Source organism: Lepisosteus platostomus, chromosome 10 (assembly GCF_059453375.1).
Source record: "Lepisosteus platostomus isolate fLepPlt1 chromosome 10, fLepPlt1.hap1, whole genome shotgun sequence".
In the NCBI taxonomy this organism is placed as follows: Eukaryota; Metazoa; Chordata; class Actinopteri; order Semionotiformes; family Lepisosteidae; genus Lepisosteus; species Lepisosteus platostomus.
Genome location: NC_142620.1, coordinates 6,575,783 through 6,646,186, shown reverse-complemented (window position 1 = coordinate 6,646,186; position 70,404 = coordinate 6,575,783). Strand labels below are relative to the sequence as shown.

The 70,404-nt window shown below is 44.2% G+C and overlaps 3 protein-coding genes and 1 long non-coding RNA gene across 11 annotated transcripts in view; 2 read left to right on the top strand and 2 right to left on the bottom strand.

The window, feature by feature from the left end:
• Window positions 1–9,817, top strand: part of LOC148653139 (exocyst complex component 3-like protein) — a 13,347-nt gene extending 3,530 nt beyond the window's left edge. Inside the window, exons 3-12 of one of the 3 annotated variants that reach the window (XM_088647731.1) lie at window positions 1,557–1,671; window positions 2,437–2,550; window positions 4,092–4,192; window positions 4,370–4,474; window positions 5,468–5,594; window positions 5,916–6,026; window positions 6,328–6,480; window positions 7,023–7,144; window positions 7,720–7,797; window positions 7,906–9,817. In XM_088647731.1, the coding sequence (XP_088503857.1) occupies window positions 1,557–1,671; window positions 2,437–2,550; window positions 4,092–4,192; window positions 4,370–4,474; window positions 5,468–5,594; window positions 5,916–6,026; window positions 6,328–6,480; window positions 7,023–7,144; window positions 7,720–7,797; window positions 7,906–8,092 (1,213 nt within the window). In that variant the 3' untranslated portion in view covers window positions 8,093–9,817. Of the gene's footprint in view, window positions 1–1,556; window positions 1,672–2,436; window positions 2,551–4,091; window positions 4,193–4,369; window positions 4,475–5,467; window positions 5,595–5,915; window positions 6,027–6,327; window positions 6,481–7,022; window positions 7,145–7,719 lie in introns of all 3 variants that reach the window. The other 2 variants (XM_088647733.1, XM_088647732.1) reach the window with 2 other exon arrangements.
• Window positions 9,818–12,801: 2,984 nt separating this feature from the next.
• tnfaip2a (tumor necrosis factor, alpha-induced protein 2a) lies at window positions 12,802–28,218 on the bottom strand. Of its 2 annotated transcripts, none has more exons than XM_088647729.1 (12): window positions 27,855–28,218; window positions 24,708–24,845; window positions 23,630–24,254; window positions 22,626–22,740; window positions 21,709–21,831; window positions 20,854–20,954; window positions 20,440–20,529; window positions 19,868–19,994; window positions 17,221–17,346; window positions 16,673–16,828; window positions 14,982–15,103; window positions 12,802–14,529 (listed from the first exon to the last, which is right to left on the bottom strand). In XM_088647729.1, the coding sequence occupies exons 1-12, from the start codon at window positions 27,964–27,966 to the stop codon at window positions 14,373–14,375; spliced, it is 1,992 nt and encodes a 663-aa protein (XP_088503855.1). In that variant the 5' UTR covers window positions 27,967–28,218; the 3' UTR covers window positions 12,802–14,372. The 2 variants fall into 2 exon arrangements, with proteins under 2 accessions (XP_088503855.1, XP_088503856.1); XM_088647730.1 differs by lacking the exon at window positions 27,855–28,218 and adding an exon at window positions 25,748–25,900.
• A 7,555-nt stretch (window positions 28,219–35,773) lies between these two features.
• On the bottom strand, window positions 35,774–59,842 carry exoc3l4 (exocyst complex component 3-like 4). Of its 5 annotated transcripts, none has more exons than XM_088647727.1 (15): window positions 59,668–59,842; window positions 56,962–57,158; window positions 54,466–54,795; window positions 53,799–53,951; window positions 52,870–53,070; window positions 51,899–52,565; window positions 51,422–51,539; window positions 50,925–51,050; window positions 50,274–50,374; window positions 49,399–49,488; window positions 46,314–46,437; window positions 45,765–45,887; window positions 41,860–42,012; window positions 40,289–40,410; window positions 35,774–37,804 (listed from the first exon to the last, which is right to left on the bottom strand). In XM_088647727.1, exons 3-15 carry the CDS (start codon window positions 54,773–54,775, stop codon window positions 37,603–37,605), a joined length of 2,490 nt encoding a protein of 829 aa, XP_088503853.1. In that variant the 5' UTR covers window positions 54,776–54,795; window positions 56,962–57,158; window positions 59,668–59,842; the 3' UTR covers window positions 35,774–37,602. The 5 variants fall into 5 exon arrangements, with proteins under 5 accessions (XP_088503853.1, XP_088503852.1, XP_088503849.1 ...); XM_088647726.1 differs by lacking the exon at window positions 59,668–59,842 and adding an exon at window positions 58,293–58,893; XM_088647723.1 differs by lacking the exon at window positions 56,962–57,158 and having other exon boundaries at window positions 59,668–59,813.
• Window positions 59,812–64,284, top strand: LOC148653136 (uncharacterized). The gene is made up of 3 exons (XR_015941609.1): window positions 59,812–59,890; window positions 61,095–61,288; window positions 63,726–64,284. It is a non-coding gene; the product is annotated as an uncharacterized LOC148653136 (long non-coding RNA).
• Window positions 64,285–70,404: the final 6,120 nt, after the last annotated feature.

Sequence of the window (70,404 nt, the reverse complement as noted above, 5' to 3'; positions counted from 1 at the left end):
TGAAAACAAACAAAAACCTATATGGATATTCATGTAATTTGTCATTAAGAAAAGGTTTCATTTTTACTAAGGTAAAATTACCAACACACTTTCAGCTAATGCTGTCCCAGACAATTAAAGGAAGTGTCTCTAAATAATTTTCCAGTGTGTGGTCTTAAATGTGGTTTCAATTAACTCCATAAAATGTCCCTATAATAAAATGCCCTTACAAAAATATTAACTATACACTTCTTTAAAAAAGAAGAAAAATCTCTTCATCCTCTTTCACAGTCTCCCCCAAGTGCATCTAATTTCACAGCTCTAAACACCTTGCAGTCAAGCTGGGCAGTGCTTTCATTCTTAAAGGTGCCTAAACTTAAACCTCCTCTGCATACTTTTCCTGTCCTTATTATAAAACTTTTGGAAATTGTTTGCTCCTTCTTGGTCACCACTCTTAAATATTTTTCCTCATGAAACTTTGCGCTTTAACTTTTTGCACAAATCATCCAATATCCCCACTAAATTCAAACGCCAAAACTTATAACATGGATTTATCTGTATCATTAACTCCCAGCTGTCATTAATGCATAACAGATTATATCTATACAGATTAGATCTGCGTAGATTTTTTTCTTAGAAGCAATGTTGCGTTGTAATTTCCTTTTAAACTAGTACTGATCAGCTTGAGTGTCTTAAAACAGGAACATGAATCTGTTAATTGAGGAAACAAAAGGGTTGTGGTACCTTATGATTTACACGCAATCTTCACATATGATGCTCTCTGGGCACGATGTTTCTGGAAGTTGGTCAGTCCACATGGTTTCTACAGTAACCCTCTCGCCCACGAGCAAGGCGTTGCTGAATTCTGCTCTTTTCATATGGAGGATAAATTATACACTGCTTTTATTCTATACAAATGTCTTTCAGCACCTAAGAAGTTCATTCAGATCTTCCTCATTCTGGACCAGGTTCATAAAATATGTTCCGCACTTGATGTTTACATAATTTTTGTAACCAAAAAGCACCAAATGATCTAAAATAACATCTCTACTGGGATATTCAGATTGAGGTTGAGCATTTTCCCCCTCCTACTAGAAAAAGCAATGTAAAAGTACCTGGTTCTCTGGCTCTGGTTGAGATGCACATGCTCTTTGAAGCACACATAAGGCAAAGAAAATGGTTTTTCCTTTCTCCTCCCATTCTTGCAATGTTCATTAGTTTAAATAACGTCTCAAGTCTCCTTGTCTCTTGCTTTCCCCCAGCTCCTTTCCAGCTCTGTTTGTCCTTTCTCCCCAGTCTGCCACAGTCCTTCTCTCCCAGAAGCACCACAGTCTTTAGGCACCTTTCTCCACCCCCACCCCCTTCCAGTTCCACTCCACAGGTGATCTCTGTCCTGAGAATAAGGGACTGAGTAGGCAGGCAATTTTTTTTGTATTTTGTTATTTTCTGGTTGGCCTCAAATATCTGCTGCACTTCTTGGGGCCACAGTGTAGTTTTGTGTGTCCTGACCCTTGCAACTGCTCTAGATGAGGGGTAGGATATGACACGCCATCCTTAAAAACTTAATTATTTTTCAGTGAAAATTTCATGGGCCACCCTGATATCCAGGATCATTCCATCAAAGAGACTGACGTCCTGCTCGTGACAGACTGGATACAAAAAGCAGAAAAGAAGCTCCTTCACGCCGTACAGGTAGAGAGGCTTTGTTTAGCTCAGTTTATTTGTCATCGGCACAAGTGCAATGAAATGCTTATTTGCATATGTGCTCCAATACAAAGACATTAAAGGAATCACCAAAAACAAACACAGAACAGTAGCAACAACAACAAGTTAAATAACGTACAGCTTAAAAATAGGTCAGACAAACAGGGTGAGAAAAAAACATCAATTTGAGCTAGGGGTAGAGTTCAGTAATCTGACAGCTTGTGGGAAGAAACTGTCTCTGAATCTGGAAGTTCATGACTTTATGCTCCTATAACACTAACAGGAGAAGAGAAACATGAGAAACCAGGATGACTGGTATCCTTAGCAATACTTCCAGCCTTCCTGAGACAGCGAGTTGTAAAAATGTCCACAATAGAGAGGAGCTGTACTCCAATGATAAACTGGGCTGACCTGATCACCCCCTGTAAAGCCTTCCAGTCAGACAACGTGCTGCTGCCAAACCACACTGTAATACCGCACGAGAGCACACCCTCAATACCGCACCTGAAAAATCTGGTTAGGAAAGTTGAAGAAAGAGCGAAGTTTTTCAACTTCACAGTGACGTTGGGGAGGGTGGTTCTAAAGGGCTTCTTTTCCGAACCCTATCATAAGCTGTTTAAGCTCTTGATAAAGTCAGAGTTGTTTTCAGAGATGTGCAGGGACTCTGTGCCTTGCTGATACTCCTGGACAGGTTTCTAGCTTTGCATGAAATCATGCAGCTGACTGATTCTCCCTCTCTCTGACTGGTCACAGGAAGAGGTCTCAAAAAGGCTGGACATGATCCTTCAGAATGAGAGGGAGACTCCAGATGCCTATCCCTATGAAAGTGATGAGGACTACATTAAACTGCAGGTGGATGTCATACAGGTATGTGTACACTGACTAATGTTCGAAACTTTTAGTCCATTGCGATCAATGTGCAAGACATTCTAAAAAGCATAAAATGGCAAGGTCACAGCAAACCCCTTGTCACTGTACTTTAGTGATCGTTATTTTCCTAACAAAAATTAAAAATACATGCTGAATTATTTAAAATGTCTGTGTGATTAAAACTGGCTCATTTTATGCAAGCAAATTCGGTCACCATGCGGCAGCTTCAGATCCCAGCTTGGCATGGAATATGTGGTGCAGCCTAACCACATAACCTGCTCAAAACTTGATTGGTTTGGCCGTATTTTATACATGGCCCCAGCTGTCACCATACCTAGGGCCTGTTGCCCTCATCCTGCGAAAACCAAACCAAGAAGATTACCCAGGATGCTGTGGAAGGATAGCGCCAAAGATTCATATCACAGCAGCGTGACAGACATCATTCCCAATTGATGAATACCGATGAATGGTAGAAGAGGAACCCTAAACTATCTTGTCCTTGTGGAAATAGTCCCATTTGAAGATACCAGCCTGTTTCCTGGGAAACCAAACCTTCTTCCAATGACACAAAACCTTCTGTAATATGTGAATCCTTTGTCAAACGCATACCGATGGAGCCTGGTGGTTTCTGTGTGGGCTCTGATAATGTGGGATGACTACAAGAGAGAACAGTCCAGGTTCAGTGATGAACACTTCATTTCACAGCCGCTCTTTAGGAGTATTAAACTGACACGGCAACGAGCACTGCATTCATTTCATCATCTGTCACCGACTGAGTCCAGAAGGTTTGGTACCAATCCAAATCTCCACACATGGGCCCACAGACTCTCCTCTACAATCCAGCCCACAGGGGTCCCTGCTGTATCTCTCCCTTACTCTCACCCTGCCCCATGTGCACACATAGTACTGAACAGTACCGAACATGTCACGCCCCACACTCTCCCTCGCAAACGACGTTACATTCCCGGAACCTCTGCTTCACAATCTCATCCCTGATTGAACCCAGCACATTCTCACATGCATCAGATTCCTCAAATTCTCACTCCCTAACCAATCATCCAATCACACCCCTTTCCTTTCAATATTTAAACCCCCCTTCGCACACCTTCCCATGCTTGAGAAGCCTTTCATAGTATTCTCCAGTGTGCGTTTCCAAACCTTTCGACTGATCTCCCGTTACGAATCTTCTGCTTCCGCCTCTTGACCTCGCCTTCTGGATTTTGTCTTTTGAATTGTTTTTGAATATCTCTCGTTACCAGACCCCCTGCCTCCCTTATCGACCCAGCCTTTGGATTTTCTCTTTTGGATTGTCCCTTTGTTACTCTGCGTCCTGTGGGATTCCGGTCACGCATGAGGATCCTCCTATTCCACGTATAGGTTCCCTGACAGAACAGGCATGTTTTATTGGAGTTAAGGCACGGGCAACACTATTTCCAATGAATCCATCCCTTACTTCCTCTTCAGGACTCCTTGACTGTTCTGATACAGCAGAAACATCAAGAACAAAAGCCTCCCACTGACTCTTTTCTTCATTGCAGGTACTCAACAGTGTCATAACAGAGGCAGGCAACATCAGCCACGTCCTCAAGCCCAAAGTCCAGCAGGTTTGCACTGAAGAGCTCCTTGTCTTTTTGCAGAAGTGAGTAAAAACATCAGTTCTTACATCAGTCCCGTCCCCCCCCCCCCCACTAGGGAGTGTGCAACCAGACTTTAGGATTCAAAAGGACAGGAATATTTCAGTACTGTTTGTTCTTATGGTGCTGTGAATTATAGGTTAGACTATGAAATAACTTACCTTACAACATCTTCCCAACAGATACCAGGACGGCGAAAACAAGTTCTTGAGGAGTAAAAAGGCAAAAAACAGCCTCTCTGCCAAGCTGCATCCTCTGAAAATTGTAAACAGGTGCATCAGCCTAAGGTAAGCATCTCTGATTAAAATAAGGATTTACTGTATGTCTCTTGGTGCTTTTTGTTTTCAATTGGGCAGGCATTGGCACAGCGACTATTGTGTCCTCTTGTGTCCAGAGGATGATTGTTGTAACAGAAGCCGTTCCAGGCTCCTGTGAAGTGTAGTTCAGGACCCTATGCAGACAGTATAATCCGGAAGTAAGTGGAGAAGGACAATAGGGAAGAGATGTAGAGGATCAGGATGTGTTGACAGAAAACCAGAACGGGATCCAGAACAGGAACAGGGAGTAAAACCAGGGTAACGAGGCCAGGCGCTCCGAGCCCTGGACTCAGACGGTCAGGACGGTCTCTCCTGGACCCGCTGGTGGGCGGGCTTCCAGGCGTCCATCTCCCAGTGCTGAGCCAGGAATAGCGAGAGCACCAGGCTTAAATAATGACCGACAAAACATGGGGCAGGTGAACGTAATCAACTATAAAACGAAAGGGTCGGAGCGCCCTTAAGAGGAGGGATGACGATCGTGACACCTTTTGTCTGGAATTGGGACAGTGTCATTAGTGTCCACAGAGTGAGAGCAATGGTACACAGTAAGGTGGGAAATTGACATCTGGGTCCTACCATGGTGTTTCCACCCCTCTGTGTAAGATGGATCCTATGCAACAAAAATGCTAGAGATCTCACGAGTAAAAATGACACGAAGAATAAAGCCAGGTGTATTTAGCCAAATCTGTGATCAAGTATCGTAGTCTAAATTCAGTTAGACTCCTGCATGAGCATCAGTGCTGTGATGTGAGAGAAGCAAAGCTACAAGACAGTAAGATGTTTATGCCTGTTCAACTTTGTGCATTTGATTGTCCTCTAAACAATCTCCTAGTCAAGCCTGTTTATTTTAAAATGACAGGGATCTGTAGCTCAAATGCACGCCTCAGTCATCATACCATGGTTCACTATTACACAAGATAAAAATACCTTGAATATGACATGGGTTTTTTTGTTTAACAATAGGGAATATTTACAAAAGATCACTGGGGACAAAAGTGACGTCAATTATTTAAAGGGGTTATCCTCACTTGAAGATACAGAATCCCAGGCCAGAGGACTGATACTGCATGAGCTCATCATCTCTTCCAAGGTGTGTGAGTTCTCTCCCTCCTCCCATTGAGGGTGCTGGGGACAGCATAATTAGAACAGAGAGGGGGAGGTTAGGAGTGTAATGTAAAATCAGAAAATCTCTCAATACTCATTAGGTGTATTTTTCTGAAACTGCAGAGCTCTTGGTACTTTCTTGCCCTTGTATAGTATAATTCCAGCATGTTAAAAAAGAGCAGATTGTTCTAATCTATTTATTTAATATATAATGAAGTTTTAATTGGATATATGCGATATTAATGGAATTGGGAAGGTCATCACGTTTCTCATTTGGTAACACATTTGCCACATTCTGTCGTTTCAGGCATTGCTGAGAGCCTATATCAGGAAGGGAGAGAAAAGTATGGAAGACCTCATTGATAACACAAAAGAGTATTTTACAATTCTTCCAATGAAGAAGCAAGCAGCACACAAGGTGAGAACTGCTCTTTAGAGATATGACAGTGTGAAAGAAGATCCTTTCAAATGCACAGGCTACTGTGAATCAGAATACCACTTTTCCTTGCCTCCTCCCCTGAGCAATTCTCTATACAGTGCATCCTATCACCTCCCATGCTGCTTGTCTCTTCTGCTTGTCGTTATCTAAGTCATATTCCTAGGTAGCCGTGTTTCTGCAAAACCTCAGACACAGTGTACCATAATGGCACGATATTTTATTTAGGTCAGGAGTGAAGAGATGTCCACTTGATCAGATGTTTTGGGTCACATGTCATCAGGTTCTGCTGGAGTCCAGCTATTGCCGGATTTGCTTCCTCTACCTCAAGACGCTGCTGAAGACTGACCACACACGTCTGCTGGAGAAGTGGGGAGATGTGGAAGGAAGGATGGAACAGGATGCCGGGATCTTGCATGCTGCATTTTCCCAGCTGGTCAGTGTAAAAATCGTCCTCTTAGTGCATCCCGTTACTGAACTGTACATCCAAAAACTCAATATGAGCTCCTTTACCGTGTCGATCTCCGGGTCTGTGTTTTAGGTTAGTGTTGGCCCTGTGTACTAAGATGTGCAAAAAGTCAGGGAGCCAGAGACACTGCCTTAACCGAAGCATTGAGGACATTCTCTGCATTAGGTTCTTGAATGCATGCACCTTCTTCTGCGGTGCTGCAGCAGATCACCTTCCTGGAAAGAAAGGCACAAGCTCGCCAAGCCATGTTCTTGAAGCTGATACTGTCGGGAAATCATTCCATCGCTCCATCAGGAAACGGCGAGATGAGTTCCTCAGATCGATTAAAGCCTGAATGAAACACGCTAGGTGGCATCGATGATGTCCTCTCATTTGTATTTCTGATATTCTTGAAGAAGCCAAGCCTTGAAACACTGCCGACATGGGGGACCAACAAGATTTGTAGTCTCTGAATGACTTGCATTGTCTTTTTTTTGTCCGATTTGAAATTGCTTCCCTTCTGCCTGCAGAGTCCCGATGTGAAGCAGTGGAGCGTGGTGCTGCTGAGAGTGGCGGAGATGCTGAGAGTGAGCGATGAGGACGCTCTGAAGCAGCTGGGCAGTTTCCTCTTGAGAGACATCCCCGAAGTGAGGTGGGTTTGAGGGGCCGCTGAGGGGCGTGGTGGGTGTTACACTGAGCAGGGATCGCCTTCCACTAGACTATTCTGGAACAATTCCACTTTGATCAATTATATGATTTGTTAAGTCATTTAGAGATCAATTAGAACTAAGCCTTCTCAAAACACTTTAGCCTCTTATCTCTTAATTGAACAACAATATTGATTCAGCAATAGCATACAGGTCTTGCCTGTCTTTAGAAAGAGGTAACCTGGCTGTAGACTAACTGTTTCAGGGCTCTACAGGACAAAGATTAGAGACCCCTACGTTTTTGGAGAAAGCGTGTTTTTCAAAAGAGACACATTATGGGTGTACCTTCCAGATTATGCTGCAAAGTGACGTGCAGAAGTAATTTTGGTTTGAGATATTCCGAACTCTTTCATTTCAATTGATAAATCAGAAGCCCCCAGTCCAGGTCCTGGATGGCTGGTGTATCCACAGGTTATCACAGGTCCAGTGGGACTAACGACCTGCATCAGCTCCTAATTGGCTTAATTGGACCACCAGATCAACAGTTTCTCTTACCCTTTCCCTTGCTGCTTCTTTAAAGACCCGCTGACAGAGTGACCCTTCGGGAGCAAGGCTGGGGATCCCTGTTAGCTGTGAATGCGTCTGGATTTACATCAAGGTTATATGAATCCCACGTGTCTGTGTATGCTGCAGTAGGGACGCAACATTATTCCTGCACACAGAACTGTGTGCCGCAGTTTCGATTTGACTGTTTTCTGTGTTTCAGCAAGCGCCAGCTGCGCTCCCTGCTGCAGTGGAAGGGCAGCCTGTCCGCCCGGCAGGTGACCGCCGTCCTGGGGGCGTGTGAGGAGGTCAGGGTGTGGCTCAGGCAGACCTCTGATCCCCAGGAACCTCAGGACCCACTCGACCCCAAACCTCTTCGCTGGGGCTGCTGCTTTTCCTGCCTTTGGTGACGCGTCTCCACGCGGCCCACCGCAGCCCTCGCCTCCTCCGGAGTGGACATTCGTGAGCCCCACCCCCACGGCTGTGCTTCGCCACATCTGTCCGCTCTGCGCCTGCCATCCTTGTGTCCTACCGAGCCTCACAGCATGCTGGCTGAGTTCTTCTTTCCTCCAATGGAGGACCCCAGGCGTTAAAGCAGTATATATTTTTTTTCTATTTGAGAAAAGCCTTGTTGTATTTGTGCTTCACACAATGCCTCTGTAAACATTCATCTGAAACGTGCTGTAAACCCTGTTGCGGGGGTGTGTTGACTGTACTGTATGTATGGGAAAGGGCGGTGGGGAGATTAACTACTGTCATGAGTGGGGAGGAGGCAGACTGTGTCCCAGCTGGCAGGGGTTCTTCCATCAGGAATCCCGCACATCATGGGCAGTCCGACACAGGCGCCAGCCGGATTTCTGTAGCCCTGTGGAATTCTGTATCCGCACAGAACACAGGATCTGTATCCTGTAGGCCCTCGGATTTCAGGGCACTGAGTCCGAGAGACTTTCGGTACCTCCTTTCTTGCCATTTCCTCCCCCAGGCCAGTCTCAGTGCGGCTCTGGAGGTTCAGTTTCACCCACTCGAGTTAGAAGTAGCAGCAGTGAGGACAGAGGCAGTGGTTTGGTCAGCGATGCCATTAAGGATCTGGCTACAGCAAAGCCTTGGACTGGATCAAGGTGGAAGTTGTCTCCCCCTGCTGTAGGATGCAGAAAATAATAATAATCATTTACAGGTAATGGGGACTCCTCTCCATCACCAATGTGTGGCCCCACCTGGATTAATAATAATAATTAATAATTGTTTACACTTATATAGCGCTTTTCTGGACACTCCACTCAAAGCGCTTTACAGGTAATGGGGACTCCCCTCCACCACCACCAATGTGCAGCATCCATGGATGATGCAATGGCAGCCATAGTGCGCCAGAACGCTCACCACACATCAGCTATCAGTGGGGAGGAGAGCAGAGTGATGAAGCCAGTTCAGAGAGGGGGATTTTTAGGAGCCCATCAGTGGTAAAGGCCAGCACATTGGGCCCCTACATTTGTTTTTAAAAACACCCTGGGATTTTTAATGCCCACAGGGAGTCAGAACCTCAGTTTAGGTCTCATCCAAAGGACAGTGTCTTTTTTACAGTATAGTGTCCCCAATCACAGTACTGGGGCATTAGAACCCACACCCTCCAGTGGGCTGCCAGCTGTGAGTTGCCAGGTGATACAGCTGCTGGGATGAACACTGGGAATTTGAGAGCCTGACTTCTGACAGCCCTCCTGGCTGGATCTCTGACCCAGTCCAGAGCTAGAGGGCATTTCTTATTGGTGTGAAGCTGCACCAGCTCTCTACACAGGGACAGATTCTGTCCAGAACCCTGATTTATGGTGACAGAGCCTATCGATAGTTCTGAAGTCCGGGACCAGTACCTTCCTGGCTCGTCTTCTCTCCCTCAGTGCAGTGAGACTCATGCTGTACTTATCTACTATTCTGCCCTACTCCTCCTACTATCTTTCTGAGACGGGCAGAGTTTGCACAACCTCTGTAAATAAGGTACTTTTATTGTTCAATGTCATTTTTTAACAAATCTGCACGGTGCATGTATTGGATTATGACACCGAAAGTGTGAAGTTTTGCACATTTGTTTTCACACTGTGATTGCTGTGCTGCTGAAAGGAATATAATTTTATTTATGGCTAACAGCTGTGTCTCAATTTTGGTTGTCTTACCTTTACAGATGTCAATATGCACTTTTTACAGCATTCTAACGAATAGCTTCAGAGTAAATGATCTAACTGTTAGAAAGTTTTCTTAGAGTAAAATAAATAGGAGTAAGCTAGCGTTGTCTTCTGACTCAGAGCAAAATAGCAGTTCACTACTGTTTTTACAGTACTGCAGGTTTTACATTGTGACACACAAACTGCAAGTCAAGAGCAAATTAACCTTCAAAAACAAAGGTGTGCAGCCCTGGTCCTGGAGGGCCAGTGTTTCTCTAGGTTTTCACTCCCACTCAGCTCTTAATGACTTGCAGGAGGTCAATATCGGTTTAATTGGATCAACCAAACAGATTATTACAGCTCTTACAGCTCTTCAGGTGCTGCTGCTTTGAAGAGACCAAGAAAACCTACGGTGGCCCTCCTGGACCGGAATCAGGCATCCCTACCTTAAACCATACGCAAAATGAATGAAATGGACTCCTGTTTGAAATCCTGCGTTAAGGATGTGCGCAGTACCGCTGTTGTCCACAGGGTGGAGCTGTTGTAGTGAACGAGGCCTAGGAAACATCCTTACGGACGCTTTCAGGGGCAGCTACTGTTTCTGTGAAATTCCCCTACTCAACGTCTCAGCGGTATAAGCAAGGTTTAAGTATTGTAATTCGAGAAGCACTTGAGGCCCTCAAGTTGAGGGTTTAAAATGAATGTGTTTTTACTAGTCCTTTCTTCGAATGAGTTAAAGGGTCTAATTTCCAGAATTCTCTGAGAAAAACTTTCACCAGAAGAAAAACAGTTACGCTCATGGTTAATGGTTCAGTGCATATATTCAAATGTGGCTGTCGAGACGTACTACAGCAGAAAAGCAGCTTGTTTTTTTTTCTTGGCCCGCTGCCTCTTATTCTTGTAAAATCTTGTTAAATCGAAAGCAAAAGACATTCAGTATTATGTTTTGAAGAAATTAATCTTTTCCTGTCAGCTTTTCATGGCCTCCGTTGCGCCCTGAAATCACTGCCATTGCAAAATGATGGAATTTCTTCAGATAATGCTCAACTGTTTTTCTTTTCTACTTTATGAGAGCAGGTCACACACAAAACAACAGGAAAGACCTAATTGCTTCCTCCAATTATGCCTCAGTGCTGGACAGACAGGAATATAAACTCGAATGCGGATGAGTTTGGGTTTGAATGCCGAGTCGGGAAATGTTATATACTAGTGGAAAGGGAAACAGAGTTACAAAATTACATCAAGGCAGTAAGTGCAGGACATTTTGATTTTGAGAACAGAGAGACATGTCTGAGTAGGCATATATATTCAGGATTTAAACTCCGGCCAACATGCAAGGCTTTTCAAGCCCTGTTTTCAGCTGTGGCCTGTTGTGCTGTTGCGGGAAGGTGTGCCAGATCACACTGCAGACTGCAGGGTTCGGGCAGGGATCGGGGCGAGCTCTGCGGCTGTCCGAGAGAGTGAACACAGCGGTCTTGGGGCTCCCGTCGCTCTGCTGGCTGCGTGGGTGCCAACAGTCTCACAGCCCGGGGAGCTCCAGTCCAGGGCACGACACATCAGCACTGTCACGCCCACGCCAACGCCAATCGCTCGTCGGCTGGGCACGGAGCTGTGGTCTTTCAAAGGAAAGAAAGAGGGGACGCTGTCTCCACTCCAGATATTAGTTTGGGAGCAGTCAGCCGATGACTGGTATATACTGATACTACTACTAATAATAAAAATGATTGTCTTATCTAAAGGACGGCACCTTTTTTACAGTATACTGTCCCCATCACTATACTGGGGCATAGTCACAGTCTGCTGGGTAAGTGCCCCTTACTGGTCCCACTAACACCTCTTACAGCAGCAATCAAAGCTTTTCCAGGAGGTCTCCCATTCAGGAGCATTCCATACTTTTTGAAATTTAATTTTGCAGGACATGACTGTGGCCTAAAAATAAATAAATTTTATGAACATCTGCTTTAGAATGATAAACCAGATTTGCCCTGTGTCCATTTTAGAATTCAGTTTCTCTGACAAGCAAAGAAGCACAAGACACTCAGGAGATTCCCAGCTGATCACAAGCCCCCCAGGCTAACACACTGCAAGAGCTAGGCAAGGTCAGGAATCCTCAGGAATAATCTGTCCTCTTAAAACCTCATCCGGGGGTCGTCCTGTCCTGTCCACTGGTGGACAGCAGTGTTAGACAGAGGGAACAGTGAGGAGGAGGAGGAGAGCTGCTGCAGTGGAGGAAGGGGGCAGGACTGGTTCCAGACCTTGGACACCAGCATGGCAGCTCAGCCTATCCTGATGGGTTTCCAACAACAATCAACAATCTTCCCCTACGAAGATTTACCACACATGCAATATCTTTGCACCTTTTCCCTTTGATTTTAACATAGTGACACTTTTACTGCAGCTTTAACCCCCCAGTGATTTATTACGCTTTTACCACATCTTTTTTAATTGCGTTCATTTTTGGGATCACCAGACAAATTCTTAATACAAGAAATCGTATATGGCCAATAAAGTGATCTCATCTTCTCGGATCACGGACTGCATCCCCGATTATCCCTTTTGGATCTGATTGGACTTGGTCGCCTTCTGAGTTTTCCCCTGTGCACCGGATCACTGTTCATGCCCACTGTGCGTGTTCCCCCTGACGTTCGTCTCCAGACACATCAAACCACTATGTGTCTGAACACTATGTGTCTGAACACCCCTGGAGTGTCACGGTTTAAAAAAAAAGTGGGGTTTAAAAGCAACGGAAAGCAAATTGCCCATCGACTTCATCCGCATCACAAGACCGATGAGTGGAAGTGCAAACAGCAGGTCTTTCGGCAGCAGCCATGAGATCTGTCCGTCACTGGATAGGAAGAGGGCTTTCAGACGATGCAGCACTGGTTTGTCATCGCTGCTAACTCACAAAGAATAAGCACCAGCAGAGGCACAGCAGACAAGAGGATGGGAGGTCTTCTTTCATTCGAGACTGGACATTTAAACTGTTTATTTGATAATAAAAAAGATGGACATAAATAAAATATATACAGTACATGTCGTATAACACTGCACATCTTCAGTAACAACAGAGCACATCGTTGCTTACATTGCTTTAGAACTGGTAACAGTAACAAAAACGTCTGCACAGGCAGTGGTCCAGGGAGAGTCTTGTCTTTGAAATCATGTAAAGCCTTTCCCATCTGAGAAACAGTACAAGTGTGCTAAGGTAATTATAATAATAATGATATTTAATAATTTCTTACATACTGTATATACAGCACTTTTCTGGACACTCCGCTCAAAGCCCTTTACAGGTAAATGGGGACTATGATGGCGATATAGCTGCTGGCTTTGCAAACAAGAGCAGCCGACGTGATCTACTCCTTGCTTGGCCGGTGAGTAAGTTTTTGATCCAAGGTCCAAATCCAGACATTTCTTGAAGGTTTCTCAAGAAATCGACAATATGACCCAAGTTCAAGACACCCACCACCCTTTGTGTAAAGCAGTGCCTGCTCACCACAGTCTTAACCGGGATTAAGTCCACTACACATTACATACAGTCCACTGTACATTGTCATTACAAATATACATAAACAACACTCAAGAACTATTGAATCACATAAAGGTTCACAGACATATTCAGATTCAAAAAGCATTTTTACTGAAAATAACAGACTTAAAAAAAACTAGGAATCTTTGTTTGGTTTTCAAGGGTGTTGACAGCAGACTTGCTCAACCCCATCTGAATACCACTACCACAGAATAGAAAGTGCTGAATCCAGCTTAACACTTACATTCTCAAGCAGAAGCAGGAAGGTTTGTGCACACAGAGTTCCCCAAGTTCTCTGCTCAATATCACATGCTTGGAAACTAGATATCACTGTAAAATACGGTAACATTTACTCCTACCTAGAAACAGAATGTCTGTAACAAGCGTTTTCTGTACTGGCTGCCACTAAACACACAGAAGTAGCATTGGACTAAAGTGGTTCAGGTGGGTAGCTGCGTCCGTATGCGTAGGCTGCAAAGGAACAAGTAATAGGTTTATTCCATACTAAAAACAGAAGAGAGAAAACACAATGTTTCCGCTGTGGAGCCTTCTTCAGGTGTGAACTAAAGTGGATTGCATTAAAGCTTGTGTTATTGGTGACGTCTCCTTTCGAGTTCACGGGTTTTATAGTTGTTTATCGCTGACACATGCGTAGGTATTTGCTTTCTTATTACTATTTCATTGATTATTATTTCCAATGCTCAGCTATTCCAAAACTCTGTGATGATAACAATGAACCAAAGCTAAAAAGGACCAGTTTGTAACAGTGCCACAGGGAAAGTTAGCTGTGAGAATGTTCAAGGGATCGAGGTTTGTCCAAGGCATGAGAAGCATGTGAGTTAACAGCCTGTTCAGCCGAGTGTGGTTTCAGAACCGAAATCTGTGCGGACACATGCAGTGCACAGAGCCAGAGACAGGGGCTGTCCTGGTCTCTTACAGGCCCTGGGCCGTGGCGTAGAGCACAGCGACTCATGCAGGCTCCATATGAAAGACACCGGCCCCCAGTGGAGCTCATAACAGTTTTTTTAACACTACTTTGGAAAAGAAAGGCTTGGACTCGCTGCTGCAGATGGCGTGCTTGGTCTCTGTCAGGCTGCTCTTGATGGTCTTGATGTCTCTGTTGCAGAGGTTGGCCTTCAGGTACAGCAAAGCAGCCACGTGGCGCTCACTGTGGAGGGGAGGGGGGGGGGACACAGAGAGAGTCAAAGAGAAGAAAAGGATGGCTGCTGATCCCCGCTATCCCCCTGGAATTGATATCTTCAAAAAGTCATTCTTCTTCTCTCCGCCCTTTATCACAAAGCCCCTTTCGACTGCCACCCACTGCCTAGCATTTTAAATGATGAATTCCTACACACTGTATTTATGAAAACCCCTTTGTTCATTAGATTTAATCGCATTTACATCAAAACCACCGATCCTCTGCAGGTAGGGCAGGATGCCATGCATTGTGGTTTCCATGTGAATGGCACAAAGTTCTCACGACAGGCTTTTGTCTAAACCTGTGGCACAAACATGTCTGGAGATGAATCAGGGCAGCACACCCTAACTGAAATGCGATCTGTGGTTTTCCACTCTTTGAAATTGACACACAGAGACACAGAGACACCTCCCCAGCCTCACCTGATGTCTGGGTAATCCCTGGCCAGGGTGGCGATCTCCAGCTGAATTGTGCTCAAGTCCTGAAGCTTGATGACTTCCGCGATTCTGCCCAGAACCTCGTTGAGCCATTCATCTTTTGACCCCTGCGCGAAAGCAAAGAAGCACATGAGACATTTTTCTTCCTTACACGCGACGTCACCATGCAGCAGGTAACGGGGCACTATGGGTCAGAGCCTGAGGTCCGAGTGCACATGTACTGTAGCTGTCTTCCACACGCATTACTGCCACATTGACAGACACTTGAAAAATAACACAAGGGTGGAAGGCTAAAGGCTAGCAATAAAATACAATCTCATTTAGGAAAACCTGCGTGATTGTGGTCGGTGTTACATAAAAGATATTGCTGCGCTGGAACTGGAAGTTAAATGTGAACCAAAGGACGGAGGGGGGAAAATAAAGGGTAGCGCAGTCAAAACTAAGAACTGGAGGCACTTCTTTACACAAAGGCTTGTGGGAGTGTGGGACAGGCTACCTCACCATGCTGTTTGAAGCCAAAACCTGGGGTTCCTTCAAGAAAGAAGGTACAGACAATGCCAATCTAAAGAAATACTAAATGCTCGGCAGTCAAACAAAAACACGGGGCTTAGAAGAGAAATCAAAGGAGCAGATTGAGCTTTTTATTCTGGTGCCTGTCAGCATCAGAAGTTACTGGAAAAAGCAACAGCTTTGACGGGAACACACCCAGTATTTGCATTAGTGGTAAAAAGCCTTACTTTCTGAATCCACGCCAGTAAGGAACGGATGTAATGTTTTTTTCCATTAATGTAAAAAGCAAACCGGTATTGTGTCTCACTGACCCTTTCTAAACGAAGAGGTCAGGTTTGGTTTCTAAAGCAAAACAATTCATAATTATTTCAGTCTTATGGTATTATGTCATCCTTCTGCTAAATTTAGAATCTCATTCCATATTTCACATATCTGACAGAAACGAGAAACATACGCCAACAATAGCTGGATAAATGTATAATCTGTGATTTAACAAACTGATAGGTGATTTTGTCTTAAAATGCCCTGGGTTCAGCCAGTGGATCAACAGGCAAAAGTGCTGACTGGAGTGTAGGCTGACCTCAGTGATAGTGGGCTTGATTCTGGCTTGGGTCACTAGCGGACTGCGACTAGGATTCCCCATGTGGGGACCCAGATGTGGCCACCGAGGGTGGAGGGTGGGACTAGCTGGCCTGGGCTCGTGTGGTTCTCGGTGACACAGCGACCCCACAGTGACCTCCTGGGCTCTTGCAGCGTGTGCGCTGGCCACGCCTCTCCTCCGAGCAGCGCTGAGTTTCGGTGTTGTGGCCGGAAAGATTCTGCCTACACTTCCCAATTCTCCCCAGTGTGCCGCACCGTGCCACACTTGGAATTCTACACTTCTAATTTGGGGCGGAGCGGTGGCTCTGTGGCTAAGGATCTGCGCCTGTGACCGGAAGGTTGCCGGTTCAAATCCCGCGGCCGGCAGACGAATCCTACTCCGTTGGGCCCCTGAGCAAGGCCCTTAACCCCAACTGCTCCAGGGGCGCCGTACAATGGCAGACCCTACGCTCTGACCCCAAGCTTCTCTCCCTGTCTCTGTGTCTCCCTGGAGAAAAAATCCCCGAAGTGTGCAAGACAGAAGGCACGCTCCCCTGAGCAGGTCCAGTCCGGTCGGCCACACTCACGTATTCCTTGAAGAGGCACTGCAGCTTCCTGGAGTCGGTGCAGATCCGATCGGCCGCGGTCCTCTGCTGCGCCTCGTCACGCAGCTTCAGCTTATGCTTCATGAGCCTCCTGCAGTACTCCACGATCAACGCCATGTGCAGCCGGCCCACCAGCTCCTGCACGACAGGGGGACACGCTGGCTGAGCCCGGCTTCTCCACATGGCTGGCGCCGCAATCGCAGCACCTCGAGCTGCTCCGTGTACCTTCCTCCGTTTCTGGCTCAGCTTGAACTGCCTGCGACCTGGTGGACTGCTTTGCTTTCTGCTCGGGCACTGAGGCATTTGGAATAACCTCCTGCTGTCCAGTTCAGCTCCCGACATGGAAAAACATGATCTAGCAATTCCCCACCCTAAAGTGCATTTTAAAAACTTGAACTACGTCGCACCTGGTGGAAGAACCTGCCTCTGGCCTGTTTCTCTAGGGAAACTAGGCAAGACCTGCCCGATTCTGAGCAAGCGCCCTACCTGCTTGAGGAGCAGAAACGTGGGACGGCCAGCAAGCGGCGTACCTGAAAGGTCTCGGGGGACATGTCCTTGTGCCCTTGCAGGAGCTCCTCCACCTTGTGCAGCAGACTGTCCATCACCTGCTTGCTGCAGCTGAGCCAGGCCGTGGTACCCACGTCCCGGTGCAGACTCTGGGGAGAGGGACACAGGGAGAGGAATCTTGAAACAATGAATCGCAAGCCATGCTGTGCATGTGAGGTCAGAGCGGTCAGTGCCATCCCAGCAAAGGGGAGATCAGGAGAAAGTGCCCTGTGGACTCAACAGCTAATTATATCAGTTCCCAGTCGCTGGTCAGGATTCCAATAAGGATACACATCACACAACAATGTTTGGCAAATAGATCTTGCTAAGGTTTTTTTGCAGATTGTACAGGAAGAATAGTGTACAGCTGTTCAGGAAGAATAGCTACTTTTTTATCCACGAAGCCTGTGAGGAATTTAAGTGCTGTAAAGACAACACTACTTAACTGCATTTCACACAAATTAACCTCACCCAACAAACCATGTGCGACAGCCACTGAAGTCTGTCACAGAGAAGATCTAACTCCTTTTGCGGCTGACCAGTTTCTCTTCTGCACAATTTAAGAAGGTCAGACTAGGAAGGCTGCCCTGCAATACTATCCCCCTCCTTAACACTGTGTATGTCACTCTACTGCTGTCACAAAGCTATAGCAACAGCAGACCCCTGCGATGACAGAAGAACCATCCCAGGGTTTTAGAACAAAATCATCTTCATTTTCAACACAGAAAGGTAAAAGACCTAAAAAAATACTGAATTTAAAGAACTGATCTATGGGAATGTGAAAGACATTTTTATGGTTCTGTAATGGATGCACAGCCACCATAAACAAATTCTTCAAGGATCTTTTACACTGTCAGATAACTTAAGTGCTCCCTGATTCTCATGTGTGAAGGGCATGTGCATGGGCCAAACTTTCTTACACAACCCTTTGGAAATACCGAGAGAGGCTCTTGAGAGTCTGATGTTGCCAAGGTTTTGCTAGCCAGCTGAAATGATGTAGAGGAAAAGTCAAAATTCTTCCATTTGGAACTGCTGTTTCAGTCTGGAGAACTCTGTGAAAGTGCATGAACATTAGGTGGCATAGAAACACTGGCTTTTCGGCCTCATTCTCCAACGTACCTCTGCCCCCTGAGAGCTGGTTGCTCTGTCTCAATGATAATTTCTCAATGTGCAAGGAAAATGAAACTTTCTTATGCCTCTTAAGTTGTAACTCTGGAAAGAATGGGTTCTTCTGCCAAGCGTAGCGTGGTTCTGGCGAATGTTTTTCATTAGTGCTAGCAGCTTGAAACGGAAAAATAAAAACCCTGCAATTTGATCCGAGACACAGCAGCAGCTTTTCTCCGAGCCTCTGCAGCCATAAGGACAGCAGCCACCTAGGATGAGAACAGCCAAGCAGCACAATCCAGAAACAAAACGTAGGCATTTTCGGGAACCGAAGGGAGGGCCTTTGATGTGGAGAAAAGTTTTCCCAAAAAAGATATTTATAAACCTGCCACACTTCAGTTCTCCTGGTAACGTTTCAGAGAGATTTCACAATGAGTGTAAAAGACCACCTCAGGTTTTACTATGAAAGACTGTAAAGTAAAAGTGCCCAGACGATGTAGCTTTTAGATTGTTCACATGAAGAACGCACTTTATTGGAATGGAATACCAAGCATTCTAAAGAAACATTATCCTGCTCATGAAAATGCAGCCTCTTACTGTCGCGATCGTCATCCCTCCTCTTAAGGGCGCTCCGACCCTTTCGTTTTATAGTTGATCACGTTCACCTGCCTCCTGTTTTGTCGGTCATTATTTAAGCCTGGCGCTCCAGTTATTCCTGGCTCAGCACTGGGAGATGGACGCCCGGAAGCCCGCCCACCAGCGGGTCCAGGAGAGACCCGATGACATAGCCTTCATCACGGCGTCCTGACCGTCTGAGACCGGGGCTCAGAGCGCCTGGCCCCGTTACTCTGGTTTTAATACTTTGTTCCTGTTCCGGATCCCGATTTTAACTTTGCCTGTCTCGGATGGATCCCACGATTTCTGGACTCTGAACTGTGTCCCGGATTCACCCTTTGAACTGTCTGGATCCGTTTTCCTTGCACCACGCCCCCGGAGCACCGGGTCATCGCCCTCACGCCTCCCTGTCTGTCAACCCATCCTGATCCTCTACGTCTCTTCCCTGTTGTCCTTCTCCACTTACATCCGGATTATACCGTCTGCACAGGGTCCTGAACTACGCTTCACGGGAGACTGGACCAGCTCCCCTTACACTTACAAGACTGAAATAGCTCACTAGACTGCAAAAGTACTGTGAAATATCAGCTATAAAGGTCTGGGAACTAAAAATAAGATCAGAACCCTGCTATTGTGCAATGATGTAATTAGAAGAGTGTCCTAAAAATAGGAGGAACGCTGACAGCTGGTGTCCAGTTTACATGACAACACCAGTGAACAGAAGCTCTTCTTCAATAGAACTACATGACATGCTCACGAAGAGCCTTTGCATCAATACAGTAGAAGTTCACAACAACCAACAGAGCACAACAGATTCGAAACCACAGAGCGCTCCATATTTGTAAAGATATTTCAAAGTGCTGCCACCATCCTGGAGACAGCAGAGATTGTGTCGCACAGCAGCTCAAGTACCTTGATAGAGTTTTGCATGATGCCGATTAGGTATCTATATCCACTGTCCTCCAGGTGCTTCAGTGTCAAAATGCACCTTTCTTCACTTCCATCTTTAAAGAATTCACTGTTTTTAGCAACATATTCCCTGAGAAACAAAAGAAGATCATTACAGTTATGCAAATGTCATTACACTGTGAGGGCATGATTTGCATCTGCATTGTGAATAAACTAGTTCCACTGCTGCATAACTGTTACTTTTTTGCTTGCTCTTTTACTTCTGAAACATCAAACCAAGATGACACAAGTACTGACATTTTGTTGCAGCTTTCACTGAAATAAATGATTCTCTTCCAATCAGTCCCCACCCCACTGAGTCATATCCCTTCTATTCTGCTTTGTAGAAAAGTACGTTGGAAGATTTCCTGGAATTTTTTTACTTTCCAGTTTGCTTTGCCATCATCTCGAAAGAATTAGACCTTCACACAAAAATCACCACATTCAATATTTCTCTAACAACTGCTATCGCCCATAAGTAAACATGGCAAAAGTTCAAGATTTTTTTTTTTAATTCTAATGAACAGAAAACTTACCTGAACTGTTTAATGCTCAACAGGTTAGCCTTTACAAACTTCGAATTATCCTGTTTTCCTTTCATAACGTCTTCTAAATATTTCTTATAGCTGAAACAGGACATTAAACACCATCAGTCTCCATTTCATTACTGTGGACGTACGATACAATGCGTGCATGCTTGAGAAGAATAGGGTCTGATATAGGGTTAGCTGGCCCATTCAAGTGATTGCATCACTAAACTGGACACCACAGAGTAATGAAATCTGATAGACGTGGAAATGGGACCATGTCCCTGTTATTACTTTCACAGATAATGACACCCCGGTCTCGTAATGCTGTTAGGCAGGAATGTGCAACAGCCCGCAATGCGCCTGTAAATATTAAATATACGCTGTCTTCCACGTGAAAATCTCCGTCTTATAACCTCTTACCTCATGAAGAAGCTCTCCAGCTCAGTCATGAGCATGCTCTTCAGGGCCGCAAATATTTCATCGGAAATCTCCTTGGCCTCCTTCGCGCTTCCATCTATAAGCTGCGAGACAGAAGTGCAAACTGCTTGACAAATATTTTCTTCGCCGATAGCTTTTCCCCACATTGTTTTGAGCGCTGTACTCATGCACGGGGAGTAAGAGGAAGTGTAGACCCAATTGACACTGAGCTGCTCGTTTTCCAATAGGTCACTGTCGGTGCAGCCCCAAGCAGGAAGTTCAGCGCTGATTGGAGGAGAGGTGTCCCTCACTGACGGTGCCACATTCTGTAAGCACGCAGGAGGCCACAGGGGGCGCTGTGTAGCTGAGAGCCCAGAGAACTGTGGCCGACTCACCCATCAACCCTCAACGCAACTCAGCCAATTGTGCGACAGCTCTTGTTGCACAGCTCAAATCTGTCAGCTCAAATCCTCGTCACAGTCTGCTAGTGACATAGCCCAGACTCGAACCCGGGATCACAGAGCTCAACCTGCACACAAGCGAGCACCTTCACCAGTCAAGCCTCCAACTGATGTTTCCTAAAGTCATTTTCTAACCGCGTTTCAGCATTTGAGTGGGGTTTTAGTGTGTTCAGGTCCATCTGCCATTGGCTCATAAATAATTCAGAGAGGGTGACGTGCGTTTCATAGTGCCGAGAATGGTTATCCGTTTTAGAGTCTACAAAGATCATGGTCACTTTTTGACAAGCTGACGAGTAACAAGACCATAAAACAGAAGGAATGGCGCAGTGAATTAGGCACACAGAGCCACTTAAGACTGTCACAGCAGACTCCTCCAACAAAGATGTGTGTTCAATACCTGGATTATGTCAATGGGTAATTCGCTGAAGTAATGCCCATCTGTCAGCTCAGGAGTCACTCCTTTCATCCACTTCTCCTCCTCGGTCTGCAGAGCCTTCAAAGTCCATTTGCTGATCTGACTCTGCAGAAAAAAAGCAATTCAGTTTTCCGGCCACCCTGAGGAGCCCCCGTTTCACAAAAAAAAAGAGGAAACTCGTTCATTAAAAGTGAGTTTCCTACTTTCTTATTTTGTAAAACGTTAAAATTTAAACGCATCTCTGAGCCACTTTTCATGACATTAGGCCCGTATCAATGATTAAGCAGCACGTGAAAGGATTTAAAGTGTTTCAGAAACAAATGGGACAATACAGAACACTTTGTCAGCAGGGGGTGTGAACGTCATCTCTTTGAAAGAAGAAAGACAGGGGGTTGATTCTTGTCAGAGCACTGAAATGAAGTGCCGGTTACTAAGCTGTGACACATTGTCGACCACGAAATTGTCATAATTCAGATGTCAGGCCATGAACGATATTGCAACAAAAGAAAAGCAGTGATTTTTGGATTTCTAATAATGCACTGTTAACAATGGTCTAATTCACAAAATGTAATCATTGTAATAATTTTCAATGATTGTGTATTATTTCTAATATTGATTTCACAGTTTAACTGTATGTTATTTTTCCTGTCCTTAATTTGTGACATTGTTTATGTTGTTACAGTTTTTCTTTCTGGGAAAGATGAGCCTGCCTGCTGGAGAGGAGCGACACAGATGCTGACAAATCTGGTTCAACCTTTTACAATTCCATCGCCTTTTCCAAATCTCATATTAAATGGCAAAAGAAAGGGTATTTCAGCAAAAAATATGATTTTTTATAAATAATGGGAGTGAACTGTACTCAGAAAAATTAGATTTTCGCTCCCCAGAAGTTGACCTACCTGTTTGTAAGCAAAATACTGCTCTTCCAGTTGTGTTAATGTCTCCTTTGGAAGAAGAGCTTCCAAGTTCTCAGTGTTGATATCAGCCTGGAGCTCTTTGTTCTTGAGCACATTGCTGAAAGAATCACAGACACATCCTGTATTTACTGTACTGGATGGTGTTTTTACGAAAAGACTGAAAACCGATTAAATACTGCTTTAAAAAGAAACCCAACAACACCTATGACAAGTTCATTGCAAATCACAGCACCAAAGAAGTCACTCTGAGGATTTCCCAAGTCTAGCATTTTAAGCAGAATAAAACTACAGTAGATACTCAAACTAAATACTAAATACTTGAACTTCTAAAACCTAAATAATCTACATAAAAAGCATAATAACAAGTCTCTACCACTTTAAAACAAACAGAAAAGCCCAGCAGCAGCCACAGATTCAAAGAAAGACGGGACTTCACCACTCAGACTGAGTTTTGTTCTGGATGACATGAAGTATTACCAACCATCGACAACAATCTCTGCCTGTCTGGTATTGCAAGGAGGAAAAACTTGCAGAAACATTTGATTAAGTAGCAAATCAGCATTTTGTGATTGCTGTAATTGACATACATACATACATGTGCATGTCGTAGAGCTGTGAACTCTTTAATGTGCAGTTCTAGCATGCACAGCCCTGAGGAGCCCATGTTGCAATTCTGTAGAACTTACTTTGAATAATAATACTGTATTAATGGCGCTTACTTTGGATAATAATACTGGATCCATGGCACTTACTTTAATAAGTAATAACAGTAGATCCACGGCACTAACTTTGAACAATAACATTGGATCCATGGAGCTTACTTTGGATAATAATACTGGATCCATGGCTCTTACTTTGGATAATAATACTGGATCCATGGCACTTACTTGGGATAATAATACTGGATCCATGGCACTTACTTGGGATAATAATACTGGATCCATGGCACTTACTTGGGATAATAATACTGGATCCATGGCACTTACTTGGGATAGTAATTGTGGATCCAGCACAGGAGGTAGCTGCAGTCCTCGTGGTCCAGCGTGAACTCCGTCAGGTTCCTCATCTGGATGGAGAAGGCTGCATGGTATAACCTTGCGTAAGTGTTGCAGATGTCGAACTCCTGGGGGTAGCAGCCCTTCACGCGACGCGCCACCGTCAGCAGGTCGTCCTTCAGGCGCTTGCCCAGCCTGAAGACCTCCTTCTTCACAGAGGAGGACAGGTTAGCCGCCCCGTTCACCTCCTCCGTACTGTCCATCCGGCTCTCCACTATCTGCCACAGCTGGCGGTCGTGCGTGCTGCGGCACCGCAGCGGCCTCCAGCTCGGCGCCTCTCTCTGACTCTCCTCCTTCCACCGCCTGTCCTGCTCCTCCTGGTGCGCGATGGCCTCGACCGCCGACCTCAGCCTCTCGAGCTCCCCGTCCCCGAGGCTGAGCGACGCCATCACCACCTCCCACATCTGAAGGCGCAGCCTGTCGTAGTCCTGCCCCAGCCTCTCCCTCGCCGCCTCGTCCCCCTGCCCGCACAGCTGCTCCTCCCGGGCCACCAGCTGCAGGCTGGCTTCCGCCAACCGCGACTGCGCGAGGTTCTCCTCGAAGCTCAACACGGGCGCTGAGGAGACACGAGAGGAACGAGTTTGAGGAAGACCTCGCAGGCAAGGACAGGAGAGATGGGAGGGAGAGAGAGAGAGATGGGGAAGAGATGACAGAGAGATAGATGGGGGAGGGAGAAAGAGGGATGGGAGAGATGAGGGAGAGGTAGATGGGGAGAGAGAGAAAGAGGGATGGGAGAGATGAGGGAGAGAGATGGGGGAGAGATGAGGGAGAGAGATGGGGGAGAGAGATGGGGGAGAGAGAAAGAGGGATGGGAGAGATGAGGGAGAGAGATGGGGGAGAGAGATGGGGGAGAGAGAGAGAGAAAGAGGGATGGGAGAGATGAGGGAGAGAGATGGGGGAGAGATGGGGGAGAGAGATGGGGGAGAGATGAGAGAGAGAGAAAGAGGGATGGGGATGGGAGAGATGAGGGAGAGAGATGGGGGAGAGAGAGATGGGCGTATCAGTGTACCTGGAGGGAGATCTGGCTCCACCACTGGCTCATTTTTATTATTCTTGTTCTTGCGGAAGTGGAAAGGCATCTTGATGTGGGTTTTGTTCTTCACACCACCATTGGAGTGTGTTCCCAGACCTCTCATTTCTTTCTTACCTGAACAAAAACAACACATCAACATTACGTAATTCATACAAGACACACATGCAGCTTACAGGATATATTTTCTTAACACGGCAGAAATACGGTCATCCACCTTTGTGTGGTAAGCACAATCTGAAAACAGCATTGTCAACATGTGCGTCAATTTCACATACAATAGAGTATGCTATACCTCAGTCACACTGTTAAATGATTTAGCTAACTATGCAGATAGTGTATGTAACACAAATCATTTTCTTTGAACCACAAGGTTCCAAATCCAGTCATTCAGAGCTTCGTACAGTAATTCTTCTATTTAATAATAAAAGTTAAGATTTATGGTTTGTTACATGTAAATGTTCAAACACTAATAAACGCATATTAAGTACTTCAAAACTAAAGCAATCCCACAAATATTAACACACCGATAGCTAGAATGTAACGGTTTTGTACAGATGTTTGCGAATTACTCAAATAGCTCCTTCTGTGCTCTGTCAGCGACAGGATAAAAAAACAACAAATGCGCTCAAACTACTACTGTATATAAACAGCACATGCACTGGCAGGGAACATCCCTGTTCAACAACAACCACATCGAGAAACGGACATGAAAAACCTCCGAAGGATGAGAGAAATGTTATAACGTCTTCTGCACAAGAAAGTCACATACTGTAGTATTCACAGTCACAAATACGATCTTCTTCATCACCGAGTGGCATTAAAAGACTTCATAAAACGGGAACATTATCTATATATATATACTTAATATAGCTACTAAGCTTCAGTTCTGGCTAGTTCACGACATGTTATTTAGTGAGGCTGATTTACTATTTCGAAAGATTTAAGGTTTAATTGCTGCCCTTTGCTTTGCACACCGTCTTCTGCCATACAAATACGATACGAAGAGCTCGACTCACACTAAAGAAAAGTCCGTCCAGCAGACGTCCTGCTCAAATTGCTGTGGCTCAGATGTCTGTGCATCTTATATTTTTAAGAGCTGTTCTGGAGCGCGTGTCGAAATCGGTGACGTCAGCAGCAGACTGTGGGATTTTCCCGACAGAGCGGCACAGCCGCACTGCTAGCGTTGAAGTGAAGAAATACTTCTGTTTTAGGCAATGTCGGTCATTTCAAGACAGTCTGGTATTATTTTGTTTCGTATGAATATTATGTATGTATTGTAATTGTACTCTGTATTGTAATTAAAAAAAGGAAGGAAAAAAAAAAGATACCTCCCCGGGTATTGTCCGATACCGCTTTCCTACGGGAGCGCCCAGACTCCAGAGGAAGTTTTTCAGTGCCTGAGCAATGTAGTGAATTACTGATTGTCAGCGGGAGATCGTTCAATTGTCCCCCCCTGATATGCGCTAGATGTGTGTCCTAATCAGAGGGGAAGTAATGTTTAATCTCTTAATAAACAGCCTGTTACTAATCTTGATTTTTGAAGGCGTACTGCGCATGCGCTGCAGGTTCTGTTGCAGACTCGGTTATTAATAATATTGTATATCACGTAAAAATGAAGATTTGTACCCAGTTGAGCGAGGCATGAATATATTATTGAAGTGAAAAGGTGACTACGACGCCGCCAAGTTAAGAAGAAGGCTAAAATGTGATGTTTTGGGAACAGCAACCCTTGGTGAGCTCCCGGACTAATGTTTGCATTGATCTGGACAAGTGTTTGTACTTTGTTATACATTCGCACGATGATGGTTGAATGACCTGGATAGTGTGTTTGTTTTAGTTGGTGTGAGGGCAGTTCAGAGACCCTGGGATTGTATCTAGCTCAAGTTCTGAATTTATTATTAGGCATTTGTTATTTTCCCTTGACAACATCTAATTTAAATAAAGCCCCACGGCATCTTTGTGACAGCCCTTTGCTTGGTTATTCATGTCTCTTTCCAGTGTTAGTTTACAGTATTTATTAGAATGACTTGGAGGTGCCTGTCTGTGGTGGCCAGTATCACAACATTCTTACAATAACAGTGGACAACCCAGGGTGTTTCGGGTTGATTAAAAGAAACGACATCATGCTGACAGACCTTCAATGACTTTAAAACGAGGTGTCGTGATGTTCTCTGCTTTTGCTTTTCTTGCAGCCATGCTGCAGTGGAAACTGAGGCTGTTCAGGAAGAAAATACAGCAATTGCAGATAGGAGTTGTCCGAAAATCTCTCAGATTTAACCCAAAGCTCAGTGGGTGAAGTCCGGGTTTAGTTCTGAGTGGAAACCTGAGGTAATTGATGGGTAGCATAGCTTTGAAAGAGATTGATACTCGCATATTAGCACAGGGTTTGCTTTACTGTCTTAAAAAAACAGCAATGACTAAGGGATTTCATTTACAAATATGCACAAAAAAAGCACAAATCACAGCAATTCAGCATTCGGCCCATGGAGGGCAGCGTAGCTGAGCAACATTATGGTTCAACGCAGTGTTAAGTGTTAACTCTAAAGGAGCAGACTATAGGTTTCCTGGTAACCTTTAAAAAAAGATAAATAAAACAGTGCAAATAAAAAGGAAAAAAATGACTATGAAGTGGCATTGCATTGCAGGGTCTATCAAACTAAAAAACCAGACAGGGTAGGAATGTAATCACATAAAGTGCATCATTACCTGGTGCACATTGTGGCCAAGAGCAGATATCAATAACAATCACCTTGTATTTTTACGTTATACTATCTAGCATGGAAGGACAAATATATAGATTCTTTTGAAAACGCTAAAATAACATGGCCCTGAATTGTATTTGATAGCTAGTTAAATACTTCAATTTCACTGCAGTTCATATGTTTTCCTTGTCTTCCATTATAGAGCACACAGGCTATTTAATTTTGGGCACGCTCCATTACAAATGACATACACCCGAAACAGTCGAACCTCCCTCAAGACGGCATTATCGGCAGTACACGGACCTCGATATAAATCTAACTCTTTTCATTTAAATGAATTCAATCATTTTTCTGCCTTCTCCTGCAACATACCATCGGTAAAAACTGAACAGATGGCTCTCAGATTGCTTTTTCACCTTACCTCTGCACCGGAAGAAACAGTTGAAGAAGCTTGTGTAGTTTGTGTTTTCCACAGGTTTCACGATGAAGGGATGTGTGGTCAGTGGCATGTTGGAGTCCTGCGATGTCTCCATGGCTGTGCTGCTCTCTGCTCTGGTCCAGGCATGAGTGCGTTGCTTAGCTGCATATTATATCACGTGATCTGAAAGGATGCACACAGACATCCTGTAAGGGAAGTTTCCCTCTTTCAATTCCCCAGTTTCATCATTGTCATCTCACTCCTTGCCTTTAGATCAATAATCTGTTGCTATTTCGCCAATCTCCTCCCTCTTTCCTCTCTTGTGTGAAAGGATCTGAATTTGTTCACTCTGTGCTTCCCCGCCAGCTCTAATGTTTTGCACTGAACTGTCTCATCTCAGTCACTGGAAGGTCAGGTCAATATGAAATGAGGCTGAACTGAAGTCTTTTCTGTACTCTGAAGGTTGTGGTTGAAACCGATCAAGCTTATTAACTCCCAGCCAGATTATATCTAATTTAACTAACCTTTTTTGGCAGACTCTCTCGCCCTCTCCGGTCTGCTTAATAATTCAAAACTTGCACTGCAAATATAATTGGACCACAATGAATGTTGTTGAAAAGCATGTGTCCTTGTGTTAAAATGGATTAAGAAGTTTACATGAATCCATGTAGTACTCTGCTGCTGCTGGACGTACAGATAAATTGACCATTCTAAAAAAGTATTCAAATATATAGGAATACAGTGGGACATGGCTGTAAATTCATCCCAGTTGTCCCTCTTTTCCTCAGCTTAGTTAAAAATGACTTTGACTGCCCCAGTGTGTAAAATAGTGAGAGATAAACATATCAAGCTCCTCATCAAGAATAAGTGATTTCAGACTAGATGCTTCTTTCTCTTTCTGTTCTTGCTGTGTGGGAGATATTGCGTTGGCTCTGGTTTGTTTGGACTCTGGCAGTTCTGTGAGCCAGGAGAGAGTATGGGCATGTCTTTACAGAACTAATTCATACCTGAGTTAGGCTGGTCTATAGGCAAAGCTGAACAGGACAGACCGTTTCGGTTGCAGTGGTACAGTCTCAGCAGCAGTACTGGCCTTGTCAACTCTCAGACCAAGAATCCCACTCATGTCGGCAAATTCCACAATCAGGAAATGATCCACCCTGTTTTTTTCTTCATCCTTTTTTAAACTTCACCTACAGTAATATACAGTAGGTTCAGCTTGCAAAACAGGAAAATGATTTTGCTGACTCTTACTGCAAATTGTAGAGTGCAAATGTCAGTTTAAAGTGAAATGAGAGGTATCCCCGAGACAGAGATTTCGTGATGAAGACGTAAAGCATAGCGAACAAAATATCACAGATGCAAAAACATAAGCAGTTCCTGATTTGTGATCTTGACTCCAGAACATGTGTAGTTATACAGTTTTCAGACACTTCTAAACACTGCTATTCTTTTAATATTATACAGTACATTAATCAAATGACTGTGGCTTTTTGCATGCTAATCGCTAATGCCCCTATACTCTAGAACTTTTTTCCAAAAGAAATTCAGGAGTGGTTTCTCAGGAGCTTTTGAAAACCTGCTTTAAAACGTGTTTAAAATGACCTTGTCAAAAAGTACTTATGAGTTGATTTTACAATTTATTTGTCATCTTGTTATGTACAGCATTTTGAAATGTACTTTGAAAATGTTATAGAAATAATAGAATCATTAGATACTAGAATAATAATGTAAAGTAACAGAAATAAAAATTTTATTAAGCTAGTTCATCCTCAAGTACTAATACAAGATAGGCAGAAGCAGGGACACTTAGCAAACAGAAGCACTATATTTTACAGGGACTAATATTTTTAAAAACTATTTTCCTACAGGAAGTGTCAAGTCTCTATTTTTTCACAGTCATAAGATATTCAATTCAAATTCTTAGGAGAGCCTTGTTTCTATGCAGTGCGAGCTCTTTTATCCTAGAATAAGAACTGTTTCCCCGTTCAGCTCCACTTTTTAATAAAGGAAAAGAATGCATACATGACACGTTTAGTAATAAAATATTTTGAGTTATATTCATGAAATTGTTAACCAGGAACATGTTTTTATATTGCTGGCGGGGTGTCTGTCATAGCTGCTCAGGTGGAACCCTTCTGTTAATATCTTACATCATTTTCATTAAGCTTGTTATTTCTTCTGTGAGGAAAAAAATGAGAAAAAATGAACCTGGAACTGATATTTAAATTATATTTGGTAAAGGAGAACAATGGGGACTGAAGAGCTTTGCTTCCAGTTTAGAGGTGTGAGATAGCCAAGCTCTGTGTCAGGGGGTTATGCAATGCTGCTTATTGTAACTCGCTTGGAAAGCTTCTCACCTAGTGAGCAAAAGAACGACTTCCTTTCCCAATTATCCTGCCAGGCCTTTCTTGGCGTTTGTGTTTATTGTACGAATCGTCGCGACAACGTGGACTGAAGCGGCGTGCCACGGAAATGCTTCAGACACGCCGCACACTTTCCGTCCTTATGGGAAATTAAACAACAAAAAGCGAGAAGGAAAGAGGTGAATAAAGCAGCCATATCACCCTGCAACTCACAACTGGCAGCCCACTGGAGCTCAGCAGGTGTGAGCCTGGTCAGTACCTGGATGGGAGACCTCCTGGGAAAAACTAAGGTTGCTGCTGGAAGAGGTGTTAGTGGGGCCAGCAGGGGGCGCTCTCCCTGTGGCTCATGTGGGTCCTGATGCCCCAGTGTAGTGATGGGGACACTATACTGTAAACAGGCACCGTCTTTCGGATGAGACGTAAAACCGAGGTCCTGACTCTCTGTGGTCATTAAAAATCCCAGGGCTCTTCTCGAGAAGAGTAGGGGTGTAACCCCGGCGTCTTGGCCAAATTTCCCATTGGCCCTTACCAATCATGGCCTCCTAATAATCCCCATCTATGAATTGGCTACATTACTCTGCTCTCCTCCCCACTGATGGCTGATGTGTGGGGAGCGTTCTGGCGCACTATGGCTGCCGTCGCATCATCCAGGTGGATGCTGCACATTGGTGGTGGTGGAGGGGAGTCCCCATTACCTTTGAGTGGAGTGTCCAGAAAAGCGCTATATAAATGTAAGCAATTATTATTAATTATTATTATAAAGGAGAAAATGCAGAACATGCCGACATATTAGGAGAATTTAAAAAATATTTTTCCCTAGGTATGCTCAAGAAACATTGCTAGTGTTACAAAGCGAAAGCAGAACGAGGCACTACTTTAAAGTTGCCGGCAGTGCTGCAGTGGTTCCAGCAACACTGTACTGCCCCTGTACAGTCCCAACATGGTCAGAGCGAATGAAGAAAGCCCCTCGATTGAAAAGAGCTCAAAGCTCCGCAGATCGGACGTTACGAAAGTGCAGTTTCCCAATTTTGGTTTGAATTAAATTTTCTCTGTTTGCGGAATTTTGCACAGTTTTGATTACTTGATTACATGTTATTTATGTTATGTTATTACATGTTACTGTTATTGCTATTGTGTAACTGTCTATTGTCTTATCTTCTGTCCTATTTATATACTGCACCTGAGTGACTAATGAGAAACACTTTTCATTATACTATGCACCTGTGTAAGTTTAATGACAATAAAGTTGAATTGAATTCACAAACAATATGTATCTTTAAGAGTCTGAAGCTCTTGTTTGGTTTACCAACCGAGAGCATGTTGCATGCTGTGGGGTGCCAAAGGGTTAGATGTGACCCAGGCCCTGAGAAACAGGGACAGTACCTAGTCCGGCAGTGCTGGCTACTCTCTGTGTGACACTTTGCACAAAGTGGTCAAGCACAGCAGGAAGAGGTCTCCACGTAGTAATTTCAGGAGAGCAAGACTTCGGTTTCTCGTCAAGCCACCTTCAGAGGTTTTGGTTTCTCATCAGACTCTCTGACATACAGCGTGAGTCAGGTGCGCCTAGTTCCCTTTACATTATGTGACAAAATAAACTCTATTTTGGTTTGTCATTAGTTTAGTTACAGACACAGTTCAACACACTCCCAAAACAAGATCAGAGCAGGAAAAAAAAAAGCCAATATCCCCCCCTTATCCACATACACATTGCTATAATCTAATCACGAATGAAGAAGATTGACAATTCTAGTTGTCTACAAAATCAGTTTATTCAGCTCTTCTATTATTATTAGTAAAAAGCAAAACCACAATAAAGAATGCACTCTGGATTTTTCCTTGTTTTTGATTGTTTTATGTTATCAAATCAGAAAATACATAATTTATTCTCGTTATCAGTGTAAAAACCACAGTCTCATGTATAGTGTGCATAACTTGCAGCTAGATTGTCAACATGACTGGAAAGGGGAGACTGATGGATGGGGGGAAAATCCAGGTGGCATGGTTGTGTGGCCTGGGAATTCCTGCTGGAATGAGCCATTTCAATTTCCAGCTCTGCCAGGAAACCTGGGGAGAGAGTCACTGTCAGGTACAGAGGGCTTCACGGTGTGTGCGTGCTATGCTTAGGTCTAAATAAGATAAGGTAGAAATGATAATACAAAAAAACAAAAACAAAACCCAGTGAAATATGTCAATTATTAAAACGCCTCCCTAGGTAGTAACAACAACGCAGTGAATCACACAGGTCCCGCTACCACATCTCTATCTGGGAATGTTTTTGGAGCAGCAGGATAAGGAATAAAATGTGTTTTTTTTTCTGTTCCTAGAACAGCTACAAGAACAGTGATAGGAAATTGCTTGTAGAAAACATTACTGTGGCTGGCTTTCCTTGGCAGAAAGATCGTTCCTCGGTTCACTGCTAATGGAAAGCTAGGCTCGGGTGTCTTTTGCAAAGCATCTCAGAAAAATCTCATGTGTATTTGATTTGTGATGTTGTGATGTTCAAATAAAACAACATAACAATTGTGTTTCACACATGATAAACAAAGATCTAAGAGTCTATATATTTTGTTCTTCATCTTAGGTGATCTGTATTTCTGCTAATTAATAACACACATTAATAAACATATGAAGAGTTCTCTTTATCCTGCATCATTTTTGCAATCTGGTGTTATTCTGAGTTCAAGTGGCCAGTCACACAAAATGCTGCTGCTCAGGTGTGATTTCTGACAGTGGCAGGAATCAGCAGTAGATGGGTGAGTCAACCATGTTTTCCTGAAAGCATGTGATTTTTAAAAATGTTTTTCCAATTGCATCCTTCGCTCCTTGATTGTGTAGGAGCCAGAACCTCCTTCACACTCTCCTTGCTACCAGCAGCCATGTTTTTTTCACCAAGGGAGACCCAGAGAGAAAAGTTGTGGGAGCTGATTCACTCTCAAGTGGGGACAGGGCTGAGAGCTTCACAGTTCCTTCTTTTTTGGTCTTGTCTGTTTGTTTTATGTGTTTTGTCACGCCACTGCCTAAGATCACAAGGCAGAGTGGTGGCTCCTGTGTCAATCTTTTCCACTGCAGGTCTCCAGACACAGTAATAATTAATAATAATAATTGCTTACACTTATATAGCGCTTTTTCTGGACACTCCACTCAAAGCGCTTTACAGGTAATGGGGACTCCCCTCCGCCACCACCAATGTGCAGCCCCACCTGGATGATGCGACGGCAGCCATAGTGCGCCAGAACGCTCACCACACATCAGCTATCAGTGGGGAGGAGAGCAGAGTAATGAAGCCAATTCACAGAGGGGGATTGTTAGGAGGCCATGATTGATAACAGCGATGGGGAAATTTGGCCAGGATGCCGGGGTTACAGTAACACCCTGGGATTTTTAATGACCACAGAGAGTCAGGACCTCGGTTTTACGTCTCATCCGAAGGACGGCGCCAGTTTAGAGTATAGTGTCCCCGTCACTATACTGGGGCATTAGGACCCACACAGACCACAGGGTGAGCACCCCCTGCTGGCCCCACTAACACCTCTTCCAGCAGCAACCTTAGCTTTCCCAGGAGGTCTCCCATCCAGGTACTGACCAGGCTCATATCTGCTGAGCTTCAGTGGGCTGCCAGTTGTGAGTTGCAGGGTGATACAGGGCCAGTCCCTACATGTACTGTATGGGCTCTGACCAAAGTCTGGGTACTCCCCCAAAATAAAACATTTAGATTTAGGTGTCTCGAAGGGATACAAGGCACCCCCGGATTGGGGTACCCCATTCTCTGTGATCACTCCAGGGGTAGTAAATTCTGTGGATCTAAAAAGATTACAATTATAGCAACAGAGGGACAATGAAACAATGAAATGTGTATACAGTATTTAAATAAAGTTGTATTCAACCTGTATTGTTTTACTCGAAAAGCTTTTAAGACTTAGAAAATTGGGGGATTCATGATTGATTCCTGTTGTTGCACCGTTTTTCTTTCGAACGTTGAATTAAAAAAAACTGTTTAAACCATACTTCTGGCATTAATGGGAAATGCACTCCAGGCTAAGCATCACACAGTGCCAGCCAGTGTGCAGTAAATTAGCTAAAGTAGCTAAAGGATGCACATCACAGGCACTCCAATTTTTACACTGAACGCAACAAAGGAAGAGTCACTATTTTCCATGCAAGGATCTGGGAGTTCATCAAAGTTCATCAAATAAATTTGAGCCATGAATAACAAAGCCCTAAAATAAACTCGAAGCATTTAACTCCAAGGAACTTAGTGGTTCTTTCATCACATATCACCATTGGGTCATCGGAGAAATCAGGATGTGATGCAGTATGGGGTCTGTAGGCCCAGCACTTCGTCCAAGAGGACACAGGCTGAGAGGACAGAGTTCTGCTGCCCCGCGGAGCAGATGTCAGTCTCTCACGGGACAATGGGGAGAGAGACAATATCAAATAAGTAATGCAACCCGGCCACCTGGTGAAGGAACACGGGGGCAACTGGCCAATACCCTTGAGAACATGCAGGCTCCGTACATACAGATGTCCGAGTTCCAGAATCAAACCCAGTACCCTGGGATGAGCCATAGCTGAATATGCATATTCCTTCATTCCCACCGTCCACAAAATCCGAAACGACACATAACTCAGCAGGGGCTACGGATGCGGTCAGCTTAAATCAAATACATGTGTTCTGACAGTTCTGAAGATCTGTGTCCGCAGTCAATGCAACTGATGAATTGCATCATGATTTGTTCCATTTTTGCCCTGAGGAGTTGCCAAACAGTGGAAAATTATATGTGAAATATTATATATTACCAACAGTCCCGGTACTTGCAAAAGACAGAAAAAAATGAAAGTAGAAAGATTGATACCATTAAATTAATCTAAACAACAAAGGGAAATAAAACTACTCACTTCTCCCTTCAAATGAGGAGCTTTTAAATGCTTGTTTCACTAAGTCCATTCACTCCTCCAAAAAAAGAGGAAGAATTACCACAACTGATTTTCCCTGCTTGTGAACTAATTTTACACACTTTCAAGTCTGAATTTGCCCCACTCATCGCTAGTGCACGGGGTAGCTCAGTGATAGTGATCGCTTGCTTCTGGGCCAAAACATCTGCATGTTACTGGAAAAAGAAAGTCCCAGTTAAAGATGTGGTGTAGGGGGTCAGTTTAGACACCTGCAGGGAGGAGAGCCCTACCCCCACGCTGTCCGACTCCTAGATACTGTATGAGGAGAAAGCAGGATTCTGGGAAGGGTCTTAATCTTTAATCGCACAGCCTGAATCCCCTGCATTTGTTCAGGAGTCAGGACTTTGTCTTGCATCAGAATTGCTAAGCGTATTAAATCTTTACTAACAATGCTAGCCCATTACATAAAACAGGAGAAGTTGTGGATTGGCAGTGTCTTAAAGGAGTGGAGTTCTTCACATACTGTAGGTGTGCAGACTGTTGTGTAATTCTGGAATCCATGCTCAGTGCCAGCAGACCCCAGCAGAGCTGAACAATGGTCCCTTTACAATTGGTCTGGATGTAGTGAAAAGTGAGTCCTGTAAACATCCCGTAATTTACTCTATGTCAAATGTAATGAGTCATATTTTTATTACAAGGAAAACAGATCTTGGCAGCCAGTCTACAACTTCTGGTTAAACACATCTCATCGTTTTTACTGGGCTCAGAGCAAAACATTTCAGGCTAAGCCCTTAAACACCTCCAGACAAAAAATAAAATACAAGAAAACAGACAGTCAAATAGGGAAATAGACATGAATATCTTAAAGTAACTGAAGAACATGTCAACAGCATGTGCTAGCTACATTTGAGCATCTGGAAATAAACGAGATCCGGTATCTTGTCACACAGGTTTTTTTTAGAAACAGTACTAACCGATGTGGTTCACTGACTACTGATTCTCTTCACAGTATATTCTTTCATCTGGTGGAGTGCTGGCACTGTGGCTGAGGATGTGAGCCTGTGGCTGGAAGGTTGCTGGTTCAAATCCCATGGCCAGCAGAGGACTCCTACTCTGTTGGGCCCCTGAGCAAGGCCCTTAATCCCCCCTGCTCCAGGGGTGCTGTATAAATGGCTGACCCTGCACTCTGACCCCCAGCTTCTCTCTCCCCGCCTGTGTGTCTCACAGAGAGCAAGATGGGGTATGCAAGAAGACAAATACCTAATGCAAAAAATTGTATATGGCCAATAAAGTGATCTTATCTTGTCCCAGAGTAAATCCAGAAGAACAACACATTTCGCTATAAGCCTGTTGCAGATAATAATGACACATAAACAGCTATTTGGTCATTCTGTTCTGAAACATCGGCACTCAGTAAACGGCGATGAGATTTTCCAGACCAAAACCATGCTAATTTGCAGATGCTGACACACTTTTACTTTTGAGAGGAAAAAATAATTTACTATATCAATAAATCATTTTTCTCCATTTAAACCTGTGTGACAGTCTGCTATTTAGACTTCCAGTGAAGATTAAGTAAAGTGAAAACTTGGCAACGTCTTAGAAAAGGTTCCTATCAAGTGTTTATTAATTGAATGAACACATTGCTAACATTAAAGGTTCTCTATTAACAAAACAGACTCCCATGAATGGATAACGATCATGATACATTCCGTACCGACAGCTTATTAGTGACTTTATTGCCGATGTGTAACACAGCCTTAAACTGAGACTGAAAAGAAAGTGTTGCAGGATAACAGCCCTCTGGTTTAGAGTACCTTTGTATTTTCAGATTCCGGTTAACCAGACAGAGGAGCTGACTCATTAGGAATTCACCACACAGCCAGCGTCGCTGTCCTTTCTTTTCCCCAAATAAAGAGCAGTGCTTTGTGATGCAACAGACTGTTTCCATCGCACAATTTAGCCTGGAAATGATTTGCTGCATCTTCTACAGGGACAAGGATAGCAACTCATTACAGTAGCACTACAATTAGAGCTCGTTAGGGAGGGGGTGGCACAAGGGGGGTTAATACAGGGGACTAAGGTGTGGTCCCGGAGAACCCAGTCCTGTTTTTAAAGATTGGCAACACCTGTAAGCCATTGATGAATCAAGCAAGAGCTATGGTAAATCAAGAGAAGTCTGAACTGTGAGGGCTGAGGACTACTTGGAATGTAACCCTAAATGTTCCATAAATGACTTAATTGAACAAAATATCAGTTTAATTAATCACAATGGAATTGTTCCACATCTTCAGAAATTGGTGACTTTTTTAAAATTCCCTACAAAACCTACTGGATTGGGGCTCTCTAGTACCAGGGTTGGATATCCTGGGTTTTAGGGAATATCATTCACTTTTTCTTTTCCCCTGCAACATACTGTACTTTAAGTTTTTATATATTTTTTTTTTTCTCAGATCTGAAAAAGAAACAGAAACCAAACCAGGCCTGAGCTGACCTTATCTAACAGGCAGACAAGTATAGTAGAGCGGAGGCCAGCATTTTACGCTGGGCACGTTGATCTGGCTGAAGAACTGGCGGTTTCTCGTCCCCCTGCTGCCCGTAGTGTGCTTCAGCTCTTCCAGGCGCTGCAGAATGGCCTGCCTCTCCTGCCCTCCCGTCAGCCCCCGGAAGAAAAGAATGGCAGAGACGTGTTTCCTGCTAAAAAACCCCAAGACAGAATAGAATCACAGGACGTGCAGATGTTCTGAGGTAGACGCTAGCGTAGTTGCTGGATCAGCGATGCATCTGTACAAGGGAAAATGCGCCACGGACAGACCGCGTGCACAATATTGTGTGTTTGTACGTTTCAGCTTCACACACAGCACTGTCCATTTTACACACTGTAGTTGCACCTGCTGACCACGTGCTCTGGGCCGCCTGTATCTAGTTGGGTACTCTTTTTACGTTTTCCGAAAATGACCTAAATTTCCAGACGAGCGTATCGGACACTTTTATTTTTGATTCCATTTAAAGAAAAACAACCCCATCAGGGACAGGAAACGTAATCGGCTACAGGCTGATCCACAAAGATTCCCCTAAATGTATTTCTTTTCAGCTTTACCAGGCCACGTTGCCGATTTCCCCATCGGGAATCCCGTTTTGAAACTGACGGGCTCTGTATCTTGCAGTGATAAAAGACCTCCTGGGAACACGACAACTGTTCTGCGATGACCTGATAGTACAGTTCTGTCATTTACTCAGTAAATACTGCAATCATCAGGATGTTTTGACTGCCTTGCCTAGGAAATTGTGTTATTAGTTGTTTCCTATTGACATTATAAATAATTTAGAGTTTTGTAATTACCTGTATGTAATTATCACTTGGGAGTAGTGCTATTGTCTCAGTTTTATTCCACAATTCAGTGCTCATCTTCTTCATTTCACAAAAAGCAAGATTTCCTATCAGATCAGTCCTCAGATTTAACAAGCCAGTACTTCTTCATGGGCACCTGTGTTTAATGTATGATTTAGGCTGAGTTTGTAAATACACATGACACATACGTGTCTGTATTTATGCAGTAGACTTCCCTCCAGGTCTGTGTAAAATTAAATTTTTGAGATCTGTTAAGCCAAAACTAGTCTCTACTGTATGTGATGGGAGTTGAATTCACAGGTTTAAGTATTGAGGTTTGTTTTGTGTGGTCAATCTGATTTGCCTCTGTACATAACTGACCAGGGATAGGATAAGACTGTATAAGAAACAATACTGATATTCTTAGATTACTAACACAAGCTCAGCTCCCAGCTGTGAAGGAGAAATTGTAGCTAGTCTTTATGAACCCTTTGGTTTTGGAGTTGTGATGTGCTGCACAGATCTACCCTTTAAAGTTCTGCGTTCTGCCCCCTTGCAGGTTTTCTTTGACCTCCACCTCCTTGGCTAAAAAAAGCCTCACTGGAGAATTTTAACTAGCATTCCAACAATTACTTCATCTATCCATATTCTTCAACGTGGGTAAGAAACGGAAATCGTTCCACAGTTTGCAAGGAATTTCTCCGGGAAAATCCAGAATGATGTCATCCCGCTCCCCCACCTTCCTCCTGTCCTGATGCGTTGCAGGAACAGCGAAGCCCCTGCTGGCAGAGGGCCCTGAGCTCTGCTGCAGAGTTTGCAGTTTCTGAGCAGCACACACACTACTGCAGAAGAGCCGTCAGAAACAATGAGGCCGTGGTGTTAACTTCCATTTTCCACTGGAATGTCTGCCCTCCTATTCTGGGGAATAATGATGGTTTTGTTTTTGTGTCTACTTGTACCACACAATTCGAAATGCATTGAGTTTCCATACAGCTCTTCTCGTGAAAGCTTAAGGCTGCTGGGGAAAAAAAAATAACCCTGTGTTTGCAGATATGAATCACTCTACACTGTGAGCACCTGAGCTAAGTGAACAGTGAACAGAGCTGGGCTGTTTCTGATCAGGCAGCTTCTGCCTGCTGAAAGAGGCTGGGGAGACACAGCATTTCTTATTTCTGCATAACAGATTCTTGTGCCCCTGTGCTCTTTTGGATTACAAACCCTTCTTCTGTTTTTGAAATTAGAATGGAAATTTATAGATATATAAAAAATACACAAAACTTTAACTGGTAAGCACATTTGCACGGTTCGCTTTCAGCCAAGGATTTCTGATTTCAAAATGCTTGGGGTGTAGAAAGCACTTAAAAACCCAGATGCTCATTTTAAAACAAATCTAGAGAATCTGGGATCTAGTGTCCAAGTGTACAACTGTCAGGTGAGGACATCCAAGCTAAAATAGAAACTATTGGAAACAGGCTGTACTAAGCAAGAAAGCAGAACCTGTCTCTTCTTGTTGTAGGCTTCCATTTATATTGTTGCTTAAAACAATAGCTGTAAGCCCAAACTAGTTTATTTCCTAGTGAATTGAGTATCTTTGACAGGCATTTTCACAGTGGATTTTAGCCTATGTCTGTTCGTTAAACTTGCTGGCTGTAGTGTCCTACACCTTGAACTATCCTACATGACCCACACAAAGCCTTGTGCAAGACCCTTTTATATAAATTCAGAATTGCTGATTATTTCTGATCTATCCTTCTGATGTGGAACTGCCAGCTGTGCGTTTCCTTCTGTTTTGGATCATGTCTACAAAGCTCTCAGCTCTTTGACTCAGTGGGTTGGGCTGGCCAGCATACCTGACGTCAGGATAGTCTGTGACCAGCAGTTCCAAGCGGTCCTTGATGTCACTCTTATTCTTCATCCCAATGATGTCACAAAGGTGTTGGCCCAGTGGGCGGAGCCAATCACAAGTCGTTCCCTGGGGAGACAAGCATTGTGACCCTGATTGCTACAATATATTCAGATTTGAAAAGCAAGTTTAGATTTGGGATTTTATCCGCAACTACAGTCCTTTCAGCTTAGAGCACCAATGAAAGTCTGTCTGCCTGGATGAATTTTATTATTTAACAGAGTACTTCAGAAAACAATAAAATAAAAAATGGTGAAAAGAGGAAATCATAGTGAAATTTATCCTTCTGTGCATTGGTATAGCAGAAGGCTGCAAACCTCCGGTAGTTTCTCTGTATTTTTGCTATTAAACATAAAAATTATTTGGGAAGTCTTACGTATAAAAGAAGTTAGGAAACGATACAAATGGGATGCCATTTGGCACATTCTGCTCTTGATTGCTAGTAGCTAGTGACTGCCAGTGAAGGAATATGTACAGGAAGCTACATATTATTTTAACAATGAGAAATGCTAATAAAAGGAAAGGCGCATAACTTCTCCACTTTAAAAGAACAAAAATAAACTAAACAAATCAGCATTCAGCACTAGTACATACTGTAGGAGTTACAAAAAATAAAACCAAATCTGACCTATACCAGCATTTATTTCAGTATTCTCCATCCTTGTTATATTTTAAGGCTGTAATACATTATTTCCAGTAACTTATGCAATGCAAGGGATTCTACAGGGCTTCTAGTTCCTCAATTACAGATTGTGAAAATTGTTTTTGTGCATTGTAATCACAATCCAGAATAGACTCTCCTACTCTCTAGGAGGTACCAGATCCCCTGTAGAAAGCCTAAGATAGCCTTTACTTCTTTTATACCGAAAAGCATTACATTGTTGAATAATGAAAAATTGTTTGCAGGTAGGGAACTAATTATTAGTATGATTGTTTTTACACTTTTTATAAGCTAGCCTGTTTTTTAACCTTATGGTGCTGGAAGACGTTTGATTCAGTGATGTGTTTGAAATTGTATTGTGTATTGTGCATTGCATTATTGTTGGATATGTTATATGTTTATGATCTTGTGATGTGCAATAAAGATTAACTCAGTTCATGTGTGGAAACTTTAGCCCAGAGTGCCCTGCGAGTCATGTGAGACACTATAGTCTGTGAACAGTGTGGTAGGAAAGTTATCCTGTGCTGAAGGAGAAGTTAATTTCTGATGAGTGGTTAAGCAAAACGTTCCCTGCATTGCTACACAAAGGCCCAAACAATGTAACAGCAGTGGCATCATTGCACAAGAGGGTGAGTCCTGGGTTCGTGTCACTGCCGATGTTTCAGAGCAGCTCTGTGGAGAGACAAAGGGCTTTCTAGTTTCCAGGGGAGTGAAGTAATGATCAGGCATTTTAATCTTTCTTCACGGACCCTTAAGGACTCGGGCTCTGTAGTAATGCAACAGGGAGCTGAGCAAATAAGGAGTTTCCCAAAGCAGCCTTTGTGAAATCTGCAGGGAATTCGCAGTTATCAACTCACCAAGTTATCGAACTCCTTCTGCAGCTCCTCCCACTCCCCCCTCATCTTCTCTGCTGCCTTTTCGTGCTTTCTGTTCTTGCAGGAATACTCATTCTTCAAGACCTGCGCTACGTACGCTTTTGTCATGTGGTAGTGGACATCATTCACAAAACTCTGGTTTGGGGAGACAATCAGAATTAAAAAACTGTTAAGAGATCAGATATTTTCGCTCTGTCTGCACTGGCAAATGTAGCCTTTATTTAAGGGAATAAAGCATCGGGCTTCAAAGGTATCCTTGCAAACAATCCCAAACTGTGTTGTAAATTAGAACTGGTAGAAGGGGAAATACCTCTATAAAAACATAGACTGCACGTGAAGAATTTCAGAAAGGGCAAAGGATGAAGTCAGAACAACAACAGATGTTATTCGCTTTGTAACTGAAACAACAAATCTGAGTAATTTGCTTAAACTTTGGATTTCCTAGAAGAGAGTTCAGACTAGAGTTCAGTGATAAGAAGGCTTTTCACAATACTCTATGAGGGAGGGTATATTGCATGTTTTAGAAATTTCAGCAAGATCAGCATCCTATCTTTCATGGCTACTGTACAACCAAAACAGTCCCCAGGCCTCATTGTGGAGTGCCCCTGTATCTTCTGATTTTTAATTCTGACTGAGCTTTTTATAACCACCTCCTTTCTTCAGTTCAACAGGGATGAATGAGGTCATTAGCACAAAAATCCTGGCACAGATGCTGGGATACAGATCCTCCTTCACTTGGGTTTATGGTTTCAAAGACCTGCTTGAACCTACTGTAACCAGCAGGCCCATGCTGCACGAAAGAACACTGATCATGAAAGTGTGTGATAGTGTCATTCCCACCTGTATCTGCACCTCAGTAATTGATAACATTGTTCAGCAACCTACATCGGCACAACCGTGTTAAACCAAGTCGAAACAGATTTCTTGCTTGCTGTATTTTTGTACAATGACCTGCCTAGAAATCGTTTTTGTGAGACTAAATCCTGCATTCAGAAACTGATTAAAAATCAATGGGTTCAATGAGATGAACGGATTAAAAGCTGAACTGTAAGGAATCCCAGAAGATGCAGGAGTACCCTAGCACCACGATTGGGAAATACTGCTTTACTCTACAGGGGTGTCCAGTCCTGGTCATGGGGGGAGAGACTGTGTCTGCGTGTTTTTGTTCTTAATGAACTAAACCAGCTGGTTGCTGCCTTAACTGGACCAATGTAACAGATTCTCCCAGCTCTTCAGGTGCTGCTGCTGTGAAGTGTCACGATTGTAGTACCTCCCCCTTAAGGGCGCTCCGGCTCTTGCTTGTTTGCCTCATTCCCCGCACTTGTTCCTTGTTCTCGCCTCCTTCCAGCTCCCCTTAAAAGCCAGGCGCTGACGTTAATCCGGGCTCTGCATCTGATCTCCGTATCATGCGAGTCCGGGACCTACGCCTGGTCCCGTTAAGGTTTTATTTTCTGCCCCCGTTTTCTCCCGCTGGTTCCAACCAGTTTTAATTAAACAATCAAAGAGATTAATGTTTAGAGACCAGTTTTTAATCTCTTGTTTTTGATGGATCACCTGGCCATGGACTTTGGCTCTGTTTTGGATTCTCCTTTGGACTTCTTCTAGGATTGTTTGCCTAGGCAACACCTCCCCCAAACACCAGTGCACCAAGGACACGCCCCCTGTTTTGATCCCCTTTTCCTGCATGGCTTTTCCCCCCCGTGTTTCTCACTCTACCCCGGGTTGTGTCGTCCGCATAGGGTCTGGAAAGAACTGTTCGTTACATAAAGAGACAGAAAACCAGCAGGGACACATGCCCTCCAAGACCAGGATTCAACACCCCTGCTTCAGAACAAACAAATTGGCTTCCTCAGTGAAGCCAACTAAGGCTGGTGTCTACAGCTCCGGTCCTGAAGGGCTGCTGTCTCTCCTGGTTTTCATTCCAGTCGATTCGATTCAATGCTTAATTAGGAGGAATTGCATATCTTTGCTCATTAGTATTTTAAGGCTGTCTGAAAAAATCTGTAAGAGTGTGAGCCTTCAAGAACAGGCTTATAGATCCCTGGTGTTTCTGCACCCCAAGAGCGCAGAAACTCCGGTGTAAAAATAGCTGTGCATTTGTTTTCCAAATCTAAATAAACTGCTGCTCGTTTTTGAAAACTACATGTAAGTAAAAGAAAGCAAATCCCTTGATTTCTCTTTTCTGTATGTTGGGCTCAGCTGGGTTTGCACCTCCATAAATGTGCAACACTCCTGAGAAAATGATGAGCAAATTACATTCAGGAGCAGACATGTCTGGAAATGACCTTCCTAGCCTCCTGTGTCCTGACAGGGTTAGGATGTTGGGACTGGAGGATGCAGAGTTGGTCCCGTGAGACTGCAGGGTGGCCTCTCATGCGTCCTGTCAATCACCTGAGCAGATTGCAAAGACACTTCCTGTCATCCCCTGTCATGCCCACGGAATTCTGTTGATTAGTTTCCATGGAAACACCAGCTGTTTGCTGTCTTAGTTCCTCTAAATAAAATTCTGGGCCATTCAACATCCCAGCATGTTTTCAGTTTGTGAAAAGCAGTTTAATCAAGGCTTTTAGAACGTTTTAAGCCTCCTTACGTTTTATGTAAAAAGAATAGGATGTTTGATGATGGAACTAGGTATGTAGGGATTATCTACAGACTTTTATCACAGACTTTCTGTATAGATGAGTTGCATGATGCTACAATACATCTAATGCAAACCAAACCATATGGACTTTCTTTTCTGTAAACATAAGGCTGTGGTCAGGGCCTAAAGTTGTTGTGTTTTGGGAGGAGACTGTTTTGTACTCATTTCCTCCAGATGTTGAGTATTTGTATGGTATGCTCACTATAGTTTTAGAAGAGCTGTAACACCGAGCCCCTACATAAGAGAACTGTAGAGTCTGGAATGCATGTAACTGTACAGAGGAGTGAAAAATACGAAGGTTTTGAAGCTGAGACTTAACAAGCACCAATGTGTGGCATGATTAATGTTTAGAGTTGGAATGTGCTCAGAGCTCTGATACTCTGATTCATACTTTGTTTTTTAAACTGAATCTGGCCTCTTCAAGAACATAGAAATATGGTTGATGTTGAAAACAGCTTAGGTGTCTTGAATTAAACCTGAATTAAAGTATCATTGTTGAACATCTTAGTTTATAGATACAGTGAGAGGGAGAATGTCATTTTGGACTGCATGTTTTCACTCCACTTGTGGAAATGAGACTTTGTCGGGTTATTCTGAGTCAAAGTGCAAACCACAAGACAGCACAGAATTACATCTGGTCCATTTTTTGTGGTCACCGTCAGGGCTGAAATGAGGAAGCAGCTCTGTCATGCACGGCCTGAGTAACTATTTAAAGGACACATTTCATTTTGCATGCATGTGTGCGTGTGTACAGAACACGTCGCATGCTTGTTATCTCATGATGCAAAAAATGTTTTGAAAAAAAATTTACACTTGAAAAAGGTAACTGAGCTGCTACATTTTAATGATTTTGAAAGACGATTTATACTGCTTTGATTTTTATTATCTGCTCGTGAACTGCTCAAAAACTGTATTGCAAGAACTGCACCCTGAAGCAATGAAGTCTGTACAATTAGGACCATGTGGAGCACATTCCCCTACACAATGACAACACACACAGAGCACTGTATTGGTGCAAAGTAGGACCAGCTATGTGCAATTCTAACTGGCATGCATATCAACACATGACACAGAAATGCATGGCCTTCCATATTGTTGTTTTTGTCTGTGCAACACGATGAGTTGTACCTCTCCAAATGATCCATCCTTTTAAATGTCAGCCAAGCGCACAAGCATCCTGTCTACTTGGAAAAGGTTCTGCATTACATTGCTCTAATCCCGGAAATACAAGCCCTGTCCCCCTCACCTGAAGGTACGGCTGTTTCATCCTGCGACAGTGCTGAGAGAGATCCTCAATTCTTTCCACTATCTTCTGGAAATCATCGCTGCTGGACAGCCACTTCTTTGTCATTAGTTTCCTAAAGTGGAGCTGGAAAGGGACAGCACTTTGTTCTGACAGACTCTTTACAGACGATCCTTCAAAATCTAAATAGCATAATACACTGAAGGATGAACAATTCTGTGATAACCACTAAGGGTGTGGAGTGCAGTGCAAAGAGAGATGGAAAGGTTCTGTAGAAACCATTCCAGAGCAGACTTTTACTCCCCTATTAAAGAATGTGATGTAAAGACTAATCTGAAGAATCTCCTTAAATCAACTGTATGTTATTAGCTACATAACACATCTCATTAAACTTCATGTAGTGTTGGCACATTCTCTTGTACTTTCGTGTGAGAGATTGAAGCCAGTCAAGTCTGCGAAGGGGCAGTTTACATGTGGCACTGTAAGAACACCCTGAAGTCCTCAGGATAATGGAGACTTCTGAGCAGTGAGAGAATCCCAAATTCCTCTCACCTCTGTCTCCCCCTTGAGATGCTCCAATAGAGACTGGCCAAAGCTTTCTATCGTGGTATCTGTGTCCTTTACTAATTCCTCTACTGCGGCTGGGCTGGTTTCCTTGTATGTCTCCATGTGCTCTCTTGGGAAAAGAGAATTTTGTCAGATTTTGCTCATCTTATGAAAAAGGAAACTTATTTTAGAAACCTACAAGATGTACAAGGAGAGCAAGATGGCAGTGCCGTGTTTTGACAGTAGTTTGATTAAGACTGACAAAGACCACAGTGTCAGTGTTTTACCCTGCGTCAGGGGATGATCTCCAGCACTTGTCCACTTACTAGTACAGTAGGTCCTTATCAGCATCTATTCAATAAAGGGATTGGAGGGAGTAACCTGTTCCCTACCCTTGCGTTATGCTGCTCTGTAATCAGTCCAGAGAACAGCAACCAGATGCATTCCTGGGCTTAAACTATCTGACAGTGATAGACTACAAGAGCTGAATTGTTTATGTCTTGAACAGAAAACACTGTGGGAGAACCTGACATTGACAAACTCAGCCCAATAGGTTTCTTCATAACCAACAGGGAAAGCAAGGGGTCACAAGCGGAAAGTACAGGAAAGTGAACTTAAAACTAAGAACGGGAGGCAGTTCTTTACACAAAGGGTTGTGGGAGTGTGGCACAAGGTACACAGCCATGTTGTTGAAGCAGATACCCTGTTTTTTTTTTCTCCAAGCATCGGCTAGATGGCATCCTTGGATCAATAAACGACTTATTACCAAACGGGTTAGATTGGACACATGTCCTGCTCACTTTGTTAATCTTTCTTGATCTGTGTCAGAGGGGCGATGCGGTGGCTCTGTGGCTCAGGACCTGTGCCTGTGGCTGGGAGGTTGCTGGCTCAAATCCCGCAGCTGGCAGAGGAATCCTACTCTGTTTGGCCCCTGAGCAAGGCCCTTCACCCCAACTGCTCCAGGGGCGCTGTACAATGGCTGACCCTGCGCCCTGACCCCCAGCTTCTCTCCCTGTCTGTGTGTCTCATAGAGAGCAAGCTGGAGTACTGTATGTGAAAATAAAAATTCCTAATACAAGGAATTGTATTTGGTCAATAAAGTGTCTGGCCTGCTTGATTTCTTATCCATATTTTATTTTAAACTATAAGTAAAAATCTAAAAATTATAAACTCAAAATCAAATTGTGAGTCCCACTTTTGAATTGCGATGCATCTCTAGAAAAGACTGCTAGCAGATACTGCTATTTTCTGCTGCACCTGAACATTGCCTGGGGTGTATCCTTGTCTTCTATGGGGGATCTGGGGATTGCCATGACATCTACAGATTTCTTCCTGGAAACCACGTGCTTTCTCGGATGCTAGCTGAAGCTGAAGCTAATGCTTTTTATGGAAAGGGCCTGCAGGCCGTGGGAATGCCCATCCCCCCGCCAGACTTACATTGTAAACAGTGCACATTCATTTCAGGAACTTTCCAGGATGGCTAAGTGCGTGCTGAATCTGTTGTGCTTGTGGGTAGAGGAAGATCTCAGCATGTTAAGTGGGACATTTAAGTGGAGCCTGGCGAGGAGCTGATCTAGGGTCTGCTGGAGAAAATCGCTGCATTGACACAGCCTTCTTCTCAGACAGCTGCGCCAGCTGGAAGTGCACATTGCTTTCATCTGATTCCTCATGTGAAGGTTTATGATAATATGTTGTAAAATCCTGTTGGAGTCGAAACACTGCTCCAGACACACACTGCTCCACACACTGCGGCAGAAAAGCACACACTGCTCCCCACGCACACACACCCTGCTGCAGACGCACAGACCGCTCCAGACGCACACATTGCTGCAGACTCACACTGCTGCAGACACACACACTGCTGCATACTCACATTACTGCAGACACACATATTGCTCCAGACAGGGATTGTGGGTGGAAACACCAGAATCTAAAGCATTTCCTTTGCTTTTTAGTGTTGCAAGGCAATTTCACTCTCTAGTATTTCTCCTAGCATGTGTTTATTCATTTCTAGGAAGAAGGATTACACTTCTGTTACACTGAGAGCAAGAATCTGTGGGTCTTTCCTCTGTGTAGCAGCAGCAACTTTCTTAGCTCCTGGTATGAAAGGCCTGTCCCTCTGATGTCTGGAGTACCTGGGCTTATCCTTTCTCTGTCTATGTAGATCGCTTGCTTTTCCCAGTCACATGTACTGTGTAGTGGTCTTTTGGGATTCATCCCAGGACTTGAGACACAGTTTTGTCCCTGCCATATTTACGGGAGCTTTGCTTCTTTTAATTTGACATTTGCTCTGTCTGTAGGTACGTAGGAAGTGGTTTTATATGAGGTTGCTACAGTATGTATCAACCTGGTAGTTTGCTGTGGTGACAGCCTTTTTCTGCCACTCAGCAATTCCTGAGCTGGTCCTGCATTGGAAATAAAGCATTCTCTGCAGGTGTTCCTGCTTGGTAGGGTCCCAGTTTAGCACTGGTCTGTGTCTGCAATGTAGAAAGTTACAGTACTTAGACAGCTTTAGTACCAGGTGGCTTTAACTTTGACTTGTGATCCTACAGTATGTGGGCCTGAGGTAAGAGTTCCTCTGAGTTGAAAGGAAAAACAACTTCACATGTCAGAATGTGGACCTGGTGCCTTTGTGAATCCTTCTTCTTGATTCTAGAATCATGACCGATTCTGGTGAAGCCTAGATAATACAGTCTGTTATCTCACACAGCTGGTATTAATGTTCTCTGTAGCACTGTTTCTGGTCAGCCTAGTTTTCTCTGTGCTGATAAATCAAGTTTTGTTGACTCTGAGGTGCTCGTGGAACCTCTATAATTTGAGCACACAAATAATGAAGAAATGTGATCAATTACAACTGTATTAAAACTGGGGGAATTTGTTGGAGATTTTGGTGTGGTGGAAATACTGCCACCTACTGGTTAATCAACACAACTTACAGGTGCATTTAGTAGAATATCTTTATAATTTCATAACAATCTATACATTGTCCATGACTTTGTAATAATACACGGAAAAGCAGAAATATTCCCCTTTTACAGCAAATTCACATTGTTGCTCCTACAAGAAAACTCAGGACTTTAACGGCACTTACTTTATGTCCGTGAAGCTGTTGATGTACATAATCAAATACTGGGAAGGGTTCGCCAGAGACTGTCTCCACTGCTTGAATGCAGATTGAAATCTGCCAGAACACAAGACCACAGACACACAGCATGAGGGGGCGCGCTGAGCACAGCTACAGAGCAGACTCTCACAGTCTGTCCCACAGAGAGAGAGGGGGTGCTTCACAGGGGCTTCTCTAGAGCTGTATAAATGGAGGGGACAGATTTACATCTCATGTCCAGTTTTGCAGAGGGATTTAATAGCAGTTCTATAAAAGGTTGTTTAATGAACAATATCCTTCCACAGGTGTGTTTGCCTTCAAGATGAAATAGCCCGCTCCAAACACACACCATTTTTAACGTGCCAAGATTGTTTTTACGAGTTCTATGCTGATTTCTTTTTAAATGATTTAGATTTACCCTTCTGTGGTTATTACGCCTAATTTCCTTCGCAGAGCTTTAGATGTGTTGCCATCCGATCTTTCAGACAAAGAAAAGCGCTGAAAACGCCCCCCCACAGTGCCGAGGAAAGATTTCCTCAGCCTCCTCACCCAACTGAGGTGGGGAGCTGAAAACGAGCTGACGCACAAAGCACAACTGCCTCCTCAACATAAATACCGCACAGGGCAGCATTACTGAAGTTAATATTTTGTACAACATGCGATCAAAACCTAAACAACCTTTATTTTATCGAGGTTGATCTTCTGTGCTTTTCATCACCTGCTTAATAGACTTTAGTGGGGGCGGCGAGTATGTGCACTTATACTGCACCTGGAAAATGCTAAACATGAAATTGGTAGAATCAAACTCATTAAAATCCCTTGAGATTTACTTGCAACCGAAAATTGCTGATGTATTCACTTACTGTTGGGAAAAATGCGTCAGTTCTTCTGCACAGGTGTTGACAACAGTCTTCTCTACTTCTTTACTTATTTCTCCTGAATTCGTCACACATGCATTGATTACCTAGGGAAGACAACAGCGACAGTTCTGATGCAGACCGTTTCAGACTGTCCTGCGGTTAATGTTCATTTTAACCAGCAAAGTGTTCCGGCTCCCTCTAGTGGCGTGAGTTGACATCACAATCGGCCGATGGTTTCCCTGAAGAGTGGCCCAGCAGAAAAAGCAAGCTTGGAAATCAAGTTCCACATCACAGATCACCAGCATCTTATTGTATTTAATTGTAGAAGATACACTTTACAGGCAAAAGCTTTGCCAGATATCTAGATTCTCTGCGCTTCATCTGCCCAATCGGACCAACTGTGCAATTGTCTAACAACTGAGCAGAATTTTTTCAAAGAAGTGTACAGTCTCCAGATGCATCAGGTAAAAGTAGGAGATATTGGAGTGGGGTTTGAATTGTTCTCCCAATATAAATATTGTATCTTAACTTAATTATTTCCGATTCCTGTATCAAGATGGTGGTCAGTTGTGTTGCCTTCACAGTGATGTTTAAGGACATACAGGAGTCCATGAAAAGCAAACATCAGCGTGTTGAGTCAGGTGTGTACATTACCTTACAGATATCTATCTGCATTTCCGAGTGATAGAAATCGTTTAAAATCTCAGGCTCTTTTCCATTTTGCCACATCTCCTCAGCCTCTAATTTCATCAGATTTTTCAAGGTATTTCTTAACTCGTCCTAAAAAAACACAGATTCATACATAAGCAAGGAAAATAGACAAATTCCTTATCATGAAACGCACACTGGAAAAATTGCAGTAAAGAGTCACTTTTGTTCACTCTTTTAAAAAACAATGTAAACGTAAACGTGAACACCGTAATTTTATTGTGTGGGTTTGAATCACTACAGTGATAAAAAGTTTATCAAGAAACAAAGCAAATAAAGGCTAAACCAGTATCTTTACCTTACTGCTATCAGTGGTACATGGAGTAACATACACCCAAGATGATAAATGTAGCCTTTGCTGTGGGATATTAGGTAGACATTATCCTGGAAATTAAGCGTCATATGATTGCTTTCCTGCAGGCTTTGCCCCCTTGTGACTTTACCTGTAAAGCCTTGCAATAGTTGCTCCGGATCTGATCCAACTCATCTTCCTTCAGCGGGAGGACAATGCTCTCTGTGCTCATCTCGGGCTGGAGGCTGGGGCTGCCCATCACCTTCTCACTGAACGACAAAGGAGAGGGTTCAGGCGTCTGGTCCGCGGCGCCGCGACGCATGTCCCACAGGCCACGGAAAAGGCACGAGGACAGAACTCACCTCGGGCCCTTCAAGCTGGGACCAGACCGTGTGCGAGAAGTGTGGAGTTGTAACATTTGGCAACACACACAAATGGAACCAAAAAAAGGAACATGTTCTCTTAGACGGGCCAGCACTATATACACCTGGGCAATATCAGGACGTCACCAGCGTCCTCCAGGTCTTACAGATGCTCTTTACATGTCCATATGATCGGGTATCTGTATTGTATCTGTAAGTGCATGTAAAATAGGAACAAGTACAAAGGCATGAGAGGAGAGGCTTACCCAGGGTAGTCCTTGCTGATCCAGTGTAGCAAGGCATAGCAGTCTTTTACCTTGAGTTCTTGCTGAATGATTTTTTGGAGGTGCTCAGAAACAGCCTGATGGTAACAGTCCACGTAGGTTTCGAAGACGCAGAAGCCCTCCGGGGGGTAGCAGGGCTGTAAGTTGTTCTTCACATTTTGCAGGTTGTTCAGGACAGTGGCTCCCAGGAGCCCCAGATGCCCGCTGAGCCAGGAGGGGTTCTTCTCCTTGGAGTCCAGATGCATGCTGAGACAGGAGGTGTTCTGCTCCTTGGAGTCCAGATGCACGCTGTCGATGCTGGCCTGCACCCCCTCCCGCACGCTGCGCCTCCACAGCGCCCTCCACGTCTCGGGCTCGGAGGCGCCGGGCTCGCCCTCCCCGCGGCCCTCCTCCTCCTCGATGATTCGGAGCGCGGCGGGCAGCAGGTCCTGGCTGCTGGAGAGGAGGCTGGAGGAGTCTCTGACGATGCTCTTCACCTTGTCCCTCAGCGAGGAGTACAGCAGGTGCAGGTCCTTCTCCTTCCTGTACAGATCCACCTCCCCCACCTGTCCTCCAGCCCTCTCCCCTTCCAGCTCCATCCGCAAGGACAGCAGGTTCAGATGAGCTTCCTCCAACACCCCCTTGTGAATCAGGTTGCTGATCTGCATGACTGCAAGGGCACAGAGTCGCTCCTAATTAAAGCCAATAGATTTCAGTGCTGTGTGTTTGCCCCCTGAGCTCCCACAATCCCCTGAGTGAAACAGTGGTCACAATGGGCTCCAGCAGACGTCTGTCTATGTCGTATTGCAGTGACAAACTGCAAACACAGTGGAGGCTGATTCAGGCAAAGCAAGAGGCCAGAGTTTCATTAAAAATGTAATAAAGCCACTGGGAGCACTAGATTAATCCAGATATGTTTTCATAAGGTTAAGAGTGATACCAGAAACTAAACTAAACTAGACTGAATAAATTACCTGACAGAGGAGGACTTGGGATTTCACGCTGTTTGGGTTCCTCCTTATTTTCCTCACTCGCTGCTTCTTCGACGTTCCCCAGAGGGAGAGGTGAGAATTTCTTTGGAGTCTTCAGCAAACTTGATAAATTGAAACCTCCCTTCTTCGGTGGAGAATGAGGGGGGCTCTTCCCTGTGTCTTCACAGCCTGGACTCGCTGGCTCTGTGAAGAGAAAGATTTGTCAAAGAAAGCTGAACACAAAATAATTACCTCAAGGGGGCCTATCTCTTCTTCTTTTACACTGATCTTACAGATTGACATATTATATGCAAAGTATACAATGTTACATATAACAGCCACAGCTTTGAAATATTTTCCAAGTACCAAGCTTTACTCTGTCAAATCTGAACACCGGCAGACTGTTCCTCTGCCGAGCCCTTGAAAATATGCCTCATTTTAAGACACAGAAGCACTTTGGTGTGAATACATCAGCTCCATTTCATGGGCACTGTGCTAATAATACTTTTCTGGGTACTGCATTCAAAGCTCTTGACACATAATGGGGACTCCCCTCCACCCCCACCAGTGTGCAGCCCCCACCTGGATGATGCGACAACAGCCATAGTGCAACAGACTGCTCACCACACACCAGCTCTCAGTGGGGAGGAGAGCAGAGTGATGAAGCCAGTTCAGAGATGGGGATTATTAAGAGGCCATGACTGATAAAGGTCAGGGGGAAATTTGGCCAGGACACAACTAATGGCTACACTTCATACTGTGCTGAAGGTCAATGAACAATCAATGGAAAGTGATGTTTAAAAGTATTTGAGGTCTCAGTCCTTCTAAGTTGTGATGTATCTTTTTCACACAGTCCCTAAGTATTTTAGGCCTCCATCCTCCTACAGTAAGTAGCAAGGTGTCATTTGCAGACAGTCCCTAAGATTCCCAACCTGATCTGAGCTGTGGCTCAGAGTTGACATTTTCCTCAGAGCTTGATCGACTGTATCTTTCGCTCTTGGAGGTCACCCTCAGACTGGACCAGCCCTTGCTGGACCTTTTGAAGGGAGTGGTGGCCTTCGGGCTCCTGCCTTCTGAACTCTGACCTAGGGAACAAGACCAGTTCAACACCTCCACAATCCCATCAGCACTTTCAACCACTGTCCCTCTCACACAAATCGCAGCTCACACACGTGCCTGCTAGAAGCAGTGTCTTTGTGTTGAGCACTGAGGTTCTGTTTGCACACTTCTTGGGAAGTATGCTTTATTAGAACCTACAAATATGAAAACAGTACATTAAACAAGACAATAGCTTTTTGCCAGTCAACAACTAACAAAAGCACTTCTTAAATCTGGATTTTTAATCAATCTCATTAGAAATGAACTGGCATGACCTGTTGGGCAAGCATCATATAGGTCATTACTTGAAAGCGAACACACCTTTTAGCTGGAGCAGAGTAAAAGCACTCAGGTTAAAACTCTTAATGGCTGCACTCCAGGGGAGTCGTCTCTGGAGCGCTGTGAGCTGGGTGCCAGCGTCTCAGTGTCTCTGTCAGCCCAGAGCTCAGTAAAAACCTCTCTGCTTGTTTCCAGCTGGAACATTTTGGGAAGGACACCTACCTGGAGAGGAGGGGGATAGCAGCTTGTTTCCATGTCCATTTCCTGTCTCTGCTCTGCTGAACTTTCTCAGTTCCACATCTCCTCCATCCTGCAGCTTTTTCCTGTATTGAATCAGGGCACTGGGCAAGACCGCCTTGAAGCTTTCCCTGAGGGTCCCGATCCTCCCCAGGGGCCTCTGTTTCTTGTCCTTCGTCTCCAGCCCGTCAGTGTGCGAGACGCCACTTGCCCCCTTGCCCGGGTCGGGGGGCTCTCTGACCTCTGACCCCGGCTCCTCAGTCACCTCCACCTGCCCCTGTTCGCCTTCGGCCATTCAGCTGCCAGCGGCTCTTCCTGTGGGCAGGGAGACGGGGTGGTGAAGGAGAAAAGAGCGACCGGAGGGAGAAGCTCTCAGAACGTGAAAGATCAGCAAAGCTGGCAGGGACAGGCAAATGAGGAAAAACCCGTCCTGTGGCTCTCCAAGTCTTACGTGTGTCAGCAGATGGAAAGAAATCGTGTTCCCGTTTACTGAAAACATGGCATTTCTGTTTATGACCTCCAGCAGGGTGTGTCTGTGTTTAGACACTAATATACTCTACAGTTCTCAGCCTTTGAAGGTCTGCAGAGGAGACGAGCACTTTAGAAAATGAAAGTAATAGGACATCAATGTAAAAGATAACGTACAGAAGAAAGCAGGCAGGATCTCAGAAGAGACATGACAGTATCTTAAAAAAGGATGGAAAGGTTAATTACCTTTGCTGGAGAGCCAAACATCCCTATTGCTATCCATCTAACTATTTTTGCATTCAGGATTTTAGAAAGATGTCATTACCGGCAAGGCTAACTTTTGATTGAGCAACTGTAACCAAAGATTTAAAATGACATAAAAGCAGCCTACAGATCTTACAATTACCAGCACTTCAATGTTCATGATAATCTTCATAGCCGGTGATTCTACATATAAATACAGCCTTCTGGGGTACGATTTTGAACGTGTTCAACGGAGCAAATCGAGAAATTCCCATTCACCAGTTCAGAAGTCCCTGTTATTGTTCCATGTTGAAAGAAAAACAGGCCTGGGTTCCTTGCTAACTTTCAATATGACACGTTTTCAGAGTCGCTTTCTAGCGCTGTCACGCCATTTCCAAAGGCGAGCAAACCAGTGCAGCCCGGACTGATGCACCGCACCTGCTAGCAAATGGAAAATACAGTCTGTTCCCTATCAAACACACCACTTCCTTTAATAATTAATTATTGAAGACTTCGGGCTTCCCCAAAAAAACGGGGGACTCTGGGTATTCATTTTTGCAGGGAAAAAATAGACGTTAAACTCAGTTACCTTGAAGACATGCAACAGTCCAAATATAAACAGTATAAGAGAAATCTATTTATTTGAATGGCTCAGACACATCAGCGCAGAATAAATCTCCACCACCTGCTACACTTGCTCAGGGACTATTTACTGTACTGTCCTTAATACTGGATCCGAGTGCAAGCTGAAACTAACTATGCACATGTAGCATATTAAGGCAGCTTATCAATATTGAAATTAGCTTGATCGCTTTTTATTTTCACTCGTTCATACGTTCTCCTGTAATAAATTTGAGATGTATGCAGTACATGCATGTTTGTACAGTATGTGCAGGCTAAGGCTATTTGTTACCCAAAACTGCTATGATCGTTATCACTGTTAGAATTAAAACTTAAATACGAATGTATTACAATCATTTCAGACTTTGTTTCAAATTTATTTAGTTTTTAAGAAAATTTCCATGTCTTCTGATCTGTCAGTTTCACTTCATTATTAACCCTCGGGAAACGAGCCTTTTGATATTATTGTGTTACTCACTTCTTTGTTATTGAAAATCTAGGCGTGTTTCATTTCATTAACTCATTATTGAATGAAAAGAGACAACACTGTCTTTGAAACACAAGGTCATTCAGACAAAAGGGGGTTTAATAGCACCTTCTTTTCACTTCATTTGAATTACCGTAACAATGGCAGTTCTGATCATTCCTATTATTCACTATCACTATTATAGACACCAAACAGATTAACAAACTGTTCCAACAGAGTTAATCAACTCCTCAACGGACAACAGCGTTCAAAGGAGATTTCATTAAGGCCAGAGCCAATGTCTACAAAACGAAGGTCAACACGGCGCACTGGCAGGAGAGTTCAGAGCAGTCCTGGCCAGGGGCCCCACGGAGAGCAGGGAGCAGTCCCAGCACACAGGCATTCAGAAGGGAGGGTCACGCCCTGCACTCGCCCTCGCGAACCCCATTACATTCCCAAACCCACTGTTTCACGATCCCATTCCTGACTGAACCCATCCCATTCCCACAGGCACCAGATTCCACAGATTCTCACTCCTGGACCACTTATCCAACCACGTTCCTCTCCCTTCACTATTTAGAATTCCCTCGTGCACCAAACCTTGCTCACTGTTGAAAAGCCTCCTTTAGAGTTTTCTAGTGCGCGGTATTTTCTTGTTGGATTTCCCGGGTTTTGGACTTAACTTTTCCCTTTTGATCTCGGCTCTTGGATTTCGCCTTTTGGATTGTCTTCTCGGTTTGTCTCGGCCTCTTCTGGTTTACTAATCTCTGGTTTCTCCTCTTGACCTTGCTTCTGGGTTACGACTTTGGATTGTTTGCCTCTGCGTCCCACAGAATTCACGGCTACGCACAGGATCCCCGGAAAACCACCTGCCGGATCCCTGACAGAGGGGGAGAGAAGGAACACAGACACCAGTACTGCCCCCATCTCCCTCAGCCTCTCAAAACCTCTTCCTCGGTAGCCTCATCCACGCCAGCTGTACCGCATCTCGGCATCGCCAGTTCCTGCTGTTGTGAACGTGCAGGGTGGTGTGTTAGTGTGAACTCATGCCTCCTCTGTTTCTTTCTGATAAGACACTGAAGTGCCCCCCCTGGCAGGATGACTGAACTTCCCCACGGTTAAGGGCAGAGGAGTGGGGATGAGCCGAAAATGTCGGATGGCGTTTGGCACCTGTTATGTTCAATTCAAATTTCGTGGCAATTTCACAACCACTCACAATCATTAACCCCAAAACAGGAGTTATTACTCAGCGTTCCATGAGAGAATCCAGACACTCAATCGAAGCAGCTATAGATACAAACTGCGAGTTGCCATTCTGTGCCACGTGGCTTCACTAACATTACCGCTCCAGATGTTTCCTGGAAATGATTCAGCAGATGAGAAGCTGAGGCATGGTACACTCTCTGAAACCCAGCTTCCTTGGGAAAGACAGAGTTCTTAGGGCTCTGGACTTCAGCTCAAAAGGTTGTGGACTTAAATTCCTGGTGAGACACTGTTGTTGTATCCTTGAACAAGGGGACAAGTACTTCTTTATGCATAGTGCAAGCTTCCTGGTGTGAAGGTTGGTCTCCAGGCTCTCATTGTAAATGAGAATTCATTCTCACTTGAATTACAGTACCTGGTTAAAGGGTTCAGAGGGTTAAAAGCTCACCTGCCGTCACCTGGACAGCTGCGCAATCGAATTCCTCACGCAGTAAACAGGGAAATATACTACAAACACTACGCACAGCAGAGCCTGACATTACCTTTCTTTTCTGTGTCCAACAGAAAGAGAACAGAGACGCATTAGAATACATGGAAACAACTCGCCAGCTTACATTCTGATGATGAATCAAGTCTTGGACGGATGACTCAGTCAGCCGCAGGACTACACCAGACAAGGCTGGTCAGTGAGAAAGGGCCACAGTCCCCCTCCTCATAGCCACCCAGCCCATCAGCATGGCTCTGGGAGATGGGGAAAGCTGGAGTACCCAGAGAAAGCCCAAGTGAACATGGGAAGAACGTGCAAACTCACCTCAGAAGGTTCCCTAGTCCAGAATCAGCTCTGGGACCATACAGCTGTGAGACTGACGTCTGACCATGTGGTGCTGACCTCAGTGTGCTATGCTGCAGACGATTTTAGTCATAGCATAACTTTATTAGCCCTATACAATGCTCTCCATGAGACACACAGACAGTGGAGAGAAGCTTGGGGTCAGAGCACAGGGTGTAACAAACAGTTCTTTCCAGACCCTATGCGGATGACACAATCCAGAATTGTGAGGAAACACTGGAGAAAAAGTCATGCAGGAATACGGGGATCAAAACAGGGGGGCGTGTCCATGCAGTGCTGGTAATCCGGGGAGGTGTGGCCGAGGCAAACAATCCAAAGTCCAAGGGAGAATCCAAAAAACAAGCAAAGGTCCACGGCCGTGAAATCCATCCAAAAACCAGGGATTAAAAACAGGTGCCGGGTCGGGACCGGCGGGGGGAACAGGAACAGGAGCAGGAAGCTAAAAACATAACGGAGCCAGGCGCAACCAGGTCCCGGGTTCGCACGATGTTGAAACCAGATGCAGAGCCACGATTGGCGACTGCGTCTGGCTTTTAAAGGGACAGGATGGAGACTGGAACAAAGGGCAGGTGCAGGGAATAGGGCAAACAAGGAAGAGCTGGAGCACCCTTATGGAGGAGGGACTACAATCGTGACAAGGGTCAGCCATTGTACAGCGCCCCTGGAGCAGTTGGGGTTAAGGACCTTGCTCAGGGGCCCAACAGAGTAGGATTCCTCTGCTGGCTGCAGGATTTGAACCAGCAACCTTCCAGTCACAGGTGCAGATCCTGAGCCACAGAGCCACCACTCCACCCAAGAGAGACTAGAAGAATAATTAACTAGAAGTTGGGTATCTAAAGTGTGCTTCCTTCTTAATTCAGTATTAGATGACTCATGCACAACAACAGCAAGCTGAAGGAATAACATACGAACTAACAAAAAGCGATCAACACATGCTTTTTAACCCTCTAGCAAGTCTAACTAGATTTGAAAAATAATTTGCATATTCATGATGTGCAGTTCTATATTTATCTATTTTTAAATGATTAAAAAAGACAGCCAGCACAGTCAGCAGCAAGGTACTGTGTAACGTTTGCTAAAGAGGCTTCATTGTTTTAACCCCGAGTTATGTAATATACACATGAAGAATTGCTTCCACCATTTTAGTTTGCTTTGATTTCCTTACAGCCACCATGAAGTGAGCAAACAAAACAACACAGTGCTACTATATAGTGAACATTTGGAATTTATCTTCCCTTTTCACCAGCAAACCCTAAGAAGTCACCAACAATGTCTAGAAGGATCATAACTCAATGACTACCCCACTGCACAGCTTGTATTTCTACAGGTATCTTACCTTTAAGGTGTAGGTCACAGCCGCGGACTGTCTCAGGTACAGTATAGTGAGATTAATACACGTGTCGCTTTCATTTTCACTTTCGTTTAAGAGAACTGGGGGTTTCAAAGATATCTGCACTAACTTGTTATGTCATATGCACCACGCAGATCACAAGCGTGGAAGTAAGCAAGCATTCCATGAGAGAGAGAAAAAGATTGTGAAAAGCTCTCAAGGTGATCAGGTAGGTTAACTCTTAACTCTGCCTTCTTGGCACCACAGCAACAGAAAGGTTAATCATTTAAAAAACACATGCAAAGGTTTTCCATTGTCTTCACCTGGTGCTGCTGGGGGGAGGAGCACTGCGATGAAATGAAACATGATTCAGCCTTGACCATCTCAGAAATCGAACGTATCTCCCTTTAAACTGGCTGTGCAGAATCTGCTCGTTTCTCTCTCCCATGTTACAGTGCCTCAACTCGAGCCCCTTTGTTTGTCTGTAAAAGGCAGTGTGATCAGTACTGTGGTGCACATGCTTTGCATGAAATAAGAGACCACACCCCTGCTGAGAGGTTCTGCCATTTCCAAACGTGCGCTGTCTGCTGGAGATATGAGTGCAAGGGAGCTTGATAACAATCTGAGCTAGTCTGGTCTACTCAGTGCAATCTGTGGCCTTCTGTTCGTATCTGGCCACCCTGACACTCCGAAGGCTGTTTATATTCATGTCTGGTTCTCTTCCTACCAGCATCTTCACCTGCTTTTCACATGAGGGAGCTATTCACTGATCCAGCTGGTACTAAATCAGGGTTGTCTTTCCCGCTGCCCTGCATGGCCGCTTTTCTTATTGCTGCCTACAGAGATCTAGGCATTTTATTGACTCTCTTATGATTCCTTACTTACTACTGTGTGTATCCTTAAGGCTTGTGAAACCATCTTAGCTAAGGCTGAGGAGTCTCATTTCTTTTTTAAAAAACAAGAGCAAGGCGGAAGTACCTTCTTGTCCTTCGCCTTTTCGTTTTCTCCAGGGCCTGGCCATTCCAGCCCCCGGGGGAGTCCCTGGACGTGAACAGAGAGGTCAAGCAGTTTTTTTTTCCACCTGTGATCCACTAGGTGGAGCCTGATCCTCAATTTTCCTTTCAGGGAAAAACATGCGATGAATGCTGGCGGAGGGGGGAGAGTAACTGTATATTAATATTTTTTTCTGTTGCGGATAAAATCTGTGACAATAATAGAACGGAACAGCATGAAACACCAAACCTCGCACGTTTAGGTGTGCCCTGGCGGCTGGCTCTGCAGCTTCACAGTCATGGGTTTGATTCCAGAGGCGTTTTCTTTGTAGAGTTTGCTTGTTCGCTGCAGGTTTTTCCCCCCTTGTTTTCCTCCTACAGGAGAACTATCTAGGTTATTTGGCGCCTTGGTTTAATCCTCTGTGTGCATCTGTGTGCCAGGTGACGGACTGGCATCCCTGTTCAGGGGCTATCCCACCCCGGAACCCACCGTCTGCCTGCTCAGACTCCAGCTCCTCACAATTCTGTGCCCGGACCGAGCCGTTATGGGAAAAGGATGGATGGATCACGAGTTTCTCTTGACTCAAGAAGAGCTGATGTTTGGTCATGAAGGCAGCGGGGCAGCTGTGTGCGAGGTGGGAGTGGCGCTGTCCTCGGACAGCCGGGCCGGCCGGGTGTGCTGTGTCACCGCAGCGCGTGGCCGGTGACTGTACTGGCCAGGCTGGAGCCCAAGGAGACTCAGCCTGTCTGGTCCAGGCCGGGATGGGAGGGGGGCTCTGGCTGCACATACCAGCCCAGAGAGATCACAGCGGCCTCTTGGGAAAGGGCATTCAGAAAGGGCACTGCAGGGAGAGTATGATCTACTATACAGAAACTACCAGATCAGCTATATCCCAGTAACCAAAGTAAAAGAAGACACATTTCACAGTGATTTTAATTTTGTAGGGCTCTCCTCTATTGCAAAAATAGTTTTTGCCTTTGTCTTGCACTTACGCACTAAAGCAATGCAGAACACCTCCTGCAGATCTCCTGACCATTCGATAGCAAGAGATGAGTATCATACTGTGATCAGAGTATTTTGTAAGGGGGTCATATAATTGAATTACAGTTTCCACTAATTACATTCTCTGTATCCTGTGCTGTAAATGAGGTGTTAACAAGGTCCTAGAATATCATGGGAACCACCAAACATCCTCACATTTACTGTGCTCTCCAGATTATCATCCAAGCATCATAATGTTGCCAGGGTAACAGCCAAGCTGAAAGCTGAATCGCTGCAAATCTCAAAGTCATCTTCTGAACGATTTTAATGATTTATATTGCATTAACAGGTCATTTCAAATCTTCTTCGTCAATGCTTTCGAGCTGTCAAAAGCGCAATGCTGCCATCTGGTGTCAACAGATTGTATTGCAGCACAAATTACGTTTGTTTTTTTTAATGAGCGGTCGCACATCTGTCTGCATTCGCTCTCGCAAGCCTTCACAGACACTGGCTTTCACTTGCTATTATACTCACACGCTTTTAAATCTATTTTAAACTCGGTTCAAATCAAACTAGAAAACAAGTCAAGAAAGACTTGATTAACTTTGGCCCGGACCCTGCTGTTGACTTGCCTTAGCTATTCATGTAATAATGATGAGTATAACATGCTTTTGCCTTTGCTCAGCCTGCCTGTTTTCTGCATCCTACTAGAAAAGGAGAAACATGAGTCAGTTCCGGTCGCTGTCTTTCATCCTGTAGCTCTGCAGAAAGAGGAGCATTACCGATTTCACCCTTACGATGGCGCAGGCAGTAGGGAAGCAGTTTTTGCCAGTGGTACTAGTTCAGATTCAGAAAGCTAAACGTGACATCATTGGTCTATGGGTCAGAGAGCAACAGAGATGCCTGGAGTCCAGGTCTGGTGTTCCTCCGTTGGGAAAATAGCTCTGCAGTGCCAGAGCACTGTCTGTGACGCATTGTGGGTCAGGAACACGTCTCTGATTTTTCCTTCCTGGACCATGTTGCAGACGCAGGAGTTTCTTAGGCAGTGTTTGAGCTGCAGAGCCCGTTCTTCTGAGCAGCGAGTATTGCTGACTGAGGCCTTTCTCTCCGAGCCTGTCTCAGGTAGCTCCCAGCAGTCGGAATGACGCCAAGCTGCAGTGACAGTCGGAGGTGACGGAAATTTTTCTGGGCATCTCTGTGGCCCCGCAGCTGGCACTTGATGGCACAGTGACAGCCCCCCTGCAGGAAAAAGGGTGGGCTTTCAATAGCACTCAGCAGTGCCTACAGGAGCTGCTCTTGCCGGCTGGCTCTGTGACCGATTTCATTCGGCAGCCTCTGCATGAAATTCCCTGCTGACTGGCTTTGCTCCTGACATGTTTGTGTGTATTTAAAAATATACAGCTGGAACGTACATCTCCTCTCCACGAGGGCTACAGGACCTGCCGGATTTCACTCCACCTCTGATCCAAATGGCTTCATTGAGTTGCTGGATTGAAAAGCCAAATCCTTCTGTTTCCAAACGCTACATAGCGAAAAGTACCTGTGAGAGCAGCAGCAGCCCAGCCCTAATGTGGAAGCACTCCGACTTATCTCGACCACTGCAGCCTGTTACCCAGTCCTGCACGTGTCTCTACCCTGCAGGTCTCATGGGTCCTGCTCAAATCACCTTCTCTCATCACTCTTACACGTACAACACTTCTGCTTTGACCTCTCCGCAGGGGATTTGAACCCTGAAGTAGCTGGGAGGTTGGCTGAAATGAACTGGACAGCTTTCACGGTCTACAGCTGGCTGTTCTTGACTTTGTTGAACTAGTTAACTGACTCGATGGAAAGTCACTCGTTCCACGTCTTTAACAACTGACGATTTTGAAGCCGACAGAAGCCTGCCGGACTGTGGCTGTCCAGGGCCAGGACTGGCCACCCGTGACCTAGAGCCAGTCAGCCGGGGTGCAAACGTCTGTGAAGAAAACCCCCGAAACAGAAAAACCAGCCTGTCGCCTCTGGGAAGGAGCTTCTGCAGCTGCCTTTCCACACTGGCTGTACTCAAATGTTTGTTTGTTTGTTTGTTTGTTTGTTTGTTTGTTTTTAAGGCGGGGCCTAACTCCAAGCCTGCGATTATGGGGAAGAAGAGCGGTGATTCAGGCTGCAGTTGTGCATCCCGGAGCTCTGGTTTATTCTAATTAGTCTCCTCGGAGCCGAGGGGAGAGAGTGGCGGCGCGATTTTTCCTGACGACCGGGGCTCGGGGAGCAGAGAGGCAGCAAGGGGCAGCGTTCACTCGTGAAGCTGAGGCTGCGGCTCCAATTAGCCCTGGGCGCTCGTTAATGAGGCAGAATTTTGCATATACACGGACCTCCAGCCTTCGCTGCCCGGATTTCAGAGCAGCCTCCTGCCTGTTGTCTGCTCAGGCCTGCCTCCTCAGCTGAGGCTAAAGAGACAGAATGAGATTTGGGAAGAGGGAAAGGGGGGGCGGTCACGACTCACCGTGTCCCTGTCTCGGGACTTCACAGAGCTGTCAGAACTGATTATCATTTCAGCCGTTTTTTTTTCATTCACAAATGTATTTATGCAAATGGTGAACTTGTCTCGCCCTTCGGTGACAAAACAATTTGCCTGGCTGCCTGCCTCAGGCATTTCATTGTGGAAATAAAACAGAAATTTCCTGACGTCTCTTTTCTAAAATAAGATTTTTGTTTTATAGATCTCATATTTCTTTCTGCGGCCATCCTTTTAGCCTTTCTAAAGATGCCTTGATGAAAATGGCATGTCAGAATTAGAGTTCTTCTTTTGCAGTTTTGAAAATAACAATAACTTATTACTTGAAACTAAGAAGAAAGTAATAACGTAATGCACCACTAACTCATTGACTGGAGGAGGGACATCCATCAGGTCTGAGACCCCCAGAGGTGTCTTCCCTCCCGTTGGGGGTTTTCTTTAACTCCCCTCTCTGCCCACATGGCCACCTGTTGCTTTTTTATTGTTTCTTTCCCTTTTAATTTATACATAATACAAGAGGTCATCAGAAAAAAAAACTACACAAACAATAATAAGGAAACAGAAAATAACTGGTCAAAAAGATAAGTTAGATCGACTGATAATAGTCAATCAGACATGTACAGAGAAAAATACATTTTTTCTTTTTTTAGTCTACCTTCACGCTCGAACCCTCCCCTGCTATTATGAGATATATAAAAGCCGCATTAACTGGAAAGAAAATATTATTTTTTTCCCACCGTGCCCAAATTTTGATTTCAATATAAAGCTGCATGGAATGTCAAAGCCCCTCTAGGGCTTCAGGATTAAAATAATTGACAAAGGGGATGCAGATTGCATGGAACTCTTTCCTTTTATCCTTACACTCTCACGTAGGGGTTTCAAAGTTAAAATAGTCAACCATGAAAGAGAGCCATTGTGCAGAGGACAGTTCGTTCTTTTTCTTCCACTTAAGGAGAATTAACTTCTTGATAGTGCCAAAGAATTAAAGAAGAGCCTTGCAAAGAGACATTGAGCCTGGACAGGTCCCTGGTAAGGCAGAATGCAGGATCTGATGCAATGCTGTAACACTAGAAATGATACTGGTCATTTTCTCCCAAGATTCTATTACAGGTTTGCAGTTCCAGAACTTGTGCATGTTAAAAACACCATCCTTTGAGTGTAATACACTCTATGCAAAACCTTGTGATGAATGAACTGTATTTTGGAAATGTGAAGGTGTCCAGACAGATGTTGTATCAAAAAACAGGTTGACAGTGCAAGGTTTGTAGTCCACTTACATAGTGGTAGATACAGTAAACCTTCAACAGAGATAAATAGGGCATATAGTTTAGAGATGATTTTACCTTCCCATATCAGTTTTTTAATGATATAGTTGGAGTCAATTCTAAAGACAAATTATCTTTACATTTAATAGAGTGTAGAAGTAGGTTATATTGAAATATCTGAGTATTCAGAAGTGAATATAGCATAGCCAGTTGATAAAAGGGAATGTATTGTAAGAATCTTATTGAAATGCAAAATTATCTTGTTTAAACACAAAAAGTATCTTGTTCCAACGTAAGAAATATCTTGTTTAAATGCAAAATTATCCCCCCCAAAATATTTTTTCTCTGTGGCACTAATAAGCTTCTATAGTTAGCATTTCTATCCCATATGTTGGAAGAATCTTGTTGAAATACAAAATTATCTCATTTAAACTCAAATTATCTTGTTTACATGCAAAATTATCTTGTTTAAATGCAAAACCTATCTTGTTTAAACTCAAAATTGATTTTTTTCTCCATGGTGCTAATAAGCTTCCATAGTAATGAATTCTCCATTGAGTATTAACGGGCCAAGCTTAGCAATGCCCTTGAACTTCCATACTGAAAAGTAAATAAGTTTGTTCAGTGAAATCTGGGTTGTACCCAACTGTTGACTCTAAGGATGGAGATATTTCACGCTAATTAAATGATGGAGGTTGTGCCAAACGTCTATTGTTGCAGAAGTACATGGAATATTGAAAATATTGAAAAAAAGTTTTTAAACTGATTTACTGCTGATAAAAAGGAGATATTTTAAACACAGTGGATTACAAGCAAGTTTGGCCAAGAGCCAAAAAGGTTGTTTGTGATTTAGCCATCTAGGTAAATATTGAGGCTACTGTTGTTGTACAATGCTGTCAGCAGCTGTGTAATTCAGTAAAGGGCTCTGTGGCAAACAGCTGTGAAGGGCGCTATAGAGAAAAACATTGAGTGATTGACAACAAACCGTCAGGCCAGATGTGCCAGAAGAACAGATGTGGTCTAACACATAGAAGCTTTTCTGGAGCATTTTGAAATATTTACAAAGAGACGTTAGCCTCTCATTCCCCCTGTTTTCAGGGTGTTTTTGTCGTGCCAGCTGTACCCTGCTGTACCCTGTAGCCTCGTGTGAGATTCTGCCCTGTGCTCTGCTAAGAAACGCAGCGATATCAGTGCAGTCCAGTGATCTGGTCAGCTGCCTCCGCTGCTCGCCAGACCAGCTGAACGGGAACCAGCCCCGATTTTATTCCCCTTCAGTTCACAATGGAGCCAGCCGGGGCAGGGCCACAGCTGTCATGCACATTCAGGGGGGGAAGAAGGGAAACCCCCCAGGAGCCTGGCTTCTGAAGAGGATAATGTCATTCCCATTAGGACAGCTTCCTAGGAGTGCAAACACTGGCAAGAAGAGGGAACGTGTCGGGCTGTAACAGACAGCGAGCAGGAATCCAATATCGTCATGAATCTTTCAGGCGGAGACCATTTGCCTAATGATTATAATATTTCCATGCCAGCAGTTTAACTGCATTTTCTTTTCACATCAATTCAGAATCGACCTTGGGAGCAGTTCAGGATTTTGTGCAATGATGGTAAGGAGGTAATGAAAGACAACCTTAATCTTCAAAACCTCAGATTGGGATGGGAAACCTTCCTTGTCTGTACTTATTCAGTTAATGACCTGTCGATGGAGGTGCCGGGCGTTATGTCACGCCTGTGAAACTGCAGCAGGCGGAAATGATAAGTGCACCTGGGCCACACGGGGGGGTCCCATTTCGCCTGGCATGGAGCCTGTGAGTGTGCCCCCAAAAACAGCCTCTCAGGGCAAGTGCTGGATCAGACTCACCACGCTCATAGAAATCTGTGAGCTCACGTCACGCGCTGGTTGGAAGGACGCCGAGTCGATAACACTGATCGTGGTTTAAAATAACCGGCTTAACTACTGATACTGACTCAGTGCTTGCTCCAGTTTTGCTAGCACGTCGCGTTAGATAAAGGTTTGAAGTACACAGTATTCGCAGAAAATCTGGGCTTAACAGTTAAAAAATAAAAACAGGCTACAGATCCTCAGGTCTGCCGTATGATGGCAGAGAGCCTCAGAGAGGTGTCCTGCCTGCACCATGGCCGGTCAGGAAGCAGCTCCACTGTCCCAAGTGAGGATAGAAGTGCCTCATTCTCTGAGGCGTAATTGTGTTTAAATGCACCATGATACCCTGGCCTATAGGAATCTGTAATGGTTTATTCCACGCTGAAAGGAAAGGAAAAGAGACACAACATTTTGGCTGTGGAGCCTTCTTCAGGTGAACTATGGAGCCTTCTTCAGACACCTAAAGAAGGCTCCATGGCTGAAACGTTGTGTTTCTTTTCAGCATGGAATAAACCTTAACCTGTTCCTTTGCAGCCTACGCATGCTGCCACAGCTCCAGTACCTGCTTGAGCTTCTATTGGAATCTATAGGGTGAGGCTCTATACTTCAATATCGACTAGAGTGATACAGCACACTTAGACTGTGCATGTATTATTTGTACTTTGCATAAGGAATTTTAAATACTGTCCAGCTTGCAGGTTATTCCGTGACACCATCGTGAGATGCTTTCACTGCAATAACTGTAATAATGTGAACCACAGCTGATAAAACTGACATAAACTGAGCCCTCTTGTGTCTTAGGTGAAGGTCATACTCCCACTCACACATATGCCTGTTGTAAAACAATGATTGTTTATCCTTTGCATAATTGTTTTTCATATTTAAGATAAAGCACACTTTGTATATTTCAGTTGTCATTTTTTTCCCAGAGTGGACTGGACAGTATAACAGTAAAACAGGATATGTAAACCACATGCACCATAGATACAGACTATTTACATATTCTGTACTTGCTAGATTTCCTGAGATAAAAAGTGTGTCACAATATTCTAGCCATACAGATCCGTAACTACAGGGGCTCGTTAAAATAATTTAAAAGATTGACGGAGGTGAGAAAGCAAAAAGGAGTTCATTTTTAAGTGTAAAGTAGGTTTTATTGATACATTTAACAGAGAGATATACATTTTTTAAAATATTCTGTCAAATACTGTTTTATTCAGCTACCAATTCAGTCTGTTTTTTAACACAGTTCAACCTCTTCATTAACGAGCATGGAGTTTGTTATAGATTTCAGAAAAGTGAGAATGCTGATAAAAGCATGATAACATTGTATGCTGACCCAGTGTGTACTGCTAATATAGCTACAGTCTCCATGCAGATAATTTGTTAGCGATACTCATCTGCAGATCAGCTCCATGCTTCATCTTGTGACTCTTCAGCAGAAACATAGTCACATTTCAAGACCACAGTGCATGAAATGACATCAAAGTACTTCCAGAGTGAAGCTTTTCTCTGGCCAGCAGTGACCTCAAAGATGAAATTATCATTAGTTTTAGTAGTAATGTTTCTTCCTACACAGCTACAGAGCATTGACATCCACCCAGATTCGACATGATTCAGCTGATAGTCACTCATGTAACCCTCCAGCCCAAGCTGAGAATTGAGAGGAAAAGAGAATCGCAGAGGAAATATGACAACTGCACTGCAGCAGATCCGGATTATTTTGATTTACTACACTAAGGCCCTGTTTTGCCAAAGGTGCAGTTGTGCAAACACCATTTGCAAAAAGATACATTTGGAAAAAGACACACTGAACAGTACATTCACACACACCTTTGTGTTTTTCTTCCCAAAATAAGATACACTTTATTTACTCTTCTTTTGAGGTAATCTAAATTTACCCATACCTTTAATTTGTATTACAGTAAATCCTGATTGATTTGACAGATTTTGACTTTAATACCTGTATGTATTAGTAAAGCCCTTACAAACTGGGAAAACCAGACTATTTCTGATTTCTGCTGTAGGCACCCCTCTTGTGTTGCACAGGTTTGCAATGCAATAATACAGCAGATTCACTTTTGTGAAAAGCTTCTGTGACATTTATTCTGGTTTTATAGACCATATCTAATTTTGGCCTTAAAGGCATAGTCTGCTTTATTTTCATATTTTTATGCCACATCTGTAAAATCTGGTATCACAAGATATCCTTACAGAGCGCTATGTTTTCTTTATGAAGGGTTTTTATTTTTAGAATGGCTGAAAAATGTATAGTCTGGTATCTGGGGACCATGTGCTCTGTAGTCTTGTAACAGCCGAAAGTCTGATGCACTGGAAGAACCACAGAGATTTGTCTGAGCTCCCAGATATTTATGGAAGCACGGCTGCAGAGATTGTCAGTTATGGAAATTGTTTCTGGAGTATTTGCTTAAGCTGCGGGGCAGAGACCAGCATGCATCTGATGGCTTCCCGCAGGCCCCAGAGTCCAGGAAGTGAGAGGAGCAGAGGCGAGATGTTTTAGCGCACATCCTTAGCAAAAAATGCAAAGATGGCAGCTATGCAGAACATATTTAAAGCTTACTTTGCTCTGCCCTTTTAGAAGAAGGCTATGCACGCAGGACCCAGACATTCTCAATTTGTGCAGCCTTATTCATGTGATAGCTTTGAATGTTTCAGAAGCCTGCAGAATATAACATCAGTATTTAAATGCCCCAGGGCTTTCTGTAGTGCATCCAAAAAACAAGCATGTGAATTGTACATGACAGCATTAGTAGTTTGAGGCTTGTTGTCTTAGTATCAATGTGCTTATTTTTCCACTGTTTTACGGATCTATTTAGAGGCAACATTGATTTACACAAGCATTTTAATTACTTGTACTAAATGGAGTTTAAAGCAAAAAACCCCAGGACCCTAATCCCACTCCTTTATGTGTAACTTTCACACTTCCCGCTGACTCGTCCGCTTGTCCTGTTTTTTGCATCCCTCCACCCCAGGTTCGCCCCAGCAGCAGCTCTCTGCTTCTGCTCTTCATGAGAGGGGGTATCAGCAGCCAGCCCCTCCCTGACACATGGGCTGTTGTTCTCCTCCTCCAGGTGAGCTACCCCAGTAAAGATCTGGGTCTTGATTGGTAT

Excerpts from the sequence above, each read along its gene's own strand:
- exoc3l4 (XM_088647727.1), bottom strand. The coding sequence starts at position 54,775 with ATGGCCGAAGGCGAACAGGGGCAGGTGGAGGTGACTGAGGAGCCGGGG. Across the intron at positions 45,888-46,313 it reads ATCTCAAGGGGGAGACAGAG|CTCCACTTTAGGAAACTAAT; the intron begins GTGAGAGGAATT and ends GTCCCTTTCCAG. Across the intron at positions 37,805-40,288 it reads ACAGACTATCCTGACGTCAG|CAGGAAACACGTCTCTGCCA; the intron begins GTATGCTGGCCA and ends GGGGTTTTTTAG.
- tnfaip2a (XM_088647729.1), bottom strand. The coding sequence starts at position 27,966 with ATGGAGACATCGCAGGACTCCAACATGCCACTGACCACACATCCCTTC. Across the intron at positions 21,832-22,625 it reads AGTATTTTGCTTACAAACAG|AGTCAGATCAGCAAATGGAC; the intron begins GTAGGTCAACTT and ends TTTTTTCTGCAG. Across the intron at positions 19,995-20,439 it reads TTGAGCATTAAACAGTTCAG|GGAATATGTTGCTAAAAACA; the intron begins GTAAGTTTTCTG and ends TTTGTTTCTCAG.